The sequence below is a fragment of the Meriones unguiculatus genome, chromosome 11 (assembly GCF_030254825.1).
Source record: "Meriones unguiculatus strain TT.TT164.6M chromosome 11, Bangor_MerUng_6.1, whole genome shotgun sequence".
Lineage (NCBI taxonomy): Eukaryota > Metazoa > Chordata > Mammalia > Rodentia > Muridae > Meriones > Meriones unguiculatus.
In genome coordinates, this window is record NC_083359.1 from 53,380,843 (window position 1) to 53,452,216 (window position 71,374).

The 71,374-nt window shown below is 45.9% G+C and overlaps 1 protein-coding gene across 2 annotated transcripts; it reads left to right on the forward strand.

Annotated features, from left to right (window-relative positions):
* The first annotated feature begins 22,355 nt into the window (after window positions 1–22,355).
* Slc26a9 (solute carrier family 26 member 9) lies at window positions 22,356–48,625 on the forward strand. Of its 2 annotated transcripts, XM_021626994.2 has the most exons (21): window positions 22,356–22,458; window positions 29,289–29,431; window positions 31,707–31,846; window positions 31,989–32,099; window positions 32,673–32,848; window positions 34,219–34,383; window positions 34,745–34,897; window positions 35,164–35,246; window positions 35,937–36,084; window positions 36,630–36,743; window positions 36,913–36,990; window positions 37,540–37,635; window positions 39,447–39,553; window positions 40,287–40,356; window positions 40,446–40,538; window positions 40,676–40,789; window positions 41,256–41,537; window positions 42,478–42,532; window positions 43,392–43,534; window positions 44,719–44,787; window positions 46,388–48,625. In XM_021626994.2, exons 2-21 carry the CDS (start codon window positions 29,307–29,309, stop codon window positions 46,433–46,435), a joined length of 2,370 nt encoding a protein of 789 aa, XP_021482669.1. In that variant the 5' UTR covers window positions 22,356–22,458; window positions 29,289–29,306; the 3' UTR covers window positions 46,436–48,625. The 2 variants fall into 2 exon arrangements, with proteins under 2 accessions (XP_021482669.1, XP_060220232.1); XM_060364249.1 differs by lacking the exon at window positions 44,719–44,787 and having other exon boundaries at window positions 22,368–22,458.
* The last annotated feature ends 22,749 nt before the right edge of the window (window positions 48,626–71,374 follow it).

The following is a 71,374-nucleotide window of genomic DNA, read 5'->3' on the forward strand; positions in this document are numbered from 1 at the left end:
CTTATAGGAAATATTATGAGAAGCCTTAACCCCCTCGTTGGAACATCCTGCATCAGTTCTAGAACTAGCAGTGGTGGTGTCCGAGGTCTGAGTAGGTTCAGGAGACCATTGCCCCCAGGGGCGAGACATGCTCCATGCCAATTGACTAACTCCATGTTTTCCTCCACTTTTGAAAGTCATTTAAGGTTTTTAAATTATTTTTTCCCTTTTTTTTTAATTTTTCATCAATTACACTTTATTCATTCTGCATCCCCCCATAAGCCCCTCCCTCCTCCCCTCCCAATCCCACCCTTCCTCCTCCCTCTGCTTGCATGCCACTCCCCAAGTCCACTGATAGGGGAGGTTCTCCTCTCCTTTCTGATCTTAGTCTATCAGTTCACATCAAAAGTGGCTGCATTGTCCTCTACTATGGCCTGGTAAGGCTGCTCCCCCCCTGGGGGAGGTGATCAAAGAGCAGGCCAATCAGATTATGTCAGAGGCAGTCCCTCTTCACATTACTATGTAACCCAATTGGACTCCCTAGGCAGGATTCTTGTGGAGTAGTTAGAACACACATAAAGCCAGCTGCTTCTCCCTGAGGCTGGGCTCTGGATTCAAGACATAAACCAATCTGCTGCAGTGCACCCTGAGAGGCAAGCTCTTAGGGTTCTTGCTGGATGGCTGCCTCTGGAAAAAGGAAGATATCCTGAGAACATTTCCATGCTTCAGGGTTCTTGAGCATCCTAGAACTGGAAGGAATTCCTGAGAGCTGGCCAAGGCACCAGACAGCTCTATTGCTCTTCTCTAATTCAGGCATCTACATCCCTTCTCTTCCCATTCCTTCATCATGTCTTTACTGTTCCCTTTTCCTACAAAGAAGGAGGTACATAGCATCTTAGGATGATAACCAGAATCAGAAGACATATGGCAAGGTGGCACATCCCTGTAATCTCAACATCTGGGAGGCTGAGACATCATGAGCTCAAAGCCAGCCTGAGCTTGTCTCAGAATAAAAATAAACTAATTTTTTTGTTAAATCCAATTGAAAGTTACAACAAAAAGAAACTTATAGGAAGAAAAACATTGAATTGGAAAATTTCTAGAAAAACGAAATAATCCTACCTAAGCAAATTGTATGGTATTATGCAAGTTATATGGGAGTATGCAAATTAAACCAGCTACAATTCTTTCTCTTTATCTACAACCCTCAAATTTTGAACCCTTGAGGGAATCTAGAGATGGCAATTCCAGAAGGAGCCTCCAGAGCTAATGCAAAGAAAAGCTTGAGGAGTGGAGGTTTCCAGTCTTCCTTTGGTCTGTCCCACTTTCACTATAAGCCACCCTTGGAAGGACCATATGGAAACCCCTCTACCAATTACCTCCAGCAAACAATCTGTCCTGGTGACTGAACAGAACATCTATGTGTCAGATGAGATGAGTGGGCAGATTTGAAGGAGGGAAGAGCTTAGAATAGACTCCTGCGATACAATCCATTTATGCTAATAGCATACAAGCACAGCTGCTTTCCATTTTCTTGGTCCCTAGATATGAAGGAGATCAGGAAAGAGAGCTGGAGGGAGGCCAAGGGGAGAGAGGCCCAAGAGGCCTAGTTGACCTTCATTCTCATTTGCATATCCAGACACAAGTGACCCCAGCAAAGGACAGCTGACAAGGCAAATCCAGATTTCATAAAGAGAGAGCTGCTGATCCAGGCACGGAACCTAGGGATGTGGAGGTGCAGGAAATATTGTCTGTGTCTCTGGGCTTGTGAGGCAGGTGCTATCCCTTTTCACTACCCCCTATGTCCCCTCTCACTGCCTCTCTCTGTGTAGGGTTTGTCTCCCTTCTACACCATTATCTCTCACAATTGCTGGCACACAGCAACACCCTCAGTGCCCTCCAAGCTCCTGAATCCCTCTCGTCAAGAGGATTAGCTCCTCTTTGGTCAGCTCACAATGGTCCTCAAAATCCTTTGTTGTCTCTGTTTGCATCAAATATTGAAGCTCTCTCCTGAAACTCATTACAGGCCCCAGGACAAAGGCTCTCCACGGTCTCCAAGACAGACCCTGTGCCAGGACGTGCCCCACAGCTTCACCTGCCCCTCCTCCAGCTACCGCCCAAGGGAGATGACAGGGCAGTGAGCAGAGCAGCTGCAATGGTGCCCACACCCGGGGCTGCCCACTAGAGAGGAAATGGGCACTGAGTGCCCTGAGGATAAGCACAGATCACAAGTGCTTCGAACACAAAGGGGTCAAAGGTCATCATCTAGGATAGCACTGGGCACACAGTAGCAAAATGCTGAGTTACTTTGCTCCACTGTCCACTTGGGACAACCCGGCTCCACTCCTCAGTCTATTTTTCAGTGGCTCCTTTAGGCGTGCTTTGAGTCTCAGCCAAGACCTCACCTCAGGATCTCCTTAAGGGACATTCTTGCCCCCCCAGATTTATGTGTTTTTTAGTCCTCATATCTAGCCATTCTGTTTTAGCTTGTGTCAAAGCCTCTGAACTCTCATGTGCAGTTCAGTACTGTGTCTACACAGGTAGCACAGATCCTCAACATAGCAGAAAAACATGGCTGAACTTATGAGTGTATACCTGAGCAAATGAGTGAGGGATTGAATGAGGAAGGAGTGAGTGAATGAATGAGTGAGTGAATGAGTTAGTGAGTGAGTGAGTGAGTGAGTAACACATCTCATTCAATACTGGCTATGCCCCATTCCTGGGTCCTCAGAATTCTGAGTCCAATGCTGTTGGGTCACAGCATGGCTCTAGGAGAAGAATATGGCCTTTCATAGACACCTTAGTAGGTGGACACAATACTGTCCTGGACATGCCTCAACTACAGAACCCTGTGTGAGTCTCAGAACCAACTCAAACCCCCATTCTTCCTTGTGGCAAAGGCAAGAGTGGCACTGGAAAGACAGAGTGAACAGATGCTCTGAAGGGGCAAGGAAATGGATGTGTGGAGTTGAGCAGGCGTGTAATGCAGAAGGCACAGCATCAAGGTGAGCAGCATCATGAGAAGAAACATCAGTTCTTCAGTCACCCAGCTGCCATCTTGTCACAAGCACTGTATGAGGGAGGACATGGGGACCAGTCTCCAAGATCCAGGCTCAAAGCTTGAGGGCATGGGAGCCACTGTCAGGCCATTCTGCTTAAAGTGTCACTTTCCCAACTACTACAAAGAAGGACTTTGTCAAGCTGTGCTTAAGCGTAACTCTAACTAGAAAGTTACTCAGTTCTCTTACTTTAAGCTTTTTCCTTTATAACAGAGAGGTAACATCAGTGTGGTATCACAGGCTAGGAGGCTCAGACGAGGCAAAGAACATTAAGCACCCTGTCTGCCTCTACTCTCCACTGCCACACTTCAAGGAGACACAAGTCATCTCCCTATCACGAATAAGAAGATCCCAGTGGCTCCAGAACTACTTATCTGAGGTTACTTGTGATTCGAGAATCCCTGAACACAGACCTAGAATATAAAAGTTTCTACTCCTGGTCCCTTTTTACTGAGCTTGAACCATTCTTTCACCATTCCATGCATACAGTTCCGGGCCACTCTACAAGGTGACAGCAGACACCCTTCCTGTGGTCCTCCTGGAATTGCTGGTCTATAGATACATTGAGAGAGAGAGAAAGAGAGAAAGAGAGAGAGAGAGAGAGAGAGAGAGAGAGAGAGAGAGAGAGAGAGAGAATTGTGGCTCAGTGTGCTTACAGATGGTCCTTGCAGGCCTCACAGGAGCCTGTGCACAGCAACTGAAAGGTCAGGGTTTCGGTGGTAACCAAAGTGACTATAGAAGCCACAGGGCTAAAGGGAAACAACTAATGGGCCTGGCCAATTGGACTGGAACAGCTGTTATGAATCAGAAGCTTTCCCTAACATGACCATCAGAGATCCAGTGACATCTGGATTGCTCAGCTTGGCCACATGACAGGCCTTTGAGTCATGTGGGAGGCTCCTGTGAAAATGTGGTGACATACTAGAAAGCTGGCAGCCGGTTAGCTTTCTAGATGTGTGTGTATATGGACCATGAAGGCAGTTGGCACACACAGGGACCTCAAGGAGGAAGGGAACTCCATAGAAGGGCTTTCCAGCCTGCTGGGCACTGCCTTCCACTCCCACCTGATCCCCAAAACATCCTTCCTTTCCTCCTCTTGCAATGCTCCTTGGGGCCCAAGCCAGGCTTGGGCAAGAGTTGCACCTCTGCGTGCCAGCCAGATCGCTACCCCTGGATAGGGACAAGGTGTATAGCCAGGCAGACAGAATATGACCTTCTGTGTGACCTTCAGCTCATGAAGGAAGGATCCAGTGTCCCTTGTCTGTGGTTCTTTACCGTATGCTGACCAAATACCAGGCATGTATAGACCCTAAAGCATATCAAGTAACAACCAAAGTACCCAGGAGCAGAAATCTTCCATAGTCTTCTCTAACCAGGGACAGGGTGTCACACGTCCCTTCTCATGGAGCCTCATTTCTTTCAGCCATCCTTCAGTCTTCAATTATTTGGTCAGAAGTCTAGTATGCCTCCCTAAGTTTTTGGGTGGTAATAAAATGCCCCCTCATTCTTTTCTAAAGTTAGTAACCCTAAAAAAATGATCTTCCCTTGCTTGCTTCCTCACTCTCCTTTGGCCCACATCCAGTCCCTTCCTCAGGTTTCCTCTTTGGACATGAGCCTTACCTTCCTGGTTAGCTTGTGAGAAAGCACTTGAGAAGTGGGGTGAGACCCACAGGTGAGAAAAAAGTTCTCTGCTCAAAGGGCGTTATGCCAGGAAAATGACTTCCTTCCCAGGTTTCTGCTCATTCAGTCTTATCTCACCGCCACTAACCCAGACTCCTTCCTGGCATATAAGGAGACCAATCCTCTCTGCGCAGGACAGTTCCATGATTTCAGGCAGTGTCTGGAAACCTTAATTGTCCCTAAGAATTCTGAGAAACTTATCCGAATGCAGGTTCCTAAGCCACATACCCCCTGATGTTCCATTGCGTTATGCCCAGCTCCTTCTAATCAATGCCCCAGAGAAAGGTGACAATTCCGGATAAGGAAGCCAAAAAGGGACTGGGCCACCCACAACAGGCAAATAGAGATGGGGACAGTGTGGAGCCAAGACCTTGGCAATGGCCACCATAAAAAAGGTGAAAGCCTTTTCCATCATCCCAACCCAGGACCTACAGATGCAATAGCCAGAGGGAGGAAGGGAGAAAGGTCTCAGAGAAGAGACACAGCCTCACTAACCTGGCCAGCTTCTGCAGTGACAGAGGGTTTGTCCACTCAATCCCAGGACACAAAACAGACTGTATGTCTCATTCATAAAGATATCTGATTGCAGGATGAATCAGGGCAAAGGCAGGATAATGGCTGATTTCTGTCCTGAGTAGAAGTCTTAGTTACCTATAGGGTTTCCCTGTGTTCCACAAGCTCTGCTTCCCAGGCCCCCTTACCTCCAGTACCCCTCGAGCCTTAGGCTGAGCAGCAACACTGCTCTAACCCATCAGCCCTACTGTCCAGTCGCCTAGATTCAGTCAGCCTCTACTCGAACTTGCACCATGCACCCCACCTCAGGGTAGCTCTGAAGTAGGCAACCTGTATCCAGAAGCCTGGCTGTGCTGTTAACCAACCTCATCCATAAAGTTGGTTCCTACCTCCTTATGAGGTCTGTACTAGCCATACTAGCCACTGACTTCCAGATAAACGTAGCTCTAACCAATCTTCCTCCTGAGTGATGTCCAGGTGTCCTGCACTCTCTGCTGAGTGCACTTGGGGATTATAGAAATAAATAGCATAATCCAACAAAGCCCAGGGGCTGTGGCTCCCAATGGGGTCTAGCCTGGCCCTCACTGCTTGGCTTCTGATCTGTCCTCTAATGAGAAGACAGGCACAAAAACAAGGAATTGATCACTTATTGCATGAAATGCTATATAATAAGACCAGGCAGGGGCTTAGGGAGCCAGGGAGAGGTAGCAGGTCAAAGCTACAGGTGGAAGCTAGCAACAGGAAGTGTACCACATATAGAAAACCATGCAGAAGCAGAAACAAGAAGATTCCAGGAAGCAGTGTAGACAATAAGGACAAAATCAAAAGCATGGCTCACATAGCTTTATGTGTGCTTAGAGAAGGACCTATGAGTGTTCCACCCAGCCACTAAGGCTAGTTATCTCAAAGAAACAATCTAATGAAGACTTGTTTATTATTGATACATTAATGTTTTGTTTGAGTGTTTATAGTGAAAAAGAATTAGTTTCAGAATAAAAAAATACATGTCATTAGTAAGGAAAGAGCATTATGTGTCTGGTGAAACTCTGAGAAACATGGGGAGAAAATCAGGGAGGAGCATACAATGGGCAGCAGAGGAGAAAAGGCAGGGGCTGCCATGGACCCCAGGCCTGGAGAAGTAACACCTGACTAGCCCAGGCAAAGCCTTGCTGCTCATTCCTCGAATGGGAGAACCCCCTCAACTCAACTGATACTCCATCATGATGCTCTACCAGCTGCCTGGGGAGTTCCAGGCTCCTTGGAGAGGGGATTTTTTTTTCTTGGCCTCTGACTTTCTCATAGTCTCATGCCCCTGCCTGTATTGTGGAGGAGAGCGAAAGGCCTGAGCTCTTAGAACGAAGTCACTGGAAAAAGAGAGAAGCAAGCATGGAGTAGAAAGTCTCCTTGACTTTAGTTTTGTATGGACTCTGGTCACTTTTCTGTAGAAAATCCTTTATTTGTCCTCTGTCAGAGAAGAAGGAAATAGCTAGCAAGCTATAACTCAGGCATGTCACTCAAACATGCACACAAGTACAATTTTCTCTCTGTTCAGAGTGAACCTTAAGATATAGATATAATTTGAAAAACTATAACAATGTACCCAATCCAGACCAACCTCTTCAACTTTCACTGAGGTTGGAATTTTATTCTGGGGTTAGGTCTTGCTCAATCTCTCTCTCTCTCTCTCTCTCTCTCTCTCTCTCTCTCTCTCTCTCTCTCCCACACACACATACACACACATATACATGAACCATAGAGGTGTCCTGGTCAGGTTAAGTAGAGTTATAACTCAACATTTTAACGAGGTTTGTTGACACAGTACCTAGTTTCCTCTTTGGAGGGACGGGACAAAATGGCATTATTGTTTACACTGCTTCACACAGGGTTAGTAAGAGAACAGCTCAAGACCAGGCTGAGTTAGGGATAGTAAACAGTAACAGTACCTTCTCCTCAGCTTGGAGACTAAAGAGTAAAAAACAGGGTTGGGGTGGTAGAGAGGGAATGGGAGAGGCTGCTTGTACAAAGCATGGTTGGGCCTGAGACTGGGGTCCTGTAAGGAACCAGTCCCCAACTTGCCTGTTCCTTCTTACTTATAAAAATGAAGATCACCCCCACCCACACTGTTTTATGTTCTAAAGCCTCTGTAAACTACGGGCAGCACAGGACACAGGAGCATGATTTGTACGATGACAACATTGGTTAAGATGCTGGGTCTCAGTAAACAGGCAGAACAGCGAAGAGACAACAGGAGGTTTCCAAGAAGGTTAGATTTTAAAACCACTAATGGGAATAGTCCCCAGCTGCCAATAAACAGCTGAGCATCTGTGTTGGGAAACGCATATACATACTTGGGGGAAGAAGGCAGAGAAAACAAGACCAAGGTGAGGCAGGGCTTTCCTGTCCCTGAGTCACCTGAGGAGCTGTCAGGAAAGAATGACAAGCCTCTTGTGTAATGGATCTGGAGTCCTAGGAACACAGCCCAGGGATCTGCATGATTATTTTTAAATCTTCTAGATGGTTCTCAGTAGAACCAAGTTGAAGAAAACTAATTGTTCAAATGGGGGTGGATCAGAGTGAAGAAATAGACTAAGGGCAGCAGGGCATGGGATCCCAGGTTTGGAAAGGGAAGAGCTGAGTGCAGGCAGTTCGAAGCCCATTTGTAGTGGCCCCTAATGCTGACTGGCGGTCAAAAAAAACCCAGACTCCTACACTCTGAGCAGTTCCAAAAGCAAGCTTCCTATAGCTCTGTGGTCCCTGGGAGCAGTGCACCCTGTCATGAGAGAGCTGTCAAAACAGGGACATTTGTATCTTTCCACAGTGTCAGAATTTGCTCAACAATAATAAATTCACAGTATGTCAATTCCCTTGGCTGTAATTCAACAATACTCCTAACTTTGCTTAGTATTTATGGCTGGTGCAGCCACAGTTTTTTTTTTATTCCAATCTTAATGACTAATATCAGCTCTTGGGTCATATGTTACAGTTCACACAATGACATATGGGTTAGAGGATGAGTCAGAAAGGGTAAAAGTACAACAGATCTAAAGTGATCTTACTGAAGTAGTGCAAAGAGTTGATGCAAGAGCAGAGGGGTCACTGCCAACCACAACCCAGTCACTGAGCTATGAGGGAGAAGACTACAAGACACTTGGCTACTTTAAAGCACACCAGGTCCAGACTACCAAAAGTTGCCAGTGACTTAAGTGGGCCTCATCAAGCAAAACTGTCCTGTGAGGCTAAGGCTCCAGAGATGGAGGAAGGAGTTTGCCTCCTGCCAATCACTGGGACCATATGAATCCCATGACATGGGCACCAGAGGGTCTGACGGCAGGCAATTGGGTGCTGTCCAACCATGGTTAGATAGCCTTTCTTTTACATGACCCAAGTGAGGAGTTGCTTCATGTTGCCTGCTGTGTCCCGTGTACCTGATGGCCTCTTTCTGGCTTCCTGGCATAGCTGTGATGCATCCATGCACTCATGTGCTCCTGACTTAACTTGATAAGTTGTCAGGTGGAAATATTTTATTTAAGTAAATACATTAATATCAGTCTGGGCCTTGTGACCTATGCTGGACTGATAGCAGTTGTTTACTTGGCATAAACAAAATCTAGAGTCATTCTGCCTTGACCTAAGCACTCAAAATAGAGCAAACTGCTGTTTTGTAAAATGGAGTCATTCAGGGCAGTACACATCCTGTAAGCTTAGTGCATTGTGAGATGGCTTGGAGCAGCACCCAGCCTGGTGGCCAGACTCTCACCTACCCTCCCACCGTCCAAGTTCTGATGGGAATAACCTGCTCTTCCCTTCAGGAAAGTGCTATGAGCAATTGTCTGGGCCTCTAAAGCCATTTCTCACTTTCTGCCAGCAACTAAAAGGTCTAGGAAAAGCTATGCCTCTCAGCCTAGGCAGGATGTGTATAGTCCAAAGAACCCAAGTCGAGAAAATAGTGCCTCCTAGAGTGAAAAAGGGGAGAGATTGGTGGGAAGGACGAGGGGGAAGAAGCAGATAATAGAGAGGGGATAGGCATTGGGAACAGCAGAAAGGAGGGGAGTGAACAGAAAGAAAAGAGGGAGGAGGGGAGGTAGCTTTCCACAGATAAACCTGGGTAGGTGTGGAGAGGATACTTCTTGCGTAGGCATTCCTGAGTAATACACAACCAAGACGATGACATGGCTCCTTGAAGTGGCCCACCCTCCCCCCCCCCAAGCCTTGTTATTTGGGGAAAGGAGGTCTTCTAGTAGCTTCCTTTGGGTCTTCCAAGATCTTCACCCCTGCATTTACTTGTTTGGTTGCTTACTATTCCAATGTGAACACTCTACGCTTGCCAGATCACTTCCACAGCATCACAGCCTGAAGCCTTCGGTTCTTCCAGAGTTTGGTCTTAGGGGGAATTAAAATCTGTGACATCTCTTAAAGGAACCTGTGTCCACAGAGAGTGGTGAACTGAGCCTTGGAACCTGTGGGGACTGTTCCCACTCCCTCTCCTGAGGAGGTGTTGGTGGAGTCTAGGAGGCCACAGAGCCTATCACCTGGCTGGGAGATAAAGACAGAAGGAGTCAATACCTGTAGAGGAACACCTCGGGGGAGGCCTCCAGTTACAGTGTAATGTGGCTATCAGTTATTCAGTGTAAATGGTTGCTTATCAGATCCCCATGCTTCTGTCAGGGAAGCTGGAGAGCTCTAAGTATTCAGAATTAGAAGAATCCTGGGAAGTGAGGTGTTGGTGCCCCAAGAGGACTTTTTCTCCCAGAAAGTGAAAGCTGGACACTGAATATTTGCCCATTTCATAAATATCTCTACACCTAACCCTGCTGACCCTGAGTGGATCAAAAAGAAGCTGGTGGGCACACAGGCACTGGAGGCACCTTTCATTATTTAATGGAGGATATATCGAGGAATAAATCATTCGGTGGATAAGAAAAATGTGTGGGGTTAGAAAGATTGTATGAAGCCTGGGTTTGATCCTCAATAACTAAAAACAAAACAAAACAAAAAACTCCTTAGGTTGTTAAAGAGTTGAACAACAACAACAAACGTCTGACTTTGCAGAGCAAGTTCTTTCTCAGAACCAGAACTCCATACGCTAAGGAAAAGCCTTTGCAAAAACACACACTGAAAAATTTTACTGTGTGAAAGAAGTTACGGAACAGCCAAACTAAATCAGAGAGAGGAAAACCTCAGAACGGTTTGATATAAGAATGGAATAAGGATTTGTTGGAATTGGGCAACCAGGGGCCTTCATCCTCATCTTGTGTGGGTTGATAAGAGCCTGAGTTAGCCAAGGGTAGGTGTGCAACACAATTGGATATATATGGTCCTGCACAGTAGATTGGTGTGTTTGCTTATGAATAAAATTTTCCTCAAAATAGCTGTGAAAAAATGCTGACCACTGACTGGTCAATGATCTGGTGCTGAAGAGTTGGCCTTAGATGGAGATGGATGGCTGCACCTTGCTTTGAAATTCATCCAGACATATGGGCTGGTAAGCAGCCAGGGTGTGGGCAGCCAGGGCTACAGGGGATAGGGTGGGGGCATGTCTAAGAGATGCAAGATTGATGTGAGATTCCAGGTAACAGCTCCATGCACAGAAGTCTGGCAGGTTTTGGTATGTTTGTCATTTCTCCTAATAAAATGTGGACAGGAAAAAAAAATCTGACCTCCTAAGATCATCCCAGTCCCCAGGACTCTGAGGGTCCCTGCAGAGTGAGCAGGGCTAGCCTCCATCCTCTGGCCCTGGGGTCACCACTGTGTCTGTGCCTCACCAGTCCTCCAGCAGCTCAGAGCCAGACAATCCTTACTCCCCTCCAGGTCAGGCTGTCTGCATTGTTCTTCCTTTGTTCTCCTGCCTAGGCTTCAAGGCTTGGGAACCATGACTTCATACTTTATTCATCCACTTGGAAAGTCCCTTGATTCTATTCCTACCCCCACTACCAGAAAGAAAAGCAGCTCTCTCCCATTTTTAGAAACTATCACACATCCTTCTGAAGATCCACACTGTCTGGCATGGTATCCTCACCTTGAGAAGCATTTCTTTTTACCTCACCTAAATGCTGCTTTTCTGATGTCAATGGGACCCAGGGTCTATGGTTATTAGCACATGCATGTGTTTGTGTCCATGCACTGGACTGTGGCTAAGCAATCAGTGGGGCAGAAAAATTAGGGGCTCTGGGGTCAGACCAAGCTTTCTTCCTTAAAGGCCCTTTGCCCTGCACTCCACCCAGTCACCTGGTCTGGCCAGGCCACTGTAGGTAAAAGAGCAAGTGTTCAGTCATCCAGGCTGCTTGGACTGTTCTCTCAAATGATGTATTCCCCACTCAGAGGCCACCCCAAGTAATTCTGTCTGCAGATGGCCCTCTGGGTAGAGAGATCTGAGTCAACACAGTGCCCTTTTCTTAGGGCCTTCCTCATGGCTCACACTTTCTGAACATAAGCCAAACACATTGCTGTACAGCCTGGCCGTACACTGAAATCCAAGCCTGAGACCCTCTGTATTTACACAGGAAAAATGGAGGTGTACAGCCTATGCCACATCACAGGGACATGGCACAACCAGATGAATCCACACTCACAGAAGCTCTCTGTGAACCCAGGGCTTCACAAGGCATTTACTCACAACCTAAGTGCATTGCTGAAGCACTGGGATCTGTTTTGTTTTGCTTTGCTTTGCTTTGTTCTTTTGAGACAGGGTTTCTCTGTGTACCCTTGGTGTCCTGGACTCATTTTGTAGACCAGGATGGCCTCCATAGAGAGGCCATAGAGATCTGCCTGCCGCTGTCTCCCTGCATGCTGGGATTACAGGCATGTGCCACTGTGCCTGGCACAGGATCTTTGTGGTTTCTTTATTCAGTTTTGGTTTTTGGAGACAGAGTCTTACTATGTAGCCCAGACTAGCCTTGAATCACTGAGAACCACCTGCCTCCGAACTGCTGAGATCAAAGATGTGTGCCACTACACACAACTGATTGCTTGTTTTGAGATGATGTCTCATATAACCCAGGCTAGCCTCAGACTCATATAACAATGAGCTTCCGATCCTTCAGCTTCAGCCTCCAAAGCACTGATATTACAGATGTGTGTCACAACACCTGGCCAAAACACTGTTTGTTTTTAGACTCTGTGAGTGGCACCACTTTTGCCATCACCTGCTTACTAGTTCCAGGAAGTGAATAAGAGTGACCTAGAAGCCACCAAGCCACAGGGTTCTTTCCTAAACCCAAGGACCCTCACTGCTTGGAGACAGAGGCAAGGCTAACAGAAGGGCTGAGCCCTCTGCCAACCTTATTCATCCTACATCTAAGAAGCATCAAGGCAGAAGTCCTGCTGAAAGTGATGTGCAGAGCTGGGATCCCACCTCACCTTGACTAAGAGCAGAGTCTGGTGTGTCCAAATCAGAGATCTGGAGAGGGAAGCAAGTGTTTGAGAAGAGCTCCTCTATCATCTCCCTCTCTCTTCAGCTACCCTCTTGGGTTCCAGCCAACCACTGGAGAAAGGCAATGAGCTCCAAGTAGTGGGAGCTCTTTTCATCTGGGTCTAAATGAGATTTGCAACCAGATGTTTGTTAGAGACCCAATTCCCACTGTGAAGGGAACAGCATTGCAGTGGGTTATGATACAAGAAAGAACTCCACTGAAACACTCCAAGAGAGTAAGTCGGAGCTGGCAGTGACCTTGGCTTCATGAGGTCATTTTAATCCCAGATTCCTTCTCATTTACCAGATCATTGTCTGTGGTTATCACCATGATGGAGCTAGTAATCAGGGAGAAAACATGTTAGAATCAACACCCACAACTTAAGCCGGGACACAGAAGTGACTTGTCACCTCCATTGGTGAGGACATAGTCATGTAGGGAAGGGAGGCTGGGTCTAACATTCTTACCATGATGTTACTTCTGATAATAGCAGCTGGAAGTCTACACCACAGAAATGACCACACAGGTTTCTGTTGTACAGGACGTGGCTCCTGGCTATCACTTCCCTGAGAGATCTGTCTATCAAGGGCTGCTCCGGGACACACCAGAAAGGGAGAATTTTCCAAATGGCTTTGCTCTGTGACTCATGAACAAAATAACCCTGCAAGAACACATTTTGGACACATCAGCCTTGTGTTCAATCCAGATTCAAAACAAAACATGCTTGATGGAGAAAAACTGTGGAAAATCTCAAATCAAAGCCCAGAAAACTTCAGTCCTAAATCCAAGGGAGATAGAAACTGGAAAGAACATGAGGACACCAGCCAGGGGAGCCATGACAGACCCCATGCTACTCTTTGGAACACTTGGCTCTCCAAATAGTGTAGCTGAATTAATTATGCTTCTTCTATCTTCTCTGGGGCAGGACCCAGGTTGGTCACAGTAATTAGGAGTTACAGCTTGCATCGAAAATGCCCCCAAAGCTCATATGCCAAAGACTGGTTCTGCTGTTGATGGTGAATGCTATACAGTGGTTCTCAACCTGTGGGTCACAATCCTTTTGGGATCATAAATTTATTTATGATCATATTTACACATGATTCATAGCAGTAGCAAAATTGCAGTTATGAAGTAGCAACAAAATAATTTCATGGTTGGGGGTCAGCACAACATGAGAAACTGTATTAAAGGGTCACAGCACTGGGAAGGTAGAGAACCACTGCATTAGGAAATGCATTAGGAAATGCTGTGGTGCAGCCTGCCTGGAAAAAGATGCTCATTGCGGGGATCCCTTTTTCTCTCTCTATGCTTCCTGATGGCTTTGTTCCACCATGCAGTACCTGTCAGGAGGTTCTGCTTCCCACAGACCCAAAAACAATGGAGTCAACTGACCGTGTACTGAAACCTTTGGAACTGTGAGCTAAAAATAAATGTCTCCTCCTTTCAGTGGCTTCTCCTGGTATCTTATCAGGGCCACAGAAATCTGACTAACATGACAAAGCACCACACCAACATGTTTAGTACATTTGGTCCAGGAAGGAAACAAAAGAGCATGTGCCCAACTCCTACGTGCAAGGAGCAAAGGGATAAACCCAACGGACAGTATGACTATTAGAGCCAAGTCCCTGATAGTACCTGGCCAAGCATCAGCTGAAGTCATCACCTAGAATAAGAGGGTAGGCCAGACTGAGAGAAAACACAGATATGGCTGAGCAGTCCCTGTTCAGATATGGCTGGGGAGAGGGCTTCTCACAAAGGGCAGTGTCAGTGAGCGGGGCCCTCTTGGGTGGAGGAAGTGATTCGAGCCCTGTGCTTTTCTGGGAAAGCCCATGTTTAATTCCTCTGAGGTAAGTGTTCTTGTTACCCACATTGTACAGATGAGGAAACAGCTAGAAATTTTCAGTAACTTTCTTTTTTAATTAAATTTTTATTTTTTATATTGATTACAATTTATTCACTTTGAATCCCAGCTGTAGTTACCTCCCTCCTCCCCTCCCAATCCCACACTCCTTCCCTCATCTCCTCCTATGCCCCTCTTTGGATAGGGGAGGTACACAGATAGGGGAGGTCCTCCTCCCCTTCCATCTGACCCTAGCTTATCCAGTCTCATCGGAACTGGCTGCATTGTCCTCCTCTGTGGCCTTGCAAGGCTGCTCTCTGATCTGGGGGAGGCGGTCAAAGAGCCAGGCACTGAGTTCATGTTAGAGACAGTTCCCCTTACTCGGTGAACTCACTTGGACACTGAGCTGCCATGGGCTACATCTGAGCAGAGGTTCTAGGTTATATCTGTGAATGGTCCTTGGTTGGAGTATCATTCTCAGAAAAGACCCCTGTGCCCAGATATTTTTTTTATTTCTGTTGCTATCCTTGTGGAGCTCCTGTCCTCTCCAGGTCTTACTATCTCCCCCTTCTTTCCTAAGATTCCCTGCACTCTGCCCAAAGTTTGTTTATGAGTTTATGAGTTTCAGTATCTGCTTTGATACAATGCTGGGTAGAGTCTTTCAGAGGCTCCCTGTGGTAGGCTCCTGTCCTGTTTCCTGTTTTCTCCTTTTTCAAATGTCCATCCCGTTTGCCTTTCTAAGTGAGTATTGATCATCTTACCCAGGGTCCTCCTTTTAGCTCACCTTCTTTAGGTGTACAAATTTTTGTAGGTTTATTCTATATTATATGTCTATATCCACTTATAAGTGAGTATATACTGTATGTGTCTTTCTGTTTCTGTTTCTGTTTCTCACTCAGGATGATCTTTTTTAGTTCCCACCATTTGCCTGCAAATTTCATTTTCAGTAACTTTCTTAAACTGAGTGTGGTAACACATGCCTGTAATCTAATCCAGCACTTAAGAGGCTGAGGCAGGAAAGCTGTGAGTTTTAGGTTAGCCTGGGCTATATCGAAAGATGCTGTCTCAAAAACATTAACAACAAAAGTCACATGGCTCATGGGAAAGCCAGAGCTAAGCTTTGAGTGCTCTGGTTTCAGGGTCTGACAAGCTCAGCTCCCTGCCAGGGCCAGAGGTGGTATCAAATATTCTAGGAGCTTCATGCCCATCGTAGGAGATGTGCTCTTGCCCTTGGCAAATAGCCCCACCTACCACATCCCAGTCTAGCATGAGCACTGGCTGCTTCTCAGCTCCTTGTTCAGTGGAGCAATCCAGATCCCACCCACAAACTTGGCACCCTGACTGCACTCCGAAGCTGTCTTTGACTGGAATCACGGCCAATGAATATATCAGCAGGATGAGACAAACTAAATGCTATGAGCAGACCTGGCTAGAGCCTGGTCCTGAAGGAATGGTGTGACCCACCCAGGCTCACAGCGGGGGAAACCTCCTGGAGGATTTCCGAAGCTGACCCTGCTGGGCCTGTCCCTACACTTTGGAGGTGGAGAAATATCTAAAGCTTTGGACCCCAACAAGATGCAACCCACTTTTCTCCTACTTGCCCAGGGCCTGCCTGCTGACCCAGAGGATCCAGAGAGGTACCTTCCTGAATCCACCACACTAGGGAGCTACACACACATGACCCCGACTCCTGGCTCCAGGAAAGCAAGGGGTGGTGAGGCTGGTCAAGGAGAGCCAAGCAGTCTGAGAAACCCTGAGTTTGTCCTAGCCTTCTACTCCTCGAGGGCTGAAAAAACTGCTGCCTCCACCTTAGCACTTGTAAATGATTTAGGAAAGAATTCTGAAAAGAGGGGAAGGGGGAACCTGACTCCTCAATGCCCTGACCTCAGAGGTAAAACAAAACAAAACAAAAAACAGTAAAATGATGTTTACCTTGATGGGGGTGTGGGGAAGCCCTGAGGGAAACTCAGAAGACTCTGGAGTGCAAACTTGTTGTGGTGGGACACAGTTGCAAGATTTCTCACAAAGACACCCTCACAGAGGCTGAGTAGCACCCTAAAGAATCTGGTTTATTCCAGACAGGAGAGACAGGCATATATAGCTCTGGGGCCCCATCCCAAACATGTAGGTGGCCATTCTCATCAAGAGCTGGAAAGAGCACAGACCACTGAGGAGCATGTGAAGGCTAGGAAAGGAGCAAAGAGAAGAGGGGAAGTATGTGTCCCCTGCCTTTATGAAGGAGTTGTCATCCCATCTCCACACACCACACACTCAAGCACAGACACTCACACAATCTCCACTTGATACCTCCGAAAATAAGAGAAGAGGGAGGTGCAGGGGACAAGGTACCCAAGTGAGGGCACATGTGATTGTGTGGCAATTTTGTTCTGCTGCAGAAGGTGCCTGGCACATGGCTGCAAATCTGGGAGTTATGAGGGAAGGCTAGCAACTGGGAGCTCCATGCTCCTGGCTTCGTGGAGCTGTCCACTGCATGGGATAAAGGTGCCACCTGGCTGGTGTGTAGTTCTGAGGCAGAATGCTGAGTTATATCAAGTGGTGAAAATAGGTAGGTAGCCATTCAGTATGTGGTCACTTAGAGCAGGGGTTTGTGCTCAAAGAAAAGGAATTTGCTTTAGCATAGCACCTCCTCCTGCCAGGAGTCCCTCTTCACAGATGGACAAACTGAACTTTGAGTGGGCTAATGTTGCTTCTGAGGTCACAAAACTAGTAAACCCCAGAGTCAGGGCAGCAGCCTGAAGTTAGCTTGTTGCCTCATGGGGCTTGTCCTTAAGAAGCTGTGGGGAGACTGCACATCTCAGAACACCCAGCATTTCCCTTTTGCAGAGGTCTGTGATTAGTGGCACTGGGACCCTGGGAGAAGGATGTATTAAAAGTACCTCCTAGGCTTACATATTTTTCTAGAGGGTGCAGATTAGAAAAGACTACACCACCTTCTCCCAACTGACCCCAAACCAGAAACACCATTTTCCCATCTAATCCCACACTGCCCAAGCCAGATGTGGAGACAGAACACAGCCCTGGAACCCAAAACAACCAAGTTTGTGCTTCTCCACCTATTTCAATTTTTCCTGAACTAAAGGTTTGGGCTCTCTACACCCTGCCCTTTAAAGTAGCCCCTATATCTAGTTACTAAGATATAGGGCCCCAATGTCAGATTTGCAGCCAGGAGGCCTATCCTATCCATCAACAGCTCAGAACTTGTCCCTATCAAACCTGTCCTCAGGCCTGGTCTCAGCATTTCCAGGCTGGCTTAAACTGCCTTGAACACTCCCACCTACGCCACCATTTCTGGTTCTAAGCAGTATCACTCCCTCCTTCCCTTCATTTATCTGTATATGTATACTCGCACTCACACACACAAGTCAGTGGAAGGCTGTTCTTTCATTCCGGCATGGGAGTCCCAGGGATTCAACTCAGGTTATCAGGCTTGGTGACAAACACCTTTGCCTGCTGCTGTGCTGTCTCACCAGGCCTCCTCTTTCTAGAAGCTGCAGAATTTTCCCAGTTAGAACCTCAGCCCTCAAGTTTCCAAGCCCAACAGACTTGTTCCCCTCCCAAAAATCAGTGGGGAGACAAAAGGCATCTCCCAGGGAGAAAAAATTGACTGAGTGGTACGGAACATGAGAGGTTGGGCTGTGTGTGTGTATGTATGTAAAAATAGCTTAGCCTGTACTCCAAGACAGATAAGAGTACTGTAGGCCTCCAACCAACCTGCCTCCTTACTCTCCTGGTGACCTTAGGAAGGCTACTGACCTTCTCTATGGACTTGGTTTCTCATCTGTAAAATGAGGGAGGTAGTGCCCCTCCTCCTCTCCCATGGCAGGACTTTATGGCAATGTTTTTCCTTTGGGTGGCAGATTCTACGAACTATTTTGACCTGACTAGAATCAGGTGCTGACCAGACCATCCCATCTCACAGCTGCTTTAAGCTCACTTTTGGCCTACTTGTCCCCAGCTCTGTCATGTATATTCCTTAAGCCTCTTCTGTCTGCTCCTGTCAGGGTCTTGACCTCTCAGGACTGGTTCTTGCTGAGTCTCAGATCCCACATGTCTATCACAGTGCCAGGTAAATGGTATCAGCTCAGGTTCCCTGTGTGGGAAGACTAGACCTCAGCTAGCATCACCCTGCTCACCTTACTCCCTACCCCCCCCCGAAATTCTGACCAGACCCCTATGCCCCAGCTGGACTGCTAAGCCCCTGAGTTCATTTCCCTGGGGAGAGAGGTGAGGGTTTGACTTCCTGTGGGAAGCGCTGCACCCTACCAGTTCCTATATGCTCCCATAGCTCGCAGCCTTAGGCTCAGATCAGATCCTGCATTTCAGGGCAAGAGTGAAGACTTTTCTCTCTTTGGCCTTGAGGTGTTTGTTAAAGTCACTAGGCTACTCTGCCCAAAACATGATCCTGGCCACACCCTTGGCACAGGCTCCACACAGGCACTCATGCAAGAAGCCACAATGCCAGAAGCCCAAGGATGGACAGTCAGTTTGAGGATATCTGGTGTCTGTTTACAGGTTCTAACTTCAGCTTACTCATCTGAAAAATGATTGTTCCTTAGCAGGAACAGCTCAAAGACAAGGTGTGTCAAGACTGTACTTGATGAGCACTGTGGCTTTATCTGAATAACTCAGAAAATTTCCAGACATGTTTGATGTGAGAATGGCATGTGTGCAAATTGTCTGTGTGTGTCTGTGAGAGAGAGAGAGAGAGAGAGAGAGAGAGAGAGAGAGAGAGAATGTGGTGTGTACGTGTGGGTGTTCATGTGCAATGTAATGTGATACGTTAAAGCACAGAAAGAATTGGGAACACTGAGGAAGCTTAGGGTCAGTAGGGAACCCAAGAACAAACTAAAAACATAGACCCTTGGACTGATTCAGAAGTCACAGAGGACCAGAAACAATCTGGAAAAGCCCTCTAGAAACAGTGCTTTCAGGAGCAACACCCACACAGACGGGATATTTTATGACATGAATTCTGTCTTAATTATCTTGGTATTTAAAAGGCAAGTTCCTAGTATTACTTGGAAGGAAGGAAGGAAGGAAGGAAGGAAGGAAGGAAGGAAGGAAGGAAGGAAGGAAGGAAGGAAGGAAGGAAGGAAGGAACCAATACAACTTCCAGCCCCAAGGTGAGAGTAAAACAGGTGCTTCCAAAAAAGACTCTATACTGCTCCAGAGGATGATGAAAAACTGCAATTGGCCTTCTTTTATCATGGAAACAGTAAGCTAATGAAACCCACAGCTGAGACACTCTCTGTGTGAGTGGTTTTGCTGTTTTCTCTTTCAAAGAATTTGTCTCTCTTTCTTTTTCTCTTTGTTTCTAGTTCAGCTCATACCTATTTCTCTAAATTTTTGTGTCCTTACTCAACCCTAACTGTTTCATAGCTTATTCCATCTAATATGTTCCCAAGATGCCCTTTCAGCCTTCAAGGAAAATTGCCCTCTGGTACAACCTCTAACTCCCCACTTTTGGTCCAGGTTCCTCCATCCTAGGCCTCCCACCTATGACTCAACCTCAAAGGACCCTCTTGGTTCATTTGTCCTGTCCAATTAGGTAAAGGCTCCCTGCCTAGAATTTTTCTGAAACTGTGGAAAAGTTAAAGAGAAGAGTAAACAAGCTCCTAACCTGTTCAATAGGCCCCAGCTATCTGCATCCAGATCACCTTAGGACTTGGTCAAAAACCTGGCTGGTTGTATTGAAAAGGTGGGTGTGGCTTAGCATGTAATCCTTGCTCCTACAGGTTCAAAGTGACATAACCAAATTCCCTTCCCATCTCTTCCATGGAGATCTTTGTGATACTGGGCAAGTAACTTGATTTCAGTCAACCTCTCTGTTTACTCAGTCAAACATGAGAGTAGTGTGCGTATACCACAAGGCTGACTCTAGAATTAAATCAGATAGTCTGAATGAAAGCTGAAAGGTATGATAGCAAGCTAGACGAGGCACAGAGGGAACCAGCTTATATAATAAAGCTCACACTACACCAGTTGGTAGCCCAGAATATCCATGGGTTGTTTAAAAGAGAAGAAATACTTGCAGATAACCCTGTTGCCCCAGTCAACTGAGCAGTACTCTCTCTGCCCAAAACAAGTACAGCCAAAAATTCCTTGATAAACATGGTGCCTCAACAAAGACAAAGAGGCACTGTTTGATCTTGATGGCCACTGTCACTTGGCTACAGTAGGAATCTGATGACTCATCTGCTTTCTAGGAATTTCCTGACCAAGATGCATAGCCTACACTGCCCATTGTGCTGGACGATGCTGGATGACAATGGATAGATTCTTGGTTTTAGGTTTTGATTTGTTCAAAGGCGCCATCACACTGTCACTCACCCATTTCACAGACTCACACTTAACTCTTAATAAGTGCTAGAATTAGCACTTATTAGGTTAGGTGGTCAGAATGCAAAAGTAATAAAGCCCACTGACACCTTCATATGGTAACCAAGTTTAAAAGATTGACTACTAAGCATATCACACACAAAGGCTATACTCTCCCTCTTATGACACTGAGGCAGAAAAGGCTACAGGAAGAAGTTATGCTGTCTATGCAGGAGCATAGGGAAGGGCTCATAGTCACTACCTCCTCTTGCCCTAGTGGCAGGCATACTTGGGTCCCTTGCATTCTGGCTTTCTTCAGCAAGTTGTTTGGCTACACCTTGACAACTCTGAGTGACCTTGGGTGTTCCCTTAGTCCTCCAAAGCAATGCATCTACAAACTATCCCTTGGGTTGGGCTTGCAGACAATTCATTCTTTCATTCATTCAACAAATATTTGTTGAGTACCTAATATGTACCGAAGCAAGTTATTTCACCTTCCCAGGGAACTTTTAACAGTGCTTTACTGAAGCACCCCTATATTGACTGCATCACACTTCAGAGTGTCTGTTTAATCTTAGAGAGATGGAAAGACAACCAGGGCTAGGACAGTCTAGCACAAGATATCTTGAAAAAAAAATCCACCTGGCATCATGGAGGGATGCCCACATGGTGGACTCCCACGCTGCTTTCAGAGGTTTCCCACTGTATATGTGGCCATCAGACCACAGCTCTGCTCCAAAGACAGATGGGTGCCTAAGTGTTGCCATCGGCTCTGCAGCATTGGTTCCAGAAAGGGGTGGAGGCCTGTGGTCTAGAGAGTTGCAGGCTTCCAGAGCACATTGCCTAGATCTGCTATAGATCCAAGCTTCTTTATGATGGCGATTCAGAACCTCACAGCATTTCTGATGGTCCTGAGCATACTGCACCCACAGCAGAGAGACAGATTTCATAATGATTTAAGGTCAGGGACAGAGCTGGAAACCAAGTCTCAACCTCAGCTCCAAGTATTTCAAAGCCCTCAGGGCCTCCAAGCACACCATTCATGCCCTCTCCCAGGGTACTCAGAGGTCCACTGTCCCCCACCTCCAGACCCCTAACCTTCAAAGCGAGAGCCACAGAGGCCCACCCCTCAGGTGGCTTCAATGGTGTCCATTGTCCAAGAGGCTATGTGGCTTGACCCCCAACCCCATAAGGAGCAGGACAGTAAGTTCAGAGAGGAATCTGCCTGCTGCCCCTCCTCTGCTGACTGCCTTGGGGGGAGTTTATGGAGTAGTGGCCCCACTGAATGTGACCTATTGTCTTCAGGGTAGATTTAGGAAGTGCCAAGCTCCCATCAAACAGCCCTGCTCCCCAGGTAAAACAAAAAAAGGGCTGTTCATTTGGGACTTTTCCCCCTTATCTCCTTTTCCTATCTCCTTAGGCTTAGCTCTGGTGTAGTGTTCAAAACCACTTCCCCTCTGAGCCAATCAGAAGCCGGGGCTCACCCGTGGCCCTGAGGTGAAGTTATTTATAAACGCCTCCCTGGATTATTTGAGCAGAGCCCTTTCACACACCTCAGGAACACCTCTCTGCCTGCTGCCCGCTGCCCGCTGCCCAGACACACCTGCAGCCCTGCCCAGCCAGCTCTGCTCAACCAGAGGTAAGCCCCACCCAGCTCAACCCACCCAAGGGCTGGGGGTTATCCAGAGAAGAGGGCAGGCTCCAGGGGCACCTCCAGAAGAAAGATGAGAGGGTGGGGGCTTGCAAACCTGAGCACAAATGGGAAGGACACTCTGGACCGGAGCCCATGAGCAACTCTCCATCCCTGCCCTATGTGCAGCCTACTTTAAAGACCTCAGCTGCTGGGCTGAGCTCAGCTGGAAACACTGCATTGGAGGAGGTCAGTGACACCCCAACAGAGTGGAGAAAAACAAGGCCTTCCGGGAAAAGGAATAGAACCTGGGCCACCAGGGTCTCTTAAGCAGCCACTACCTACACTCTCCACTTCTTTTCAAGTCCTGAAAGCAGACAGCTCTCAGTGCATCTCAATGTGGCTGTGACCCTTCCCTCACTTACTCTCCTGACCTCAGGATTCTGCATGAGCTTTATGGACTCCTATTTGGTCTCTGTTGCTTCTGTGAAGCTTGAAGAGATGGACAGAGAGGAAGCTACAGAGCACAAGGCAAGGGAGGAACAGGTTCCATCAGGCACGTAGAGTATTTGGTGGTACAGCATGGAAGGGGTCTGGGCCAGCACAATAGGTGAGGAGCCAAACTCACAGGTGCCCAGCTCCTGAACTTCCTACTCCGCCGTTCTAAGGAGCCCCAGGGCATCCTTGGATAGTGTTGCTACTGGAAGTTAGTCCCCAGGCCAGGCCAAGCAATCCTTTTATCATCACAACACCGATCATTCCGTTAATCCTGGGCCTGTTAGAAGCTAGTGCCTGGAGGAGACCAGCTTTAAGGATGTGCCCCTTGGTGTGACAAAGCCTTCTCTACCCTGAAACAGGGCACTCTGAGAGAGGACTTTCTTCCTAAGTGTTTTTACTCAAAGATAAGCCTCTCCCAGAGCTTCTACAGCCCCTCACATGCTCTCAGAACCCAGACAGAGCCTGCTTGGGCAACATGAAGACCAGTACATACCAGAACCAGATCCACCGCTACACCAGCCTTTCTGGCACCTCCCAGGGTCTGTCCTGACCTGAGTGAGGACCACTGTATGAAATCCTAAAGCAAAACTGGACCCTTTATCTCTGAGTACTCAGGAGCTCCCAGCAGAGTGACATCTAATCTATATTAAGTGAAATTGTATCAAACTATACAAAATAACCTGAGGAAGCTTGCTAAAGGGAAAGAGATCAGCTGGTCATGAGCTAAATTATGGAGGCCAATGTGGTTGTAACTTAAAAGATATAGTCCTCCAGGGGAGTCAGCCTTCCCTCAGTGCCACCTGGGGCTTTGACCTATATTCTTGGATTCACTGGTCTCTTTAGGAATTTCTAAAGTCTAACCCCAAGTGTACTTACAGGGACCTTGTGACCTTGTGCACTTTTGGAAGCACTGTTCAGCATCTCACCTTAGTCCAGTTCATTTGTTCTCAACAGGGAGAACAGATGGACTACTGAGATAAGGAATGGAGGCTTGAATGTTGCAGAATGAGTCCCCTGCAAAGGGTACAGTACCAGAACAACCAGAGTCACCATTTGAATGAGGACATCAGCCTGGAGCTGGGTGGGGACTGCAGACTCAGGAGAAAATTGGTGACAATTGAAGGAGTGTTTCAAGATGCCTTAGGGGTGCACAGGCTTCTAGAGCCTCCCTCCTCCTGCCAGGTACACAGTCTCCAGCCAGGACCCCAGGTCACCAGTGTATATCCCTACTCTGTCCTGTTACCAGTGTATACCCCTACTCTGGCCAGACAGAGGCTGCCTTTTCTTGGGATACTTATCCCAGATGAAGAAAGCAAGCAGCCAGCCCTTGGAGCAAAGGGGACCTCAAGGTGACCTTTCCTTTCCCCAGCACATAGCCACTAGACAGGTAGAGAGACCTGTGATAAGGACACCTGCAATCTGCTAAGCTAGGGCTGCTCCAGTGTCTGGCACAGGTGTATCAAGGAACAACTCCCCTCAGGCACCCTCCCCCCCAACACAAGGGCTATGGAACAAAGTCATTCTGGGCTACAGTGACAGGGTCACCTACAGACATGACAGAAATCCATGGGCAGGTCTTCATCTTTCTGCTCCCTAATGCCCTCCCAGAGTGTGAGAGCCTGAGACTGAAGCATAGAAACAAGTAGGAAAAGGAGGGGCAAGAAAAGCATAGTGAATGCCTAAGGGGGCAGAGCTAGAAAGGGGGTCTTCCAGAGTGTCAGCAATAAAAATAATGGCCAGAATTGATTGCTTCCCAGGGCCAGGCACCCTGCAGCTCCTTTTCTTGGGCATCAGGTTAAGCCCACCCCTAAACAAGCATTCTAAGGGGATCCACAGACCTAGTCAGACACAAGATTGGGAGGAGGTCTAGTGGGCTTTCTTTTGTATGAGTTCATTGGAGTCCACTCTCTCCCTTTCTCCGGCTCCTCAGCAGTACATTCCTCCAGCCCTAGACTGATCTCATTCCTTTCCTAGCCCAGGCTTAGGAATTGTCTGTGTAACCACAGACATCTCCCTGCCTCTCTCCTTCCTTTCTTCCTCTCTCCCTCCCTACCTCCCTTTCTCTAACCCTCTTAATTCATAAAGAGCCCACCTTTAGCTCTTCAGGATGCCCTCCTTGCTTCTCCACAATGAGAGTCACCTTTCTGTTCCTCCATACTGTCACAGGGCACCTCAATCTATCAAAGTGGGGGAGCTGACATTGTGGCAGAGTGGGAATACACAATGATGACCACAGAACACTTGACCCATCAGGGCTATGAGTTTAACTAGGGATCACATCATCTTGTTCCTGATACCTCTCTCACTGTCTTGCTTTTTTGTTGTTGTTGTTGTTGTTTTAGAGTTTTAAATTTTATTTGTATAAGTGTTTTGCATATATGTATGTATATATAATATATCATATAACATATATTATATATACCACATATGTCTGGTGCCTGTGGAGGCAGAAAAGGCTGTTAGATTCCCTGTTACTAGAGTTAAGGATGGCTGTAAGCCACCGTGTAGATGCTGGGAATTGAGTCGCAGTCCTCAACAAGTGCACTTAGCCCTGAAGCCATCTCTTCATCCTTCTTGTTCCTCTTTCACCTCCCCACCCAACCCAATATCTTTTTTTTTTCAAGACAGGGTTTCTCTATGTAGTCTTGGTTGTCCAGGACTCAGTTTGTAGACCAGGCTGGCCTTGGACTCACAGAGCATCAGAGATCTGCCTGCCTCTTCCTCCCAGAGTTCTGGGATTACAGGTGTACTCCAATACAATATCTTAAGGCTCTCTTAGTACTCTGAGAAACCCTAAAGCCCATCTACAAAAGATTGAGATCCCTGTACTCCACGATAGCTCACCCACTTTCCCTTCTCACATTCCCCTTTACTCCACTGCTCCAATGTTTGAAAGGTTGACTGGGAATGAAAGGACTGTACCTGCTTTGCCTACCCCATGTCAGCCCTTCCTTCCTGAGAACAGAAAGTATGATGAAGGTGACCCCTCTTTAGGAACCAGGGCTGCCCCTGACCACTTGTAACTTAGTTTTGTCATCGTGCTGAAGAAGCAGAGACCGGGGTAGGAGGCAGAACCCAGGCAGAGTCCTCAAGAGGAGAAACAGAACGCATAAGTCTTGTCCGATCAGAGGTCATCAGAGAGCACAGTTCAGTGGTGTCCCTGGGAGTCCTAGAGCCCCTTTCTCCACAGTCATTGACAGGGCCTAGTTCACACACATCTGCTATTCTCCATGACTCAGTTTCCTTATGCACAAAATAAGAGAATTGGGACAGTCCTCAAGTCTCCTTCTAAACAAAACCTCCTGACTTCAACCAACTGTAGGCTTCTCTTTTTTATTAAACAGGTTTGTGAAAGGCCCTGATCCCCTGCAATGTCCTAGCATGGAATAGAAGAGGAGGAGTTTGGGAAAGCAGCAGACTGGGGTTACCAAAAGCAGTGGGACTTTTTTCCTTCTGTAAGCCTGTGTCACTGGGGACTCCCAGAATTCAGACTTCAGGGAAGCCTTGCCCAGAGAGGCAGAGACCATGCTGAGTCACCCATCCATTACTCTTTAAAGGGCTCACACCTCTGCTCCTTTCCTCCCTCCCTTTCCTGGACAGGCAGACAGAAATGGTTGAAACCCACCACAGTACCTAAGCCAGACTAGCCATGAAGGAGATCGGAGAGGAAAGAGCAGTTGCCCTAGGCCCGGGAAATGGGAATAGTTTCTGGATGGGGGATGGAGGAAGAATGCAAGCAGGTATTCTCTCACTGACAGGCAGGTCTAGAAAGGCAGCAATGAGTCAGAGCACCTGGGGTGAGGAGGAGCTTTGGAGAGACCCAAGCCTGTTTGGGATTGAACAATCTGCCTGCATGGGGCAGAGGGAACAGCCAACTGGGCCGGCTAACAACAAGGCAAAAATGAGGAGCCTGGGCTCAGTCCTCCTGGAAATGATTACCAGAGTTTTCGAGCAGGACATATGTGCCCAGTGGAAGAGCAGGCCAAGAAGTCAGTTAAGAATGGTGCTTGAGGGAAGTCAGACCTGGAAAGTGGGGGCAGGGTTAAGTCAATGCACAGGAGATTTAAAAAGTGAAGGAGAAAAGAAGGAGCTATAAATAGGATGGGTGAACAACTGAATGTGGAGACAAGTATCAGGAAAGGAGTGACTGGGTAGCAGGAAGAAAGATAACCGTTGAGCAAGCAGGAAAGCTGATGAGGCATCTGGAATAGTGGCATGGGATATCCTATCCAACAAGTGTGCTAGCAGAACAGACCACTTTTAAAAATAGCCTGGGGCCATCCTTCAGCCCACCTACCCCCACCCTGATGGCTACATTTCATCCATTAGCTCACCTTGAAATATTTGGCCAGTTGGTTCTGTCTGTTCAGTGACCTGGGACACACTCCCCACACCGCAAGCATCCCTGAAGCCAGGCCTGGCTCTATGGGTCCTCTGGGGTGCCAGACTCCTCTTTCACTGTTCCCAAGGAGCCTGCCAAGCAAGCCAGCTAGAAAGCCAGTGCCTGGCAGACCCTAAGGACTTTGGAAGGAAGAGTGGAGCCAGGCTGCTCCATGGAGCGTGAAGACTGGATGCTGGAGAATCATCTCTCATAAAGAAAAAAGCATCCTCCCATATTAATAATAATAATCAGTGTCATTGCTACTTGCTGGGAACCTAGGAAACCAACGCATCACACACGAGATCACTTAATCCTTACAGCAACTGCTGGGGACTGTTATTATTTGCACTTATGGAATGAAGAAACAACACCTTTGAACCCAGGTCATTCTGCCTCTTAAACTTGAACTGTTTTCTTGAAGCCACTTTGAGTTTCTCCCACTACATGTCTCACATACCATGGCCCTTATTCACTTCTGCCCATGTCTCCTCCAAAACCCCATTGGTTGATTAACTCAACAAACATTTGCTAGGTACTAAATACCAGGCAAGGAGCTGAGCAGGGGCTCTGTAGGTGGGTTCATCCACCCATTTTACCCTGGGGGGGGGGTATCATCATGGGGTTTCACTAACAGTCAAACCTGCCATTCCAAAGAAAGGTTTTCTCAGCCCCTAGACCAAAGGAATGGATACACCAACAAACTGGAACACAACTTCCTTAACCAAGACCCCTCACACTGCTGTCCTTCTTTTCATTTTACTTAATTCCTTCTTGGCTATCACACCTACATCCCTGTGAAGTAAGAAGCCTACCCCACTTTGCTGATGAGGGGTTGGAGGCTCAGAGAGGCAATATCGCCCTTTCCTTCTTTCCATCACAGCCAGAACCAGTCTCAAGTCTCTGTATTCTCAGCTCTTTCCAGTGTCCCCTTCCAAAAAGGTATATGCTAAGCTGCTCCCTGGGGCCTTCACCTAGAAAGTCTGGTGGGATGGGTACCATTGTGGTTGTGCATCTTCAGCCTTATCTCAAACCTTCTGTGGTCACAGCCACCCCAGATTCCCTGGAGACCTCTCAAATGTAAGTCCTCCCTCAAGCCACCCCATCTTTCTCCTCCTCTGAGGGCCTCAACACAGCTCTTGCCATCTGGGATTGAGGGACAGGAAAGGGGTCAGAGTTGGAGAATGATGCAGGAAAAGTTCTCACAGGGAACTCCTCCAGGCTCCAAGGGCCCTGGCATGAAGCTCTGCCCTGCTCAGCTCCTGGGACATCAGTGAGGTTACGCAAAGAGTGAGGAGGAGAAAGACACCAGTACACAAGGGTGGGGGTAAGGCTAGGCCCAGGAAGATGTGGGAGAGAGCTGAAGCTGACCATCCAGACTTCCCCAGGCACACCATTGTCCTTCCTGGGGAAACCTGTTGGTGAAGTTGTAGTTGTAGGCAGGGAGTCTTATCCAACAAAGGTCCTCCTGAGGTCACGTAGGCCATCCCCCTGCCTCTAGGCAGGCTGTTTTCCCATTTGTTCCAAGCTACCTGGCTGAATGATATGAGCCCTTCTGGCAGGGAAACAGAGGCCTAGGGCAAGAAGCAGTTTGTGGAGCCATCCTGGCCTAGGGGAATAGGATGACTGTGTGACAACCAGCTGTGACTTGTACTCCCACCTTCTCTTTGCCTGGTGTTCAGCGGGAGTGACAGTGATGTCACAGGTATGGAGTGCCAGCCACGTGCTGGATGCCAAGCAAAACACCCAGGGCGAGTGTGTGTATCATCAGTGCCTGAGAAGGAAGGCCACCAAAAGAAGTGAGTCTGGCGGAAAGACTTGACTGAGGAAGGGAGGCACCTCGCTGGATGGGGGCGGGAAGACTGGAATAAATCTCTGTTGCAGTGAGGACCAGAGAGAGGAGGCCCCAGCCGACCCTGAGAAGGGGTGCCCCTCACCTTTCCACACTCTGCTTCTCTCAAAGCTTGTCAATGTCCCAGACATGAGCCAGCCCAGGCCCCGCTACGTGGTAGACAGAGCTGCTTACTCCCTCTCCCTCTTCGATGATGAGTTTGAGAAAAAGGACCGCACCTACCCGGTAGGAGAGAAACTTCGCAACACCTTCAGGTAATGTGGCCCAGAGCCCAGATGCCCTTTTTCCTCTGTTCCTCACCAAAATCCATCCTGCTCAGGTCAGGGCTCCTGGACCAGTACCCAAGGAGTTAGGGAAGCCCCAGGGGAAGGGAGAGTCTGAACCCTGAAAATAAGAGCCTGCAAGCTCATATGCTCTGAGATCCTTAGGGAGGACAGAGAGGAGGCTCAAGAACCACTAGCTGTTTCAGAGGGTTATAGGGTGTTTCTACCCCAACCCTGGGTCTCCTGTCGCATCAGCCCATACCTCTCTTAGGTCCTCAAATGATCTGTAGATGGGTGTGCTACAGCCTGGTGTGTGTGGGGGTGCGAGCCCCTCCTCAACCCCCATTCCTTGCATATCAAAGAGCACCTGAGGCACCAACTCCCTTCCTTCTTCCCCCCCCCCCCCCCGTGCCTCATCCCCTCTTAAACAGTCCTTTTTCCATCTGGTTCAAAGAATTTCTAGAGGAAGCCCTAAATTCCTAGGCTGTACTGAAGAGGACCTCACCAGCCTTCAGGGTCTCCCACTCTCAGGTCCCTGGACTGTGGTGGTGGGTTTTGCCTCAGAGGAAGGGGCTGTACACAGTGGCCCATACCCACACCCCAGAGGCCTGAGGCCACAGGCTTCACCCTCCCTTTTCCCCCCACCTCCCCAGGCTTCTGGCAGACCTCACATTCCCTGACTCCCTTGGGGAAACAGCTGATTCAGTTACCTGGATTGAGGTCATTGGCAGTAGCTAAAGTGGAGCCACAGGTGGAACAGGTTGAGGCAGGGGGAATCACCCACTAGAGTCTTCACTAAAAATCCTGGTCTAGCCCTGCCTCTCCTGGGAGGCTCTGACTCTGCTCAGCAACACTCAAGAGCTGTGTGCCCAGTGTCTGAGATGTGTCTCTGCCACTGTGCTCCTCAGACAGATGGGCTCAGCCAGTCTTCGTGTCCAAGGAGACTACATTTAGATTGTTTGCATGCTTGAAGGATGGAGGATCTGACATTTTCCTGAAGGTTAGAGATGATTCAAACTATAAAGAGAGGCAGAAAACTAATAGTTCCTATGACGCTGGCACAAGAGCTTTAAACAGTGCCTCGAACACAGTGCTCCAAAAAATCCTGGTTGGATGAATGAATGAATGAATGAATGAATGAATATCTGGAGTGCTAATCCCTCCCTCCAATCCTTTCCTGGCCTCTGAGACTTCTGTATAAGTTGTCTGGGATCTCTTTCCGGCACTTGTTTCAGACTTAAGGTTGCTTTGCCTGACATATGGCAGAGGTTCGAGAAGGCTGGGCTCCTTCCCTAGCCAACTGTCTACCGGTGAGTCCAGTTTTCTCTGCCATAAGCAGAGCTGACAGAGGGCCTGCAGGGCTGCTGCCTCCCAGCACAAGGCTTTCAGTATGCATTAAGCTGTTCACCATGTCCCGGGTGTGAGACGCAGCATAAACCCCGGAAGAGGCTGAGCTGACAGAGGCTGCCGCAGATGCTGTTCTACAGAATATTTAATAGAGACAGGGAAAAAAAATCTGCCTAGACTTTCCAGGATACAAAGCATTGTCTGTGTTAGTTTCAGTCTTGGGTGACATCCAGGGGCCCCAGTGTCAGGGAAACTATTGTTGAGCAACAGCAAAGAGTAAAGATTGGTGCAGCACAGGAAAGGAAGCCTAATCAGACCCATGAGTCACCACAGAGACCCAGAACATTTGACTTCCCTCACTCTGAAGAAGAAAAGCAACCCCCACCCCAAGTCATCAATCCACTGGCTGTCACCCTTGGGTTTGTAAGCCCTTGTTCCAGCTACTTATGAGTTTCCATGAAAGGTCCTCAAACTGAGACAAGATCGATATCCCTTTCCCTGTTGGCCAAGGAACAACTCTCCCATCTTCCTTTTTTTCTCTGATGCTTTGCCAGGATTGAATGCCCATGCTAGACTCACTGTAAGTAGAGGACAGCAGGTTGGCAGAGTGCACTTCATGGGGACAACAGAGTTTGCCTATTTGAGAAGTTTAAAAAGAAAGAGACTTGACATTTCAAGAAGGCTGAGCCACCATAAAATCAACAGCTTGTAACCAGGCCTTATAGGCTCCCAATTGTGGAGAGCCAACAATGATGCCCAGGGTATGTGGCCAGGCTCTCCAACAAAGCTTTCCCTCCTCAACAGCCTGCACTGCAGGCCGTGGCCTCGTGGCCTCGGGGATACTGATTGCACTGAGGATGAGTGGACCTGGTGACCAGAAAGTTAGCATCTCCCTGCAATCTGCCCTCTTCTCCCACAGGTGCTCCTCCACCAAGTTCAAAGCCATTGTGTTGGGGCTATTGCCAGTGCTTTCCTGGCTCCCTAAGTACAAGATCAAAGACTACATCATCCCTGACTTGTTGGGCGGACTCAGTGGGGGATGCATCCAGGTGCCCCAAGGTGAGAGTACCCTCAGCCAAGCCTAGCTGGCCACTCCCTCTCTCCTGTCCTTTCCCCATCTCTACCCCATCCCACACCATTCTGTGACCCCTGTGAACCAGATGCTTCCTGAGATAAACCCAATTCTCTTTGTTGCCTGCAGGCATGGCATTTGCATTGCTGGCTAACCTTCCTGCAGTCAATGGTCTCTACTCCTCCTTCTTCCCCCTCCTGACCTACTTCTTCTTAGGGGGTATACACCAGATGGTGCCAGGTAAGGTCTCTCCCTGCTGGCAAGCACAAGGACTCAGGGCATGGTGAAGGAGGTTCAGTTTCCACAGCCTTTATTCTCCTGGAACTGATTTTTCTCCAACCTGAAAGGATGGTTGCTGCATCAGTCCTAGGTCCTCGAAGACCTTGGAGAAATTGTGGGCATAGTCTGTTCCATCTCCCTCCCAGGAAGGAGAGCAAGGTGCTTCGACAGAACAAGATATGCCATATGCAGACCAAATAGATTCAAGAAACAGCTGCTCTCAGCAGGCCACTGCAGGGATGTTTGGAGTTGTCTAGTGTCAAATGAGATGGAGTAAAAGAACTTACATGCTGGTGCCTGGCCCAGGCTCTGCTAGCACTGAGTCAGTTTCCAATAAGATAATGTCAACACGGATGTATATGATCTGGGGAAGTGTCTGTGGCTGCTTAGATAGGCTGCTGGTAGTTGTGCTGGCCAAGACCAATGTAGGGAGCCATCCAAATGGGCTGGTATGTGTTCCTAGGCTGGACCTCTTGGTCATTTCCATGGGCATGCTGCAAACTTCTGACTTGCTGGCTGGGTGGGGCACCACAGGTACCTTTGCCGTTATCAGCATCCTGGTGGGTAACATCTGTCTGCAGCTGGCCCCAGAGTCGAAATTCCAGATCTTCAACAATGCCACTAATGAGAGCTATGTGGACACAGCGGCCATGGAGACAGAGAGGCTGCATGTGTCAGCGACACTTGCCTGCCTGACTGCTGTCATCCAGGTGAGAAGCATAGGTCTCAACTTTACTGGTGACCCCACCTCAGAAGGTGGCAGACCACCTTACCTCTACCTCAAAACCCCCAGGGTGATGTTAAAGCTCACTTAAGAGCTAGGCTATTGTCTCCATCCTAGGGCCAAAAAGGACCTTTAAAATAGCTTAGCATACACACACACACACACACACACACACACACCACTGATGGAACTACTTGAGCATGAAGTCTGCCCAGAGACTTTCAGATGCTGCTTGGAGAAACCCTGATCTCTGCCAGTATCCCTCCAACGCCCCAGCCTCCTCTGCCCCAGTCCCAGCCCCAGGTGCACTCTACAGAAGCTGACCATCTAACCAGCAGTACAAAGAGTTCCTCCGATGTTGATGAAAGAGATGTAGTGTGGCAAAATTTGAGTATGCCAGCCACTTCAGAGAGTACCTATCATTCAGTCATCACTCACCTAATGTTTTCTGGTTGTTTTGCTCTGCCAGGAATTGAGCTAAGCACTAAAGATACAAAGATATGTTAAAAAAAAAAAAAAAAAAAAAAGGCAGCCCAGTTCACAAGTGACTCCAAGCAGGACAGAGGAAGTGGCCTTGTCGACAGATAAATTTGTGTGCCATGGTGAGATAAGAGGCATAGTAGAGCCATGAACAAGTGCCTATAGGAACCTAGAAATGTCTAGAAAGTCCTTAAAGTAGAGGGGACATTTTACCTGAGGAGGCAAGGATGAGTGAAGTTCGCCAGTGCCTAAATGAACAGGCGCAAGGGCTGCTCCAGGCAGAGAGAATGGCATCCAAGAGCACTGGGGCCCAAGACAGTGCAATCTGACCAGGAAGGAGACGTAAGGAGTTTGGTGTGGCTCAAGGGCAGAGGATCAAAGGAAGTTAGAAAGGTAGGCAAAGGCTCAATAATAAAGTCTTCATTCTGTCCTCTTGGAAGCAACTTAGGTCCTATTAGCTACAGAAGGATGGTTGGCAAGTGGATCTAAGGCAGGAGGGACAGAGTGGTGGCAATGGAGAAAGAGATGGGAGGTAGGAGGAAGAAACATTTTGCCAAGAGCATTAACAGTTCTCGGCAGCAAACACCATGTGGGAGGAAAGACACTGAGACTCTTGAGTTTTCAGTTGGGCAACAGGTGGCAGTGGAGAAGGACCAATTTTTTTTTTAAGATAAAGGAACTGAAGCCAGTGTGATGAAGTGACAGAGAGGCTGTGTACTAAGGCCTGGTGGCAGGCACCCAGGTCACAATGAGTGGCACAGAAAGGTTGTAGGGGCCTGCGATCTCTGAGCTGCATGAGGCTCCAGGCCTGGCTGTGTGTCAGGCAAGCTTTGGAGGAGATGACCCATTGTGGACTGTCCACTTTCTTCCTTCCAGATGACCTTGGGCTTTGTGCAGTTCGGCTTTGTTGCCATCTACCTCTCTGAATCCTTCATTCGGGGCTTCATGACAGCTGCTGGCCTGCAAATTTTGATCTCTGTGCTCAAGTACATCTTTGGTCTGACCATCCCCTCCTATACAGGCCCAGGCTCCATTGTCTTTGTGAGTCCAGAAGTGGCCTTCAGGGAGGGGCAGGATGAGAACAGAGTTCACATCCTTAGGAGGCTGTGATCTAGTCATTCTGATAGCTGGCTGGGCCATTGGGCAGAAAGGATCCCAATGAGTTTTCCTTGTGGGAAGGGGGTACACACACACATGAATAAATATGAGAAAGTTTGCCATCTTAGCATTCACACCTGACACACCCTGTGGGAGAGGTGAATTGCCAATGGGACAGTATTCACAACCAGCGCTGTGTTCTGCCTTTGTATGTCTCCAACGGTGTCTCTCCCCTGGGCTGGGCACCCAAGGGCAGGGCAGTATGGGATGAAAGGATGGGAGCCTGTGATGCTCTCTCCCTTAGACCTTCATTGACATTTGCAAAAACCTCTCCCACACCAACATCGCCTCACTCATCTTCGCCCTGGTCAGCGGTGTCTTCCTGGTGCTGGTGAAGGAGCTCAACGCTCGCTACATGCACAAGATTCACTTCCCCATCCCTACAGAGATGATTGTGGTGAGGATCCTGCCTGCCTGGAGATGGGGTTCTGAGGGTTCATATAGAGGGGCTGTGAGCAAAGGAGCCCTTGTCCATCCCCCTGGCATCCAGCAGGACCAGAAATCACATGTGAATGTGTCCTGTGTCCACTGTGTGCCTCCTCGGCTGGCTCGTACACACACTGCCCTAAGGAGGAAGACAGTGGGATCTGGGAAAAGATATAGGAAAGATGCTGGCCTAGCCCCAACTAAGCACCAACATCCATTCTCCACTTGGGCTTGCAGGTGGTGGTGGCAACAGCTATCTCTGGGAGCTGCAAGATGCCAAAAAAGTATCACATGCAGATTGTGGGAGAGATCCAACCCGGGTGAGTCCAAATCACTCAGAGACCAACTCTCCCCATTTTCCACCAGTGCCAGGGCCCTGATGGAGATGAGAGGCTCTTGGTGAAAGTTCATTAGAAACTAGATGACCCTGACTCAGAAAAGCCACATAACCAGCCAGTACCGGCCACTTATAGAGAGTGAGTCTTGAGTGAGGCTACCCTTACAGCCCCATAAGTTTCTTAAATGAAATACAAAAAAGTCCCTCTGATCCACCCATCACTGGATTTCCATTTTGCTCTAATGCATACTCTTTATCCATGCAGAAAGGAAGCCACTAAGATCACTCAAATTCTTTAAGCATCTATGCTATGCCAGGTACCATGCTACACCCAAGAAGACCAGGGCAAAGCTGTCTCACAGAGTTAGAACAGGAAGGGAGAAGGCAAGGCCTTGCAGCTATAGAGGTCTGTGGGTCTAAAAACTGGTGTGTACAAAGAGTTGAGAATCTGGTCACAAACATATAAAGTCCTCCCATTTACCATCTTGTTGATCTGGAAAAGTTAGGTCTCTTATGCCTCAGCTTCCTCTAAAAATCAAGAGTCCTGACCTCCCTCTGATTATGATGAGATCATGTGGAGCAAGCCTAATAAATAAGACCCTGGCATATGGTAGGAGCTCAGCTCCGCTCCTTCTCATACTCCTGGGCCATGCCTCTTTTGGATCCCTGGCAGGTTTCCCACTCCAGTGGCACCGGTGGTTTCGCAGTGGAAAGACATGTTGGGCACAGCCTTCTCCCTGGCAATTGTGGGCTATGTTATCAATCTGGCTATGGGCCGGACCTTGGCCAGCAAGCATGGCTATGACGTGGATTCTAACCAGGTATCTCCAGCTGCCCCTGGCAGGGCTTGGGGATATAAGCCCACAGAAGCCTATTAATGATGGCTTGGGGTGGGGGTGGGGACGTGATTAAGTAGTAGAGTAGACTAGCATACAAGAGGCCCTGGGTTACGCCCCAGCACCTCAAAAAGGGGAGAGAAAGATGTCTTGGGAATCTTTGTGATAATATGAAGTAGTAAGGGTTAGGAGACTAGACCTAAGGGGCCGATCTCTTATTTTTAACTTTTTCTTTTCTTTTCTCTTCTTTCTTGTCTTCCTTCCTTCCTTCTTTTCTCCCTTCTTCCTTCATTTCTTTCTCTTTCTTTTTTTTTTTTTGGTGGGAAGTTTTACAGAAGAGTTTACACGTTCAGTGTGTGTGCACATATATATGCAAGTTTATATAGGTGTATGTGTGTACCACAAATGGAAGCCAGCGGTAGTGTGTAGACATCACGGTCACTTTCAAACCATAGGACCCTTCCCTTCCTCACACTGATGACTGACTACATCTGATCCCTACTCTTATCAACCCTGTCCTCCCTCCACAGGAGATGATTGCCCTAGGCTGTAGCAACTTCTTTGGCTCCTTTTTCAAGATCCATGTTATTTGCTGTGCTCTCTCGGTCACACTGGCTGTGGATGGGGCTGGAGGAAAATCCCAGGTGAGCCTTGTCTTAGAGGACTCGGGTAGGAGTAGAAACAGAGCAGTCCAGTTGGCACAGGCATGCTATCCTTAACCAGGTAGCTTCCATGCCACCAAAAGAGCAGCTGGGAAACAGTTGAGTCACAAGACCTCCATAGGCACTCACTCCCAGTTCTTTCTCTGACTAGGTGGCAAGCTTGTGTGTGTCTCTGGTAGTGATGATTACCATGCTGGTCTTGGGGTCCTATCTGTACCCTCTCCCCAAGGTAAGAGCCCAACTGAAAGCAGGAAATACTGACAGCCTCCAGCAAAGACAATCCTTACAGGTGGGAGTAGCACTTGATAGATTGCAAAGGGCCACCACTGTCACATTTGGTGTCAGTTGTTCTATGAGAAGTAAACAACACAGATTTTATTCCTCCATCGTATAGGGGAGAGAGACTGAGGCTGACAGTCTTGACTTGTCAGTGTGACAGCTCACCGTGATTCCACTGTGTAGGACTGATTTCAACCTCTGGCTTTCTGGGACTTTTATTCCTAGGCAGGAGGACAGAAGGTCAGGGCACCCACAGAGCCTCTCACAAGGATCTAAGTTGTGAGCCATTCAGGGATGCAGCGAGGGGGAAATGTAAAGATGGGTACAGAACAAATTGTATGGCTCAAAAGGCTACACTTTCCAATCCTAAGATTGAGGGAGAGTTTGGGGAAAGAGTCCTAGAAGTCTTATTTCCCCCACCAGACTTCAGGGTCAGTTATGTGTAGGAAGGCCAGAATAAAGGCATCAAATGGCATGATACAACGTTCTGCTTCTCCAGGCTGTGCTAGGAGCCCTGATAGCTGTCAACCTCAAGAACTCCCTCAAGCAACTCACTGACCCCTACTACCTCTGGAGAAAAAGCAAACTGGACTGTGTAAGTGTGGGGTAGCCTTCAGTTGGCCACAGATGCCCCTACCCTCGTGTAACCCTGTAGCTCTGGCCTAATGCAGAGCCTGTTGTTCCCTAGTCCCCAGGGTTTTGGAAAGCTTTAGAGAGAGCCATTCTTTGTCCAAGCCTAATTCAACCTCTGTGTAGGATTGCAAATTCCTTTACCTCTCTAAACCTCAGCTTTCTCACCTCTGAAATAGGCACATCATGTTCTCCCAACTTTGGGATGGCTTATGAAGGAGATGGGCTCAAACTAGCAAACTGCGTGTGGTCTGGGTTGCATGTATAATCAACAAAACTTAGTGTCTATTATTTTTACAAATATCTGGGTTCCTCCCCCATAAAAGGAGAGCGTTCTGTTAAAAAAAAAAAAAGGCAGAAGACCAAGGTCCTGAGCAAGTTTCTAGGTTTCTCTCTTGTTCTACTTCTTCCTCTGGATGTGAGATGAAGGTGTCTTCTGCATCATTCACTGGCTCTGAGGGTTAGATGGATCACAATGGGAAAGCACCATGCTACATAAACATCCTGCTTGTGACTCCACACTGCAGCTGTGCCTTCACAGGCAGTCCTGCTAAAGGCGCCCAGGTGTTGACAACGCTGCCTTATTTCCACTGAAACCCACCCACTGCAGCCCAGAGACAAAACTTACTAAAAACTCTTTTTGAGGGTGACAAAAATGGAGGCTTAGCATGGTCAAGTAAATAAACCATCAGAGGCAATTGAGGAAGCAAGTGCCAGGGTCTGGCTGGAAACTCCCTGCTGGGCCCCAGACTTCTGGGCTGTCCTACTTCTAGGATGCAGAAGCTTTCCTGCACCATGTAAAGAAGGAAATATTTAAAGTCAGGAAATGTGCGGTCCCTCTGGGGGCTCCCAGTGAGTGGGAAAGACAGGAAGATACTAAATGTTCCAGTTCCTAGCCCAAGGATCTGCTTTTACCACATGACACCCATCTCCTGGCTATGGCCATAGTGTCTTGCAGCCACAAGGTACCATATGACTTGATCTTCACTGCACTTCTACAAAACTCCCAACAGAAGCTGAGTCCTTTAGTAGTGGTTCTCAACCTCTGGGTCACAACCCCTTTGGGGATGACGGACCTTCTCGTGGGGTGGCATCTCAGATATCCTGCATATCAGATACTTACATTGTACAACCAGGACCCCTCCCCCACACTTTCTGTTCAGGAGTGGAGTTCCCATCAAAGCATGGACACTTCACTGTTAGACAGGAAGAGAGCTCACATTTACTCGATAACACATAGCAAGGCTAGGACTCTCTGACTGTCCAGTCTTCTAGCAGAGTAGACTTCATTTTCTCTTGTGTGGACTAAAAATCTGGCTCACACAGCTATGCAGTTCAGAACCCAGCTTTGAACCCGGGTGCTCTCGAGCCAAGGACATGTTTTTCTTACTCCACTCACACCACCCCTCTATGCACACTTCTATACTCTATTAAAATAGAAGGCTGGCTTTCTATTTTTAAAACTAAGTCAAGCACTGGGGTGGAGCTCAATGGTAGAGGACTTGTCTAGTATGTGAGGTCCTGTAACTAATCACCAGCTCTGGAAAGAAAAAAAACAAAACAAACAAACAAAAAAACCTGACCATGAGCTGCACTCAATGTAAGAGAAACAGGCAAGCAAACCAATGCACCAGCACATGACTCATCACAGAAGTGAAGCAAGAATGGAGAGATCTGAGTTGGGCAAGCTGACTAAGGCCTTGACTAACCCCAAAAGACTTCCAGAAAAAGGCAGTTTTTCTCCCTAGCCTGCCTTTGACATCTCTCTCCTCACAGTGTGTCTGGGTGGTGAGCTTCCTCTCCTCTTTCTTCCTGAGTCTGCCCTACGGCGTAGCAGTGGGTGTCGCCTTCTCCATCCTGGTTGTGGTCTTCCAGACCCAGTTGTAAGTGACGACCTCATCCCTCCCTCGCACAGTATGGAATTGCTAGACCAGTCTCCTAAGAAGACTCCCATGCCAAGACCTAGCACAGGCACTGTACCATCTGCTTTCTGGACCCAGCATGGGAGCATGCTATGAGACCTCAGAAGTATATAGCTTAGCCAGTACAGTGGGCATAGACTGACCCATCTGGCTTCTGTACCCTAAAACTCCAGAGCAAAGCAGCATGGTTTCAGAGGGCTGGGGAGGAGGGGGCCCTGACAAGGAAAAGTGAGTGAGTCTCACCACCCTTCCAGAACCACTGTGAGAACCTCAGCCCAAATGGGACCCTATCCTGTAGAATGCTAGGTCAGAAGATGGGCTCTGTGCTCTTCCTCTAAAAGAAGTTGTCAGTGCAAGTGAGGAAGCCACAGAAGAGGCCAGGGGAATATGGGCAAAGATGGTGCTGAGTGTTGGAGAAACCTTGTATTTCTTCTTGTAAACTCAGAACCAGGAAGTGCTGGCTTGTCACCTATATAGTCCAGTTTCATCTCCTCTGAGACCCAGTCTTGGGATCTAAGTCAAAATATGCCTAGTTGTAGACCAGCCACAGACCACCAGGCCTAAGTCCCCGGGGAAGGAAGATTAACAAGCCTGCCTAAGGACAGGAGTCCTGGCTGATTTTTCCTGCCCTCACTCCAGTATCACCATAAGCTTGTTAGCATCCTTACTTCCCATCCTTCTCTTCTTCTTCTAGTCGAAATGGCTCCACACTGGCCCAGGTCATGGACATGGACATCTATGTAAACCCCAAGATCTACAACAGGGTACGTAATCCAAGTTTAGAACCTCCCTCCTTCATTCTGTCCTCTTTCCAAGACCTATCTGTGACCTGAGCTCAGTCTCCCTGTCACAGGTCCAGGAAATTGAGGGAGTTAAGATTGTCACTTACTGCTCCCCTCTCTACTTTGCCAACTCAGAGATCTTCAGGCAAAAAGTCATTGCCAAGGTAAGGCTCTATCTTTGCTGACCGGAAGGGCTGAAGAGAGATTGGCCAGAAGATGGAAGCAGAAAGGGGCTAGGAGCCAAGGGCAGGCCATCCCACAAAGGTACAGGTCAAGATTGCTGTTGGCCCTTTCCCCACAGACAGGTATAGACCCCCAGAAAGTATTACTTGCCAAGCAGAAATATCTCCAGAAGCAGGAGAAGAGGACGGCAATGCCCACACAGCAGAGGAAGTCCCTCTTCATGAAAACCAAGGTAAACTGAGGCCGGGACTACCTCCATGCTCATTTTCATCTTGACACTGGCTCCCAGCCTGCAGCATCTTGAGAGGGAAGCAGGAAGTCTCTGTGAGCACTACTGGGCACTCTCATAGGGGAAATCTGTGAGATCCAGGGTACCACTGCCCCCTGTCTCCAGTGGGAATTTCCTAGGTGCCTAAGTTGTGTGAGGGTAGGGCTGTGGGAGAAGCAGGCTGGCACAGGCAAGTGCACAGAGAGCCCTGCTCTCTCAAGGGGTTTTCTCTCAAGCAGAGTGGCCAAGGCTTCAAGCTTCTCTGGAAGGTTCTTTCCACCTAGGCTGGGAGGGAAAAGACTACAGGCCTTGCATAGGAAGGGGCTTTAGGAGAAGCCTGTATTCACCACCAAACTATATGTTATGCTCCTGCCTCTGCTTAGAGCTCAGTGCCACAGTCCCTGACTGCCTGCCCCCTTTCCACCCACAGACGGTCTCTCTACAGGAACTCCAACAGGACTTTGAAAGTGCCCCCTCTACTGACCCCAACAACAACCGAGCTCCTGCCGCTGATGGCACCATATCCTATATCACCTTCAACCCCAATGCCTCAGTAGCTGCCCCATGTGAGCTACCTACCTCTGCTCAGTCCCCCAGGGAGTCTAGTGACACTCTAGCCAGTGTCCCACCCTTTGTCACCTTCCACACTCTCATCCTCGACATGAGTGGAGTCAGCTTTGTGGACCTGATGGGCATCAAAGCCCTGGCTAAGGTGAGGCCATGTGGGGCTGGAGAAGGGTTGTGCCCCCACTCCTGCTCACTCCCCTCCAGGCCCTCATTTGAACTAGCTGAGGGAGGTTCCAGACACTAGGAACTCCTTGCCCAGGTACAAACAGGGTGAACACACTCTTCAGGGCAATGAGGTGTTGGAGTAAGCTCCCTGAGCTTCAGCCCATCCACCAAGGCTATTCTGAGTTCTTTATGGAGTCATCACTTCCCAGAACACACCTTGGGTCCTCTGAGTGAGGCCGGTTTGGCTCCTGGTTCTGCTGCCCCTTCACACACTCCTCAGTGAAGCCAAGAAAGAAGGCAACATAACACTAGTGTTCCAACACTTAGGCCAAATGGGTAGCCTGGGGCTGCCATGAATATGAGGACCATCTGCTCACTTCTCAGAGGCCCCGTAAATATCAGGTTGACAGCAAGCCTCAGAGTGTCTCAGATGGAGGTGATCCAGGAAAACAGAGGGGCACAAAGCATGTACTGGCTGATGTCACTACCAACCAGGGACACGGAAGGCCCTTTTCTGGTGTTGAACTCAACTGCTTCTCTGGGCTGGACCTGGATTCCAGGCCTTCACTGAAAGCTTGCCTCACTGAGCCTTAGTTCTGAGCACTAAGCTCAGATATGACCCCTAAAACAGGCCATGGTAACTTCAAGTGCCTGCCACACTGGCAAAGCCTCATTTCCGCCCCACTTTTCAAAGAGGCCTTAGACCAACACTCCAGAGAGACGTGGGGTGCTCTCTGCCACTCCTGCCTGTGGCTGCCAGGGCCCTCCGGATTGCATGTCTGTTTGGCTTCCCCTCTGAAGTATGTTTTATGAGTCACTTTTAAGACCCACTCAGAACATTCCTTTCTTTTCTCCCTGTTTCCTTCCTCTCCTCTCCACCACCACCACCCACCCCCCCACCCCCCGCCACAACCCTTTAGCTAAGTTCCACCTATGGGAAGATTGGAGTCCAGATCTTCCTGGTGAACATTCATGGTAAGAAAAATGGGCGTTGGGTGTACATTTAGGGCACTAGAGGCTGGAGAAGGAGTATAGTGGGGACAGGTTGGCCAGAATCCTGGGGATGGGACATGTTCGTGTAGTTGAGAGTAGATAGAACTAGAATCTGCTCACCACTAATCTGTGTGTATCCTCAGTCAGGATACACAGGTCACTTTATCTGTCTGGGGATTTCTTTCCAGCCATGTAGACTGCAGGGGGTGGGGGTGCTAACTGGCTGAAACTGGGATCTTTTTCAAGTCAGAAAGTCCATGAATCTGTACAAGCACAGAGAATGCACACACCCTAACTCCCTAGGGACTTTGTCTTTAAAGCATGCTTTAAGCAGCTCCAAAGACACGCTCAGAGCGAAGGGCATACATGACATTGCACAGATACCAAATGCAGATGGCACACATAGACCCCAGAGAAATACAAAGGGGATGTACACATATCCAGACGCCACCCAGCAGAGCTCTGCAAGGGTTCCGTAATGAGTATGTTCATTACTCTTACCCTGGATGACCACTCGCAGGAAACCCTCTCCAGGATGTAAAAAGAGTAAGGGCTGTGCCACATGTTGGAAGTTTGAGAAAAGAGTTTTGAAAAACTGGGTTTTGAGGGCTGGAATTGGCAGCCACTCTCCCCATGGATGTATTAACTTTTCCTTGACAAGCAGCAACTCCTCAAATCCAACCTCCTCCTTCTGCACTGGGTTGAGGGCTCAGCATTTTTGAGATCATACTGTCCTCTGCTGTCCATAACTGATATTGCAGGGCGATTGCCCCACGCTTTACTACCAGCTCCAATCTGCCCTGGCTGTTACCTTTTCCTTATGATACCTGCCTCCTCCCAGCCCAGGTCTACAATGACATCAGCCACGGAGGTGTCTTTGAAGATGGGTGTGTACAGCGCAATCATGTGTTCCCTACCATCCACGATGCAGTCCTCTTTGCCCAGGCCAATACTAGAGAAGCCCCAGCCCTCAACTTTCAAGGGGTAAGGTTTCCACATCTGAAGAATCCAAAGTTCCAGCTCTCAAAAACAGGAGGACCAACTGGCATTAGATGAACAGATGGTTTGAGTTCCAGCACCAAGTCTGCAGTCTCAGTTAGGTTTCCTATCTGTAGAATGGCCACTATCAACCATTGCCTGCTGCACACAGCATTTCTGTTTAGGATTGAGTGATAATCTTGTATAAAGATATCATTTTATTGATTGCTACTTATATATGTTTCTTGCCTGCCACCACCTTCACTTTTTTGTAGTGGCTGTGGGGGCCCTGATTTGGAAAGTTGAGGGTGAGGTGGATGAAGAGGCTAAGCTTTGTCTTAGTCTCCCATCTTTTAACTTACTAGCTTAGTGGGTGGGATGAGAGGAAGACACGAATAACACTGTCTAAAGCTTCAGAAAGCTGAAGAATCTGACAGAGCCACGCAGCACCTGCAGGTCCTGGGAGACTAGGGAGCTTTCTGATTCATGAACCTTGTCTACAGGGACTGTCGGAGGGTTCTTGTTATGCCATTACACCAATAATATCCAGTCATTACAACTTAAATGTAATGTAATGACTTTTTAACATTTATTTAATGTGTGTGTGTGTGTGTGTGTGTGTGTGTGTGTGTGTGTGTGTAGACAAACACATCATGTCATGCATGTAGAGGCCAAAGGACAGCCTGTCCTTGTCCTTCCATCAGGTGGATCCTGGGAGTTGAACTTGGCTTCTTCAGCTTGATGACAAGTGTGAGCCACTGAGCCATCTCTCCCATCATTGCTTTAATATTTATAAATAATTTGTATTACATATATTCTTTACTTACCTATTATAAATAAATCACACACACAATGCATACACACTCCTTACAACACAATGGTGAGGGAGAAAGCTTGCAAAAGGAGTCTGATTATCCTGCCTTTATAGAATTCTGGAGGAAAGGAATCCAAGGTCAAGCACCCTATGCTTCCCTGCCTACAATGCTTACAAGGAAGGACAGGCCCTATGAACATGTGCCTATAGCTGTTCTGTAAAATGAGGCAGGCAAAGGAGGACCAGAGAATGTGGGAGGATGGAAACAAGGAAACCCCTGGTTTTCTCTGGAGCCTACCAGGCATCTTCCTGCTACCATGTGCCTACACCTGCTCTGAGACCTGAGCTCATCCAGCACCTACTTCCTTCCCTTCAGGCTCCAGGGAACACTGAGTTCTTGTATGATTCAGAAGAGGACCATTCCACCTATTGGGACTTAGAGCAGGTGAGTACAGGGGCAAAAGGTGAGGGAGGAGAGGGAAGAGGACAGGTTTCTAGCCAAGGTGTTTGCTGGCTGTCTTCTCCAGTTCAGAGCTGTAATCAATGGCAAGGTTTCACCTTCTTTTTAATAATGGATCTTGAATCTTCTCAGCATCAACACACACACACACACACACACACACACACACACACATACACACTTACAGAGGCATCCTACGGAATGAGAGAACTTCTTAACCAAGTGCTAGAGAATTGCTATCTATGTTGTTGTCATTGTTGTTTTGAGACAGGGTTTCACTGTGTAGCCCTAGTTGTCCTGGAACTTGGTTTGTAGATCAGGCTGGCTTTAAACTCATAGATCCACCTGCCTCTGCCTCCTCATTGCTAGGATTAAAGACTTGTGCCACCACACCTGGCTAAGAATTGCCATCTTGTGTGTGTGTGTGTGTGTGTGTGTGTGAGAGAGAGAGAGAGAGAGAGAGAGAGAGAGAGAGAGAGAGAGAAGTTCTTTTTTTTAAGATTTATTTCTTTATTATGCATACAATATTCTGCCTGCATGCCAGAAGTGGGCACCAGATCTCATTCTAGATGGTTGTGAGCCATCATGTGGTTGCTGGAAATTGAACTCAGGACCTATGGTAGAACAGCCAGTGTGCTTAACCTCTGAGCCATCCTCCAGTCCCTTGCTATCTATTCTTAACTCTCCATTGTACCAACCCTGTGATAGTGGCCAAATTATACTACACCACTGGGCCTGTTATTGTCTGTAAAATAAGAGATATCTGGGTAAATTTGTCTCCCACATGACTGGCAGGAGGGGCCACTTGTCTTTCATTAATTCATGAGCTATTTATGGAATACCTACGGCTTCCCTAAGGCTGTTGCTGGTGGGAAAACAGGAATAAACAAAGGCCTCTGTTCTTTGGAAGTGGCATTCTTGGAGAACCAGATAATTTAGGGGCACAAATAAAATATAACTACAACTGGATACACATCTAAAACTAAAAGCTCTGCAATACAAGCTGTACTGCCTGCTTGGGGCCTATGAAATTTATCACCATTCCAGTGCCCTGAATTAAAAGAAAACAAGTGACTAAATTTAGAGAAATCTGGCTTTGTTAAAAGATAGCATCTCCTCCCATTCTTCCCAAGTCTGAGTTCTGTGGTCCTCTGAGTATGTCACGCAGAGTGCTTATGGCAAGTGAGAGACACCTGAGGACTAACAGGCTGATTTCTGTGCCATCTTGGAATCCAGCACATTAAAAAAAATTTAAAAACCTGGGATAGGACAGAAATAATACAGCTTCTCTAGTCTTGACACTGGTGTTACATAATTTAAAAAAAAAAAAAAGGTGACAGTCTTAAAAGACAACACAGGAGGAATACAAGTTAATGTGCCTAGCACCTTCTCCCATCACCCGGTACGAGTTTGTGTCTTCTGCTAGCCTGTCTCTCCCCTGCTCAGTTGCACACTTGTACAGTCTCACCTAGGGTGCTTCATTCTGGCCTGTGGTACATTGTCACCTATTGGTTGCAGTCATTCTAACTGCAGCAGATCTAACGCTCTCCCTTCATCTCACCCTTCCTTCCTGTGGTCTCTGCAGGAGATGTTCGGGACCATGTTTCACACAGAGACCCTGACTGCCCTGTGAGGGCCCATTTGGTTTGCATACTGCCTCCTGAGTGCCTGGCACCTGTGATTTCCATGGACAATAAGCTCAGGACCACAAGAATGACAGAGAGAAGAGTATGTCCACCAAGACTCTAGATCCTCTCTCAACTCCTGTCTCTCTCCCACCTTTCCCTCCCTCCCTGTATCTCTGGGAGAGAGCCATCTCAGCCTCTGCAGCCTGAAAAGCCTGCCCTGAAAAAGATGAAAGTCTGATGAACCCAGCTCGTCACCTTCCCCTTCCCACTCAAGCATGGGCCACCAATAAGCTCATTCACCCCATCTACGCAAGCCCCACCCATGGCAGCTGATAGACACCTTGACCTCCAGCCTTAAGAATGAGCCAAGGGCAGAATGATAAGAGCAACTGTGCTGAGCTGGGAGGCAGTTCAAGCGGGTCTGTGGCCTTTCTGGTTTGACCTCGGAGGATTTTGGGCTGCCGTGGGACACAGGGATGAACTGGGTTAGAATGTTAAAGCTTATCCCTCCACTTGCCTTCTAGTTGTCAGCTCTATGCCTCAAAGAGAGGATAATATCCACAGTCCAGGAGCCTCTTACTTTGTGCCCGTTTCTCTCTCCTTGTCCTAAGAATGTTGAAGCCTTCTGCTGCTGCCCAGCACTTCAGCCTCTACTGTGGGTAGTGGACAGAACTCAAGGCTATCCTGCTCCAGGGACAGCCCACCAAGGGGCTAACTGAGCCTCTTGAATCTTTGCCACCTGGAGGCTGCCCCATTCTGGGAGCCAGTGACCTGCTGAATCTTCTGATGATACAGCCACAGCTATTCTGCACAAAATCTTTTGAGAAACCCTCTGTGTACTTGAGACATGGAAGAAGAAGTAGGTTGCTAATGCAAACTCAAGACAAGCTGGTGGGTTCTAGGCCCCGAGAGCCCACCTGACCTCAGAGCTCATATTGCCTCTCCTTCTGAAATTTGCCATGTTCATTGTCACTTGGAAAGAGACAGTCATTTGAACTCTCCCTTATCACCCCAGAGCTGTGATGGGAGGTCCACAGGAGGAAGTACTAAGGAACCAGCTTCAGAGCCCAACTGGGTACAGATGTGAAGGACTATCCCAGCCTGGGTCTTCCTCTACAAGGAACTCTTAATCTCAGGACCTTTTTACCCTAAGAAAAAGGACAATAGGAATTAAATTCTCATGTAAACAGAGAGATAACTGGAGATAGCCCGCTGTTGACTTGAAAGTAAATAGCCTTCTGTGCGTGTGTATGTCTCTCTCTCTCTCTCTCTCTCTCTCTCTCTCTCACACACACACACACACACACACACACATACACACACACATCTTGTGAAACTACCATGCAAGTACACAGAAAATCTGGCCTCTCCTCATTAGTCTCCAAGTTCCTATAGTGTAATGACCCCTGTGCCAATAGGCTGGACTGGCCCAGCCTGGGAAAACAACCCAATTGCTAACTTCAGCCTGACCTTCATTATGTGTCCATGTGTTAAGTAAGCTGGTGAGCTAGCAAGGATTCGCAAAGTTAAAGAACAGGGCTCTGACCAAGAGCCAACACATTCTTGGCTGCAGCTGTTGCTTCGCAGTGAACTCATTATGCCATCTAGCTGCCAATGGAGCCCAAAACTTGGAAGGTAGAAAGACATAGTTATCTGGGATTCACTGTGCCCAGCACTCAAAGTGCCAAATTCCAGGAGAAAAAGAACCCCAACCAATGACAATTTGTCCTCCTCTACTCCACCTCCTCCAAAGTCCAGGAAGTAAAGAAAAGTCAGAGAGCCCCAGGACATTATAAGTCCCCTTTAAACCAAGTATCTATATCTCATTAACCTGCAGGCCAGGCCTGGACTGAAAGGGACTCACAGTGGCCTGGGGTTGGGGCTTGCAACATATTGAGTCTAAATACACTCATAGAAGTGGTGGTGACAGTGTGATTAGAAACACAGGGGCAGGGGTAGGGTACAGAAAAGGCGCCGAAGAAAACTCTGCAGTTGCCACTCTTAGAAAAGAATGCAGACTGCTGCCCTGGACATGACTAAGGCAAGGGGGTGGGGAGTGCAAGGGAGCAGAGTAATCCAGATTTTCAATACATGTGGCTGTTCTTACAGACACTGACTTGTGACATAGATTCCCCAGGAAGGCTGAAAATCTTACCTCTTGAGAAATTTGTATAATTTATTTAAATGCCAGCCTCTTTGTTTGTTTTGGTAATAAAGGGGTCTTGAAATGTGAATTAGTGTATGTGATGAAGTGTTTTTAAAGAGTGGGAAGAAGATCTCTCCAAACATCTGGCTTTTGTTCTATGTCACCCTAAGAGAAGGCCATGGGATGTGAGGTTTCCTCATGAGTCTCCCAGCAAGTTGCCAGATCTGTTTTTCTTGCAATGAATACATTTTCATGAGCCTGGCAAAGAGCAGGTTGGAGAGAGGAGACTGAGCTAAAGGGCCACTTTCTCAGTGCCAGTTCTGAGCGCCAACTCTGTGCTTCCGTAACTACAAGGGAGGTAACAGTTCCGTGTTCAGTGTCATGGGACACACCTGTAATCCCAGTACTTGGGAGATAGAGGCATGAAGATGGAGAGTTCTAGGCCTTCTTGGCTACATGAGACACTATCTCAATACACACACAGAAAAAGAGAGAGAAAGGGAAAGAGAGAATCAAACTCTCCTCATACCTTCTGCACACTCTCCCCTCCCCAATCCATTTGTGAAATATTTATTAGATATCAATACCACCACTGCGCAGCAAAGCCTTCATGGGAAATGTGATCTAATTCTGCCTTCCCCTCCCAAACATGACATATTCTACAGATAACAGGTCTAGGGTCCAAAAAGCTAAGATAAGAGGCTCAGGAAAGCACAGTAGTGGTATAGAGGAGACAGAAAGAGGATAAAGTGGAAAGGGACAAAGGAAACAGAGAGGTGTCAAAGCAAAGAGAACAGACAGAAGAAATAGGGTGAATGAAAAAAAGGAGAAATACAAATGAGGGAGCTTTCTGTGTTTTGTGTGTATTGGTTTTGGTTTTGCTGTCTTTGCCACCACCAGCCACTAGGCACCGCTGACACTGGCTGCTTCAATGGCCAAGACTCAGAATGTCTTCTCTCTGGATTTCTGGTCACTGGATTCAGTTTATCAGGAATTCAAATGTCTTTGGGGTGTAGATAGTATTAAAGCTGTTTTATGCTGATCTACTTTATTGAAAAGCAGGCTCTGGGATCAGTTTATGAGTCTCCCTTCTCTAGACCCAAGCATACTTATGTCAAGTGGCTCTCTGGCTCTGCTCTTGGTGGCACATATACCCTGTCTTCCAGGCTCTAGCTGGCTCCATTTCATTGTGGATGTTGCTCCTGGTGGCCATCATATGGCACTGTCATCTCCACATGCTGATGTCCCCATTGCAGCTGGGCTGACTTTTCACCAATAGCCTCTCCTGTGCTCCCTGAGGACCTCCAACACTGCCACACAGTGCCAAGCCTCAGCTGCTCTCTATGAGCCCTTCATGCCTTTAAAACCAATACCACCTGGGTGACTCTTACATGACAAAGTTTGGCTGCCAACATCAGATATGTTCTTGTATATGAACACATGGAAGTGAAGGTTTAGCACCTTATTAAATAAGCATGAGTTTTAAGATAACATTTTTTGTTACACATTTTTACAAATATTAAACCATACCCAATATACGTACAAATCTTGAGTTACAGAAAGTTCACATAATAATCTCACAAATCATGAGATAAGGTTTAGATCTTAGCAAAAATTTTAGACAATTAAATGAAACCAATAATCTAATCTTTTTTGGCTGTTTTGCTTTGCTGTCTTTTCCCTGTCACAAAATGTCACAAAAGAGTTCCAGGGACATTTCTGGCTTTTAGCCAAGAGATAAACTGGTTACTTTCTTTGGGGTTTTTTGCCCTAGCCTGCCCAACCAAATCTTACCTCCTGTTTTTTTTTCATCCTCCCTTCCCCAAAAGATAACCCTAATTGTCATTATGGAATTAGAGCAACAACCAAACCAGCTTCTTACAGATGAATGGGGTGTCAGATATAGCAGTCAAAGTACCCTCCAGTAGGCCTATCTAAAAAACCCCAACATTGCATCAGTGCTTTTATTTACATACCAGCAGGAACATGAAAGAAAGGAAGTCCTTGACTCATGCCTGTGAAGAGATGTGAAAGAGAAGTAAAGCAAGAGTTATTGGTATTACAAGAACTTAGAAGGGAACCAGAGAAGTCAAAGAGGAGATTATTTTTAATGCCCAAAGCAAAGTCCATTAGAACACTGCTGAGTTTACAAGAGCATCCATCTATGGACATTTCCTCACCACCCCCACCCCTGTGGCCTCTGAGGCTGAACTCCAGAGTGATGACCTCGTGGTCTACTTTCAGGCTCTTTGATAACCAATGAAGTGGGTAAAATCAGTGTGATGCCCCTCCTAATTGGCTTCTGGGCAGAGAGAGAAGAAAAATTTATTCATCATTTAACTTTTAGATTGAAACAATAGGGTGTGTGTCTCTCGGCTATAAGGAAGTACCTCAGTAAACCTAAGTCTAAAGTCTAAAGTCTTTTTTTTTTTTAACCAGCTTACCAAGTCTTGGAGGCATATAACCAAAAGAAGTGTTAGACCACATGGTAGTTCTATTTTTTTTTAATTTTTTTTTCTTAGCAGTTACATTTTATTAACTCTGTATCCCAGCCGTGTCCCGATCCCTCATTCCCTCCCAGTCCCTTCCTCCCTCCCTCATCTCCACCGTGCCCCTTTCCAAGTCCATTGATAGGGGGGACCTCCTCCCCATTCATCTGATCCTGTTTTATCAGGTATCTTCAGGACTGGCTGCAAAGCCCTCCTCTGTGGCCTAACAGGACTGCTCCTCCCTTGAGGGGTGGGGAGGCCAAAGAGCCAGTCATTGAGTTCCTGTTAGAAATAGTCCCTGTTCCCCTCACTTTGGGAAACCAATTGGTTACTGAGCTACCACAGGCTACATCTGAGTGGAGGTTATATCCATACATGGTCCTTGGTTGAGTGTCCATCTCAGAAAAGACCCTGTGCCCAGATATATTTGGTCCTTGTGGAGCTCCTATCCTTTCCCCATCAGACTAACTCCCCTTCTTTCTTATGATTCCCTGTACTCTGCCAAAGATTTGGTCGTGAGTCTTTGCTTTGAAAACACTGCTAGTTAAAGTCTTTCAGATGCGCTCAGTAGACTCCTGTCATACGTTCAATGCACACCCATCTGTCTTTCTAAACGAGCATCTTACTCCATGTCCGATCTCTTGATTATCTTTTTTAGGTGTATAGATTTCATTATGTTTATCATATCTTATAGGTCTATATAAGTGAGTATATACCGTGTTTGTCTTTCTCCTTCTGGGATATTTCACTCAGAATGATCTTTTCTAGATCCCACCATTTGCCTGCAAATTTCATGATTTCCTCCTTTTTGATTGCTGAGTAGTATTCCATTGTATAAAAATACCACAATTTCTGTACCCATTCCACCATTGATGGACATCTGGGTTGTTTCCAGGTTCTGGCTATTACAAATAGAGCTGCTATAAACATGGTTGAGCAAGTGTCCTTTTTGTGTACTTGAACAAACTTTGGGTATATACCTAGCAGTGGTATAGCTGGGTCTTGAGGAAGCACTATTCCTATTTGTCTTAGGAAGCGCCAGATAGCTTTCTAGAGTGGTTGTACAAGTTTACATTCCCACCAGCAGTGGAGGAGGGTTCCCCTTTCTCCACAACCTCTCCAGCATGTGTTATTGCTTGAGTTTTTCATCCTGGCCATTCTGATGGGTGTAAGGTGATATCTCAGGGTCGTTTTGATTTGCATTTCCCTGATGGCTAATGAGGATGAGCATTTCTTTAAGTGTTTCTCTGCCATTCGATATTCCTCTGTCGAGAATTCTCTGTTTAGCTCTGTTCCCCATTTTTTAATTGGATTACTTGGATTGCTGCTTTTCAGCTTCTTTACTTCTTTGTATATACTGGATATTAGTCCTCTGTCAGATAAAGGGTTAGTGAAGATTCTTTCCCAATCTGTAGGCAGTCGTTTTGTTTTGATGATGGTGTCCTTTGCTTTACAGAAGCTTTTCAGTTTCATGAGGTCCCATTTATTGATTGTTGCTCTTAGAGCCTGTGCTGTTGGTGTTCTGTTCAGGAAGTTGTCTCCTGTGCCAATGAGGTCTAGGCTGTTCCCCACTTTTTTTCCAATTGATTTAGGGTATCTGGTTTTATGTTGAGGTCCTTGATCCACTTTGACTTTAGTTTTGTGCAGGGTGATAAATATGGATCTATTTTCATTTTTCTGCATGTAGACATCCAGTTAGCACCATTTGTTGAAGATGCTGTCTTTTTTCCATTGAATGGATTTGGCTTCTTTGTCAAATATCGAGTATTCATAGGTGTGTGGGTTTATTTCTGGGTCTTCTATGCGGTTCCATTGATCCTCCTTTCTGTTTCTATGCCAATACCATGCAGTTTTTATTACTGTTGCCCTGTAGTACAGCTTGAGATCAGGGATGGAGATACCTCCAGATGATCTGTTGTTGTACAGGATCATTTTGGAGATTCTGGGTTTTTTGTTTCTCCATATGAAGCTGAGAATCTTTTTTTCAAGGTCTGTAAAGAATTGAGTTGGTATTTTGATGAGAATTGCATTGAATCTGTAGATTGCTTTTGGCAGTATGGCCATTTTCACAATGTTAATCCTACCAATCCATGAGCACGGGAGATCTTTCCATCTTCTGATATCTTCTTCAATTTCTTTCTTCAGAGACTTGAAGTTTTTCTCATACAGGTCTTTCACTTGCTTGGTTAGAGTCACACCAAGGTACTTTATGATATTAGTGGCTATTGTGAAGGGTGTTGTTTCCCTAATTTCTTTCTCAGCCTTTTTGTCTTTGGTATACAGGAGGGCTACTGATTTTTTTTTAGTTGATTTTGTATCCTGCCACTTTGCTGAAGGTGTTTATCAGCTGAAGGAGCTCTCTGGTTGAATTTTTGGGGTTGCTCATGTATACTATCATATCATCTGCAAATAGTGACACTTTGACCTCTTCCTTTCCGATTTGTATCCCCTTGATCCCCTTTAGTTGTCTTATTTCTCTGGCTAGGACTTCAAGTACTATGTTGAAGAGATATGGAGACAATGGGCAGCCTTGTCTTGTCCCTGATTTCAGTGGGATTGATTTAAGTTTCTCTCCATTGAGTTTGATGTTAGCTATAGGCTTGCTGTATATTGCCTTTACTATCTTTAGGTATGTGCCTTGTATCCCTGATCTCTCCAAGACTTTAAACATGAATGGGTGTTGGACTTTGTCAAATGCTTTTTTGGCATCTAAGAAGATGATCATGTAGTTTTTCTCCTTCAGTTTGTTTATGTGGTGGATTACATTGATGGATTTCTGTATGTTGAACCACCCTTGCATGCCTGGGATGAAGCCTATTTGGTCATGGTGGATGATATCTTTGATATGTTCTTGGATTCGGTTTGCAAGTATTTTATTGAGTATTTTTGCATCAATGTTCATAAGAGAGATAGGTCTGAAGTTCTCTTTTTTTGTTGGATCTTTGTGTAGTTTAGGTATCAAGGTGACTGTGGCTTCATACAATGAGTTTGGTAGTGTTTCTTCTGTTTCTATTTTGTGGAATAGTTTGAGGAGAATTGGAGTTAGCACTTCTTTGAAGGTCTTGTAGAATTCTGCGCTGAAGCCATATGGCCCAGGGCTTTTTTTGGAGGGGAGACTGTTAATGGCTGCTTCAATTTCCTTGGGAGATATAGGGCTATTCAGTCTTTCTACCTGATCTTAACTTAGTTTTGGTAGATGGAATCTTTCAAGAAAATTATCCATTTCATTTAGATTTTCAAATTTTGTGGCATATAGGCTTTTGTAGTATGACCTAATAATTGTTTGGATTTCCTCAGTGTCTGTGGTTATGTCCCCATTTTCATTTCTGATTTTGCTGATTTGGATAGTTTCTCTCTGCCTTTTAGTTAGTTTGGCTAAGGGTCTATCTTGTTGATTTTCTCAAAGAACCAGCTTTTTGTTTCATTGATTCTTTGGATAGTTTTATTTGTTTCTAATTGATTGATTTCAGCCCTTAGTTTGATTATTTCCAGCCGTCTGCTCCTCTTGGGTGTATCTGTTTCTTTTTTTTCTAGGTTTTTCAGTTGGGCCATTAAGTTGTTTGTATGTGATGTTACGCATTTCTTCTTGCAGGCACTTAGTGCTATAAATTTTCCTCTGAGCACTGCTTTCAAGGTGTCCCATAAATTTGGGTATGTTGTGCCTTCCTTTTCATTGAATTCTAGGAAGTCTTTAATTTCTTTCTTTATTTCTTCCTTAACCCAGCTGTCATTGAGTAGTAAGTTGTTCAGTTTTCATGTGCGTGTCGGCTTTTTGTTGTTTCTGTTGTTGTTGATGTCTAGCTTTAGTCCATGATGGTCAGATAGTATACAAGGGATTATTTCAATCCTTTTGTATCTGTTGAGGCTTGCTTTGTAACCCACTATATGGTCTATTTTGGAGAAGGTTCCATGCGGTGCTGAAAAGAAGGTGTACTCTTTTGAGTTTGGGTGAAACGATCTGTAGATGTCTATTAGGTCCATTTGATTTAGGGATTCTGTGAGTGCTTTTATTTCCCTATTTGGTGTCTGTCTAGTTGATCTGTCCCTTGGTGAGAGTGGAGTGTTGAAGTCTCCCACTATTAAGGTATTAGGATCAATGTATGATTTAAGCTTTAATAATGTTTCATTTACAAATGTCGGTGCTCTTGTATTTGGGGCATAGATATTCAAGATTGTGATGTCCTCTTGGTGGATTTTTCCTTTGATGAGAATATAGTGGCCCTCCTTATCTTTTTTGATTAACTTGGGTTGAAAGTCTAGTTTATTAGGTATTAGGATGGCTACTCCAGCTTGTTTTCTGGAACCATTTGCTTGAAAAACAGTTTTCCAGCCCTTTACTCTGAGGTAGTATTTATCTTTGTTGCATAGGTGTGTTTCTTGGATGCAACAGAATGTTGGTTCCTGTTTCTGTAACCATTCTGTTAGCCTGTGTCTTTTTATTGGTGAGTTGAGTCCATTGATATTGATAGATAATAGTGACCAATGCATGTTAGTTCCTTTTGTAATGGAGTCGGTGATCTAACCTTGTTTCATTGCTTGTTTTCTTTTCATTTTTGTTGGGATATTATCTGTATGCCCTGTTTTCTTGGGTGAATTTGTTTTCATTGGATTGGAGTTTTCCTTCTAGTATCTTCTGTAGGGTTGGTTTGCTGTGTATATACTGCGTAAATTTAGTTTTGTCATGTAATATTTTGTTTTCTCCATCTATGTTGATTGAAAGCTTTGCAGGGTATAGTAGACTGGGTTGACAGTTGTGATCTCTTAGAGTCTCCATGATACTTGCCCAGGCCCTTCTGGCTTTCATAGTTTTTGATGAGAAGTCTGGTGTGATTCTGATAGGTCTACCTTCATATGTTACTTGGCCTTTTTCCCTTGCTGCTTTTAATATCTTTTCTTTGTTCTGTAGATTTAGTGTTTTGACTATGATGTGACGTGATGTGTTTCTTTTCTGGTCTAGTCTACTTGGAGTTCTGTAAGCCTCTTGTATATTTATGGACATCTCTTTCTTTAAGTTGGGAAAATGTTCTTCTATGATTTTCTTGAAAATATTTTCTGGACCTTGGAGCCTGTAGTCTTCTTTTTCATGAATTCCTATTATTCTTAGATTTTGTCTCTTCATAGCATCCTTGATTTCTTGGATATTTTGTGATTGGAACTTTTCTGATTTTACTTTTTCTTTGAGAGAAGTATCAATTTCTGCAAGTGTGTCTTCAGCTCCCGAGATTCTCTCTTCCATCTCTTGTATTCTGTTGGTGATGCTTACTTTTGTGGTTCCTGATCTTTTCTCCAAGTTCTCCAGCTCAAGGGTTTTCTCATTTTGTGTTTTCTTTATTGATTCTAATTCTGTTTTCATGCCTTGCACCATTTCTTTCATGTGTTTGAATTTGGATTCATGTCTTTCTACGATGATCTCTATTTCTTTGTTCATTTCCTTTTTATATGCCACTAATTTTTCCTCTACTTGTGTATCTATTTGTTTGGCTATGTTTGCCTGTGTTTCTTTAAGGATTTTGTCTATTTCTTCTTTCTTTACCTCCAATTGACTGGCCAACTCTTTGAAAGATTTGTTCATTTCCTCCTTATGAGCCTCAAATAATTGGGCAAGCATGGCTTTAAAATCATTTTCCTGTGCTTCTGATGAATTGGAGTATCCATAGATTTTGGGGTTTGCTGGTGAAGTCATGATGTCCTGATTTATGTTGGAAGTGTTCTTTCGCCTACCCCTGGCCATTGGCTTATCTGAAACCTTCCCTGTTTGTTTTTGGATTCTGCAGATCAGACTAGTACTGTCTCTCTCTTGCGTCTGGGGAGTTCTTCAGGAAGCTGAGAACTCTCAGCGTGTGCTGAGGACTAGCTGTACCTGTGGGAGGAAAGTACACAGGCGCAAACAGGGCAAATGTAAGCGTGCGCGCGCAAGCGTGTGTGTGTGTGTGTGTGTGTGTGTGTGTGTGTGTGTGTGTGTATAAGTGTGCGTGGACGTGTGTCTGGAGGGACAGAGTGATGGCTAATGTTGAACCCTTGAGTGTGTGGGAGGGGCTCTGCACTGTATATGTCACAGGCGCTAGTGATGATCGCAGCGCAATTTCTGGTATTAACTGCCTTAACTCCTCAATTAGACCCACAGAGCAGGAACTTCAATGTCCCTAGTGCCCCTCTGTTTCCCAAAGTGGGTATGTGGGTGGGAGGGGGTTCGATGCCTGGCTTCTGTTTTAGAAAGACCCAGGATCTGGGGATCTGCAGATTCTCAAGGGTGCACTCACTTACAGGCAGGTCACTTGGCAGAGATCGGGGTATCCCTGCTCTCTACTCTCTGGTTTGGCCCTGCTTCTTTGATGTGCTCCGCCAGTTCTGTGCTGCTGTCACTGCCAGATTCTGAGGCCTTGCTGCAGCTGGAGATTTCAGGGTGGTCACGTCAGTAGGTATCGGGGTAACCAGGCTCTCTGTTCTCTGGTTTGGCCCTGGTTAGTCTTAAACTGGAGGGCTGTTGTGCCCCGCCAGCTCAGTGCTGCTCCACCGCCAGGTTAGAAAGTCCCGCTGTAACTGGAAACTGGGTCACTAGTCCCGATGCTTTCTGGGAAGTCCTGGGTGCTCTCCAAGCTTGGGAGGCCCAGCGCCTGGTGTGTCTAGGTTGTATGACGTTTCTGCCTGGTTTTGGTGAGTATATAGCGTATTCTCTGTCACTGTGGGATTGGATGGGCCGTACCGTCAGTGATGGCGATCCTGCGGAGCTAGTATGGCGTCTAGCAGACTCGAGCCCTGGGAGGATGGTGCAGCCACCGCGCGAATCTGGGACTCCGGGACACGTACTGCTGGCCTTTGCCTGCCGCTAAAGGGCTTGGAGCTCCACCTCAGCGGCTGTATACCCCAGGCAGTTAGGTCTTCGCTGAGAAAGACCAGCCCCTGTGCCGAGGAGGAGGGAGGTCTGGGGGAGGGGAGTGCCACGAGATCGTTTCTCTCCTTCTCCAAACAAGTCCCCAGGTGACCCGAGACCAAAGTTTTCACCTCCTGCGATGTTCCCTGTTGTTTAGAAAGCCTCATCGTTGTTTTCCTGGGTTAGAGGTCCTTCCATTCACCAACTCAGAAGTTTAGGTATTCCACCACTCAGAAACTTTGTGTGCTAGTTGCCATCTTGGCTCCGCCTCCCCCAAGTCTAAAGTCTTAACTCTAGGCAGCATTTTTAATGAAACTGCTAAATGATGAATGAACCATTGAAGAAATCAAGAAGGAAATGTTTTAAATTTCTAGAACTAAATGAAAATGAAAATACACCATGACAACACCAGTGGAATACAATAAAAGTAATCCTAAAAGGGAACTTCATAGATACCAATTCGTACATTAAAACAGAATAATGAAAAACAGAGAGGGTCCAGTCAGATGGCCCATTGGGTAGAGACACTTGCATGCAGGCATGACAACCTAAGTTTGATCTCTGGATCTCATAAGGTGGCAGGAAAGAACTGAGAGTCCTGATCTCCACACACTCACACATACATAACTCTCTCTCTCTCTCTGTCTCTCTCTCTCTCTCACACACACACACACACACACATACATAACACTCTTTCTCCTCTCTCTCTCCTTTCCCCTTTCTCTTCTCTCTCTTTCTCGCATACACACACATACACACAGTAATAACAATGACACATTTAGGTTTTTTGAAGTTCTGAAAGAGATTAGAAATGAGGGGACTCAACATACTAAAGTCACATATGGCAAACATCATTTTAAAACTTATCATTTTAAAGGGAGAAAGACTCAAAGCATTTCTACTAAGATTAGGAAACAAGGGTGTCTGCTCTCTCCACTTTTATTCAGTATGGTGCTTAAATACTTAGCTAAATCAATAAGACAAGAGAAAGAAATAAATGGATATAAATAAGAAATGAAGAGGTATCTTTATCTTCAGATGACATAATTTTATATAAAAGAGACCATAAAGACTTCCCCAGAAATTTTTCAGACTCGATAAATCTGTTGGCAAAATGCAGGATACAAAATTAATGTATGAAAACCTGTAGCTGTCCTATAGCCCTATAACAAACAAACTGAGGAAGAAACTAGGAAAAAAAACAGCCTCAGAAAAATACCTTGCAAGGAAATGAAAGGCTTCCATCATGAAAGCTTGTGAAACACTGAAGAAAGACAATGAAGAAGACACCAGATGATGAACAAGCCACCTATGTTCATGAACTGAAAGAAGCAATATTATGAAAATAGGTGTGGGACCAGGAAGCCAGCCTAAAGCAAGAGTGGAGTCCTGGAAATCACATCCTGATATGGGCAGCCGTATGATCATCCACACCTGCCTGAGACTACATGTCCCAAAACATGTAGCCCTGCACCCACAGTGTCCTGGCCCCAGCCAATGACGTACACTCACCCAGAAAGCCCCTACCCACCCTCCAAAGGTTTAAGTAGACTTTGTTTCCCACCATTAAACGAGCTGCCTCAATAAAGCTATCTCCCAAGAGTCTGTTACCATCATAACTCACAGCTGCCTGAGGTCTCTCCCACTCCCTGCCCTTCCTGCTTCACTTTCCCTATCAGGATCTGCAGGTTGTGATGCAGGGCTATTGGTGCCACGATGGGCAGGGAGGCAGAGCCTGAATAGCAGCTGGGGTGGAAAAGTGGGTCACAAAGACTGCCACAGTGTGCAGGAAGAAGCTGAGTGATCCTCCCCCAGGGGACAGCAATTAGCCTCCCCATCTTGCCTTCCTGTGATGAGGGCTGGCACTCTGTTTTTTGTTTGTTTGTTTGTTTGTTTGTTTTGTTTTTTGTTTTCTTCTCTCTCTCTTCCATTTTACGCTGTCGAGAGGGGTCAGATACAGAGAAGTAGCAATTGATAACCTCTGGCCAAGGCTACATCTTGGCTTGGGTGGAAGGCCTCCAGCCCTCTGTTGGAACCGCAACTACCCATATGGGTATCGGCTACAACCATTATACTTCTTGTCATAAAAATACAGTGACACACCTGCCAGTTAAAAAACACTAGGGTAGCTGCCAGCTCTCTGAAATTTGCAGATAGGCTTGCATCTAGACTCTAGGGAATCCCTCCAAAGAGCTGCACAGCCTCCTTTGAATGTTCTCCTTTGACCTTGGCATTTCCACACTCTCTCTCTACCATGGGAAAGATCCTCTCATCAAAAGGAACCCTAGATCAGGGGCCTACGAGCATTACTCAAAGCTCATGGCATGGAACTGACTCAAAGGGAGGCCACTTCCTTTTGAAAAGAAGTCCTTGAGGCAGCCCCCTGGATGGTAGTAGGAAACCCCTACGTCCCTGAAATATGAACTCAGGTCACTTATCTCTACAGCATCCAAGAGAGCCAGGAAGAAAAGCCCGCTCCCTCTATTTTCTGCCCATTATAGCTTTTTTTCACCAAAAAGTGGGTCCCTCTAAGCAAGGACCCACCAAAGAAGCTTCTTCCCGCCCCATCAAATAACTCTGATGTTGGTGAATGTTCTGAGAACTGTCCCGCTGCAGACCTGGGAATCTTAGAAAAAGCCGTACAGGAGATTCACCAAACAACTGTTTCCTCGGTCTCAGCAGCACGCTCTGACCCCACCCAATCTGCCCTTGTAACCTCCCCTGCCCCTCTACTGTATCGCAGGACAGTCCTCCCTCCACCCCGCCCTCCACCACTCAGCACCTCTGCAACCTCCAGGACGCCAACACTGCATGTCTGGAGATCCAGGCATTTCCAGGTAATGTCCACCCACCTGGTCTCAGCCTCTACATCGCTAAGCTTATCAGGCTGGAGACTTAAAAGGAGCTCACTCAGGCAAGCAGTCAAGGAGGACAGCATCTAAGTCCTTTGGACTAAATCCATTCTCCAAAGTCAAATTGCCATTTTAAACATTCCCCCAATTGCTGAGATCTCTGCTGTTCCTCTCTATCCGGCCACCTTTCCCTTTTCCTACAACGGAAGGCTCTCTACAAAGATGAATGCTTCCAGCAGGTCAGGCAGAATCAGGGCCAAGATGATATCACATGGGCTATGATGAGCTTTTTGGCCAGGGAGCTTTCTACATGGAACCCAGCAGGCAGCCCAAGGATATTACAGACAGGTATGCCTCTGTGTACTTCAAGCCTGGAACAGAATCGCCCTGCCCTCTGGCTCACAGGACCCTGCCTCTTCCCTATTTTTCCCCCACCAAACACCAGAACAGAATCTCTCTGACTTTATTCTTAGAACTAAAATGAGCTTAGAAAGAAAATTCTTGACCCTGCAGCCAGAGACCTTTTAAAAAATAATAATTTATTAAAAAAAAATTTGTGCATTGGTATGAAGGTGTCAGAATCCCTGGAACTGGAGTTATAGACAGTTGTGACCTGCCATGTGGGCACTGGATATTGAACCTGGGGCCCCAGGAAGAGTAACCAATGCTCATTTTTTAATTTTAATTTTTCTTTTTTATAATAATTACAGTTTATTCACTTTGTATCCCATCCGTAGCCCCTTCCCTCATTGTCTTCCATCCCCACCCTCCCTCCCTCAATTCCTCCCATGCCCCTCTCCAAGTGCATTAATAGAGGGAGGTCCTCCTCCCCTTCCATCTGACCCTAGCCTATCAGGTCCCATCAGAGCTGGCTGCATTGTTTTCCTCTGTGGCCTGGTACGTCTGCTCCCCATCAGAGGGAGGTGTTCAAAGAGCAGGCCACTGAGTTCAAGTCAGAGCCAGTCCCTGTTCTCCTTACTATGGAACCCACTTGGATACTGAGCTGCCATGGGCTACATCTGAGCAGAAGTTCTAGGTTATCTCCATGCATGGTTCTTGGTTGGAGTATCAGTCTCAGAAAAGACCACTGTACCCAGATTTTTTAGTTCTGTTGCTCTCCTTGTGGAGCTCCTGTTCCCACCAGGTCTCCCCCTTTTTTTCATAAGATCCCCTGCACTCTGCCCAAAGTTATGAGCCTCAGCATCTGCTTTGATACACTGCTGGGTAGAGTCTTTTAGAGGCCCTCTGTGGTAGGCTCCTGTCCTGTTTCCTGTTTTGGTGGGATCTAGAAAAGATCATCCTGAGTGAGGCATCCCAGAAGCAGAAAGACACACAGGATATATACTCACTTATAAGTGGATAGTACACATATAATATAGGATAAACATACTAAAATCTGTGCACCTAAAGAAGCTAAGCAGGAAGAAGGACCCTGGGTAATATGAACAATCCTCATTCAGAAAGGCAAACAGGATAGAAGTCAGAAGATGTAGCCAGTGCTCTTAACCACTGGGCCATCTTTCTAACCCCCAGAGACCTCCTTCTTAAAAACATCATTTGGGAGGGTATGACTTCTCAGTGCAGGTTTGCATGCCAAAGCCTCAAAGATGAGCATTACAATAGACGGATTGTAGACGGATTGTCCCACAGGATATTGGGACAAAAATCATACCAGGCTGCTTCCATTGGTCAAACTTTTACAGCCACAAAGGGGTTTGTGGCTTTTACAGAAGGGGTTTGCTTTAAGTGAGACAAAAAGGGACGCTGAAAAGGTGACTGCTCTAAAGGGGCTCCCTCCACCAGAAATGCCACTCCCCCCAAGACAGTCTGTCCCGGATGCCATAGCAGCTTCTACTGGAGGAGAGACTGTCCCTCCCATTATGATAAAGATGGCAAGCCACTGGAGCCTTTAAACTTAAAACATGGCAGTCCTCAGCCCTGACAGTAAGAGGAAAAACTACTCCCATAAGGCTTTTGGGTTTCCAGCAGCTCCAAAAATCTCACCCCAAAATAACCAGGAAAATAGGTGACAAACCACTCAAATGCCTCATTGATCCTGGAGCAGATAAAACAATTTTAAGACAGCAAATAAATAAATAAATAAATATCCCACAAGACTGGGAACTAATTTCTGGGCTCTATCTCCTAGGCATAGGAAGCTTTCTCATCCCTTTACCACCAAACAAGCCTACAAATGGGAGGACTCTGGAGGATCTACGGGCAGCATCACCACCACCACCAATAGTCTAAAAAAAGATACCCTGGAGGCTCTGGAACATACTCTTCACTAGTCAAAAAAAAAAAAAAACTGCAGCATATTTTATTACCCATAGTAATAAAAACGTGAAACCCTCCTCCAGGTTACCCACAATTCTAAAGTTTAAATATAACACTCCCTGCCTTCACTGACTCCTCAATGAACTTATCTGGGTATGAAAATACTGTTTCAGGATGTCAACAAAATGGCAGCTGCTGGTGATCATTCCTCCACCCTCCCCCTTTGCTCCCAGAGGGGATTTTCTGGTTTTGCTTTGTCTTCTTTCTGAATTCCATTTTTTAAAAGGTTGGAAGAATGACTGAACTATTAGAAAAGTGGATATTGAAGAGTCTGAGAAACAAAAAGTGGATGAAATAGGAAAACCAGAAGTATCACTCAATTCTCTCATTTTATAAAGAATTACAAAGTTAGCTGTGCAATAAGACAGTTTGCAGGTAGAGGTTGAAGTATTTGAACAGCAAATAGCACCACTGGTAAAGGAAAAACAAAAAGGTAACTGAAAGCCAGTTTCCCGCTCTTGCTGCTCCATCCAGCTCCATGCACTTTCACTGCTGGAGGCTTTAACTGTGGTGAATTTGGCCATTTAAGGTATTTGTAAAAGAGAATAAGCAGTATCTGGCTGCAATGGAATACCAAAGCTTCCAGGGATTTGTTGCCGCTATGGAAAGGGAAAACACAGGACCAGGAAAGACATACAAGATGACCACTTAGGAAACAAATGGAGGAGCCTGTCAGCTGGCGGCCCCACAGCAAAAAATATGAGCCATTTTCCTTTGGTCAGCCAGGAGGTAACAAGCAGGCAGGAAGATGAAAACTAAGTATTGCTAATCTTATGCACACTACTGAAGACAGTGCAACTTTGGATCTGGCCACAGATAAACCTCTTATACTATCTCCAAAAGTTGAATGTTACAAAATAACCACTGGTATTTATAGTTCCTTTACCTTCAAGGACAGTAGGAAGAAGTAGATTAACTTCTCAAGGATTTATTGTACAGCCAGGTATTATAGATGGGGGTTGCAAGTAAGAAAAACAACCTAGGAACCTGCCACAGAGGGCCTCTGAAAGCCTCTGCCCTGCAGACTATCAAAGCAGATGCTGAGTCTGATGGCCAACTGTCGGGCAGAGTGAATGGAATTTTAGGTAAGAAGTGGGAAATAGCAAGAGCTGGAGAGGACAGGAACTCTACAAGGAGAGCAACAGGACAAGAAAATTTGAACACAGGGAACTTCCCAGAGACTCATACTCACCAAGGACTATTCATGGAGATAACCTAGAACCCCTGCACAGTTGTAGCCCATGGCAGTTCAGTGTCTAAGTGGGTTACATAGTAATGGGAAGAGGGACTCCCTCTGACACAATCTGATTGGCCTGCTCTTTGATCACCTCACCCTGAGGGGGGAACAGCCTTACCAGGCCACAGAAGATGACAGTGCAGCCACTTCTGATGAGAACTGATAGACTAAGATCAGAAAGAAGGAGAGGAGGACCTCCCCTATCAGTGGACTTTGGGAGGGGCATGCATGCAGAAAGGGGAGGGAGGGTGGGATCTGGAGGGGAGGAGGGAGGGGCTTATGGGGGGATACAAAATGAATAAAGTGTAATTAATAAAAGTTAAATAAAAATTTTAAAAAAGAAATTAAAATCATGGCATATGTAAAAAAAAAAAGGAGATGCAAATTAGTTCAGAGAAGAAACTTGCTCAGCTGTTACTGGTTCCTTACATCAAGGGCAAAGCTGCTGCAGTATAAAGAACAGAAGCATTTGGGAGTACTGGGAAACGTATGTTCTAGAAAACAATGATTAACAGAGACTCAAATTAATATTACAAATGAATGGTGTTGAAATAGAAGCTTTGGTAGATACAGGAGCTAATGTCAGTATCCTTTTCCAAAAGTCTTGGAATCCAAGTTGGCCACTTCAGAAGGTTTATACACAGTTTATAGGACTTGGTAAATTATCTCGAATAAGAAAAGGTGTACAATGGATTAAATGCATGAGACTAGAACGGCAAACACATACCCATAAATTTATGGGGAAGGGATCTTTTTACAACAATGGGATACTCAAATTAATATTCCCACTATCCCAGAGACAGCCAATGATGAAATTAGGGGTAAAATAATAGATGCACCTGGAGAAGGTATTGATACATGTGATCAAAAACAATCACAACTGTGCCCATTGTCCAAAAGCAGGACATCACAAGGATTGAGTTTTCAAATTTATAAAAGGGGACACTGCTGAAATACCAACAGCCCTACCCCTAAAATGGATATCAAACAGAAATGTGTGGCAAGAGCAGTGGCCCATAACAAAAGAAAAATTACAGGCACTTGAACAACTGGTGCAAGAGCAGTTGCAAGCTCGACATGTAATTCCCCTGTGTTAGTTGTAAAAAAGAAATCAGGAAAATGGAGGATGGTAAAAGATTTAAGAGCAACAAATAAGAGAAATTCAACCAGTGGATCCATTAAGGCCTGAAATTCCTTTACTTTCTTTGTTACCTAGATCATGGCCTATAATAATTGACTTAAAAGATTGCTTTTTCACAATACTCTTGGATAGGGAAAGGTTTGCTTTCTCAGTACCTACTCTGAACAACAGTGGTCCAATAAATAGATACTATTGGAAGGTACTTCCAAAGGGAATGTTAAATGGGCCAACTTTATGTCAATATTTTGTGCAATAACCATTAGAAATAATTCACAGGCAATTTCCTCCATCTATCATTTATCATTATGTAGATGACATTTTGTTGGCTGATTCTGACACAGATACTTTAGAGAAAATGTTTAAGAAAACACAAAGCATTCTGCCATGCTGGAAGTTACAGATTGCTCCAGAAAAAATACAAAGAGGAGATTCAATTAGCTGTTTGGATTATAAAATAAGTCAACAAAAATTTCAATCACAAAAGGTTCAGATCCATAAAGTCCAGTTGCAAACTCTCAATGATTTGCAAAAATTAATGGGAGATATTAACTGGCTGAGGCCTACAATTGGATTAAGTACTTATGAGTTAAGTAATTTGTTTCAAATATTACAAGGAGATTCAGTCCAAAATGTCTAACAGTTGAAGAAAAAGAGTTAACTTTGGTAGAACAAAGAATGCAAGATACATATGTGGATCGAACTGATCCTAAACTTGATTGTATTTTGGTCATTTTGCCTTCAACTCATTCTTCTTCTGGATTCATTATGCAAAGGGAAGAGAGTGCTATGCAGTGAATTTTCTTAACACATAAAGAAAGTAAAAAATGAAGACATACATAGAAAAGATTTCTGAATTAATTATAAAAGGTAGAATAGACTATGTCAATTGTCAGGAACAGACCTGGCTGAAATTGTAATGTCTCTTATTAATGCTGAGATTGTGTCATTGTGAGCAATCAGTGAAGATTGGCAAAGAGCTTGAAGTAACCTACTTGGTAAAAATTAATAACAAATGTCTGAAAAGCAAACATATACAAATTATAAAAAGAACTAACTGGATTCATCCACATATAGTAAGGGGAACACCAATTCTAGAGGCATCAACATTCTATAATGATGCAAACAAGATGGGAATGGCAGGATATAAGTCAGACAAAATAAGTAAGGTGATCAAAACCCCATATAACTTAATTCAAAAATCAAAATTGTTTGGAATCTTTATGGTATTATTAGATTTTCCTCAATCTCTTAATATAATTACTCTCAATATGCAGAAAGAGTTGTTTTGAGTATAAAACTTCTGAATTTATTCCTCATAACTCAGAATTAATTTTGTTATTTATGCAATTGCAGCAGACCACCAGAAGTAGAAACTATCCATTATATACTATTCATATTCAGTCTCATACAGGTTTGCCAGATCCATTGACAGAAGGAAATGAGGAAATTGACAAGTTACTAAAAGGAAATGTGTTAGAAGCCTCAAAATTTCATGGAAAAAAAATCATATAAACAGTAAAGGGTTAAAAATCTCTATCACTTGGCAATGCCAAAGAAATAATTTAAAAAATAAGTCCTGTGTGTTCTCTGTATAGCCAAACTCTATTACCTGCTGGTAGTAACCCTAGAGATACCAAAAGAAATGAAATCTGGCAGATGTTTCATTTTGCAGAATTTGGAAAACAAAGATTATGTATACCATACCATTAATACATATTCATGATTTCAATGAGCAACTGCTTTAAGTTCTGAAAAGACTGATTGTGTAATTACGCATTTATTGGAAACAGCAATTATGGGGATACCTGCACAAATTAAGACTGATAATGCATATGTATGTGTAAGATGAAGCAATTTCTTGCATATTTATAATATAAAGCACATTACTGGTATATACCACACAATCCTACAGGACAAGCAGTTGTAGATAGAGCTAATTATACCTTAAAAGGAATGCTTATTAAACAAAAATAAATAGTAAATAACCCTTGGGACAGACTAAATAATGCTTTGTTAACTCTAAATTTTCTTAATGTTAATGAAAAAGGAACAGCAGCTGAGCGACATTTCGGTTATAGAAAAAAACTAAGAAATAGGTCAACCAATATACTATAAGGATGTGTTGACATTAGAATGGAAACCTGCAATAGTTTTGAGATGAGGATGTGGTTATGCTTATGTATCTACAGGGAATGAAAAAATATGGTTCTCAATAAAACTTACAAAAATTAGATCTGACCAGGGAAGACCTCCTGTTAGCTGAACCATGAATATCTTTGCATAGCAGGTGAATCTTATTAGCTACCTGGTCCTCATGACATTCCATTCTTTCATCTAGCAAGGATGGAGACTTAAAGTTCAAGTTGACTTATAAAGTTGATTGATCCCACAGAGACCTGACAGAAAAAGATACAGCTAGCTTTCCCAGGACTTGGTCAATATCCCAATTTTCATAGGGTACCCAAAAGATGTCTTTGCTGAAAGACAAAAAGAGGTAATTTTAAGAACATGATATCTCCATTCCCAAGAGGTGGGGTGGGTGTTTTTTATTTGATGGGTTATGGATGTTTGCTGGCACCTAGGGGAGTTGGTTATAAGTTGTTATTGGTTATGGTCAGGAAGGAAACAAAGTAAAGGTTGTAATCAGGGATCTCTTTCTTTCTCCCCTCTATTCTTCTTATCTTTTTCTCTTTTCTAATGATAGGGAAAAAGAGGGAAAATGGAATGAAAAAGGGGGGATAAGGATGATAAGATGAAAGGTAGAATCTACTAGTCTCAAGTATTTGACATTGGTATAGATTTTTGTATATTAATAGAAATTTAAGGTTATTTTGTTTAACTGTTGTTTAATTTATCATATATTGGTAGATATTTAAGGTTATTTTGCTTAACTATTGTTTTTAATATTTATTTAATTTTATTTTATGTACATAGATGTGAGGTTGTCAGATACGCTGGAACTGGAGTTATAGACAATTGAGAGATGTAATGTGGGTGCTAGGTATTGAACTCTGGTCCTCTGGAAGAGCAGCCAGTGCTCTTAACCATTGAGCTATCTCTTCAACCCCTTAACTATTAACTATTGTTTAATTTATTGCATGTTGATAGAAATTTAAGGTTATTTTGTTTAATTATTGTTTAATATATTGTACAAATGCGGATCATTTAAAATGTGATATAAAGTTCCAGTTTTATAATTCTCTTAATTATTCTTATTTTATATAGCTTATGAATTTAGAGAAAAGCCATTTTTTTAACAAAAGAGTAGAAATTCATGAACCAAGAAATCAAGTTACCAAGAATCCTTTCCTGGTTACAATATATCAAGTACGTGGCTGACCTCTTCCCTTATCCCAACTCCTCCGAGTGCTTTCTTGTACCTCTTTTTCCCAGCTATTGTGGGCAGCTGTTCTCATTAACATCTCACTTCATGAACCCACCTCTTGGGCCCTTACCCACACAAAAGTTATGAAACATTCCTCTTTTTAATCTGTCCTTCCCACATTTGCTTCTCTGGTACAATAACATCATCACATTACACATTACACATTTATTGGAAACAGCAATTATGGGGTTTACCTATAAACACAAATCATCAGTTCCTGGGCTAACTCCTCCCCCAAGGTTTTTGCAACCCTGCAATGATTACCGCACAGGTCCACCTGTATGAGTCTGAAGACATTGCCTGGTGGCTAGGAGGGGACCAGAAAAAGAAAGAGAACTTCTCCCCTCTACTCGTCAGATTCGGCCTGGATGAACCAGCAGGGGCAACAAGGGCTGTTGGGGTGGCCCTTGTACAGACAGAACACCTGGCTGACGACTTTCAGGACAAGTTTAACCAGGCCATGGCCTCCACCTCAGATAGCCTTGTGTTCCTCCTGTAGCTGATAACCTCCCTACAGGGGTTTGCCTTACAAAACAGCAGAGCTCTTGACCAGCTAACAACTGAGCAGGGAGAGGCTTGCGCTGTACTGAGGAGGAATGTTGTTTCTGTGTTAATGAATTTGGGCTTGTAGAACAAAACATACAAGTACTTAAGGCCCTCCAGTGAGATCTCTGAGCCCACTATGCACCCAGGTACCTCCACACCATGGCGCTCAAATCTTCTGGTAGCTTAGCTTCTCCTTGGCCCTGTACTGGCTGTCGGGACCTTCCTCCTCCTTTCCCCCTGTTTCATCCAGTTTCTAAAACAGCAAGTAAGCAACATTGCCAAAGTCACTGCCAACCAGGTTCTGGTTCAATACCAAACCATTCTCAACCTAGAGGCTGATGATTATGATGATACCTCTACTTTATAAAATGAAAAGGGGGAGCTGTGGGGCTGGGGAACCATGAGACTGGGGGAAGCTGGCCTGGAGCAAGTATGGGGTTGAGCTGTGTCCAAATCCCAGAAATCTTGTCCTGAGATTGGCAGGAGTAAGATCACTCCCTGCACCCCACCATGTCCCAGGCCTGTGTCCCCACATTTGACAGCCAGAGGTTATGTAGCCCAGTGGCTAGGTTAAGCTTCCTCTAACCTTATAAGATCATGTACTGAAGTAACTGAAATCTTCCTTGAGCCCCTGGCCCTGGCCAATGATGTACACTCAACCCAAAAGCCCCTACCTATTCCCAAAAGATTTAAGTAGCCTTTGTGCATTCATACCCCTACCATTAAGTGAGCTGTCTCCAAAAGTCTGTTCTTGTCACACTCACAGCCACCTGAAGCCTCCCCTGCTCCCAACCATTCCTGCCTTGCTTCCCTTCTCAGGATTCACCAGTCCTGACTGAGGGCCAATCACAACACTACAGGTGGGGAAGCAGAGCCCAAACTGCAAATAGGTATCTTACCAAAAGCTTCCTATAGACTTAATGCAGTCTGCATCAAAATTCCAATGTGATTTTTCAGAAAACAGAAGAAAAAAAATCTTGAATTTCACTAGGAATCATGAAAGACTTGGGATAACCAGAGTGATCCTGAGAAAAAAAAGAATAAGTCTAAAGCTATCACCATACTTGATTTCAAGTCATATTACAAAACAGTAGTAATGAAGAGAGCACAGCACTGGCACAGAAAGACATACAGATCAACAGGACAGAGTAGACATCTAGACCCAAACCCATACAACCACAGCCACTGGACTTTTGACAAAGATGTAAAAATAAAATACTGTGTTGGAGAGAAGATAGTCTCTTTAACAAACAGTGCTGGGGAAAATGGATCTCTAAATACAGAAGACCCAAAATAGATTCTTCTCTCTCAATCTGCACAAAAAAATCAACTCCAAATATATCAAAGACCTTAATGTAAGACCTAAGACACTGGTAGAGAAAAAGGAAGGAAAAACACTTTAAGATATGGGCATAGCCAGGTAGTGGCATACTCCTTTAATCCCAGCACTCAGGAGATGGAAGCAGGTAGAGCTCTGCGAGTTTGAGGCCAGCTTGGTCTATAGAGTTAGTTCCAGGACAGCCAGAGCTACACAGAGAAATCTTGTCTTGAAAACCCAAAAAGGAAGGAAGGAAGGAAGGAAGGAAGGAAGGAAGGAAGGAAGGAAGGAAGGAAGGAAGGAAGGAAGGAAGGAAGAAAAGAAAGAATTTTGAAAAAGAAAAGGATATGGGTATAAGTAAGGTTCCTCTGCTCATACAGGTGTAACAGAGAAAGACAGTGAAGAGATTCCTCCATCATATACTCTTGCTGAAGTCATTTTTCAAGTTTTACTAGAAGTTGATCTCCTTGATAGAGACTATCATGGAAAATTACCCACCGGCCCATGTCAAGGTGTACCAACTAACTTATCTTAACTTCTGCTACGCTGAACTTCACCCTCCAGCTACTGCTTATCTCAGCTTATGTTATGCTGCTTGTTTATTTGCAGCAAACCCACCACC

What these genes read in the sequence shown, in the direction of transcription:
- Slc26a9 (XM_021626994.2), top strand. Translation starts at nt 29,307, where the DNA reads ATGAGCCAGCCCAGGCCCCGCTACGTGGTAGACAGAGCTGCTTACTCC. An exon ending in AAACTTCGCAACACCTTCAG is followed by an intron (nt 29,432 to 31,706) that starts GTAATGTGGCCC and finishes CTTCTCCCACAG; the next exon opens with GTGCTCCTCCACCAAGTTCA. An exon ending in GCCCAGGCTCCATTGTCTTT is followed by an intron (nt 34,384 to 34,744) that starts GTGAGTCCAGAA and finishes TCTCTCCCTTAG; the next exon opens with ACCTTCATTGACATTTGCAA.